The 70597-nt window shown below is 51.6% G+C and overlaps 2 protein-coding genes across 4 annotated transcripts in view; both read right to left on the reverse strand.

Moving 5' to 3' along the window:
* Positions 1–3189: 3189 nt before the first annotated feature.
* Positions 3190–44233, reverse strand: ASAP3 (ArfGAP with SH3 domain, ankyrin repeat and PH domain 3; the record flags this gene model as incomplete). Of its 3 annotated transcripts, none has more annotated exons than XM_084243869.1 (25): positions 3190–3264; positions 4211–4301; positions 4838–5066; positions 6523–6718; positions 6852–6959; positions 7045–7112; positions 7702–7817; positions 7938–8023; positions 9439–9616; positions 9827–9921; positions 10155–10288; positions 10374–10555; positions 10651–10699; positions 12038–12125; positions 12443–12512; positions 14352–14461; positions 14620–14706; positions 14877–14952; positions 15386–15471; positions 15686–15797; positions 19970–20019; positions 21143–21217; positions 23535–23680; positions 23768–23840; positions 44105–44233. In XM_084243869.1, the coding sequence occupies 25 exons, from the start codon at positions 44231–44233 to the stop codon at positions 3190–3192; spliced, it is 2709 nt and encodes a 902-aa protein (XP_084099995.1). The 3 variants fall into 3 exon arrangements, with proteins under 3 accessions (XP_084099995.1, XP_084099994.1, XP_084099996.1); XM_084243868.1 differs by having other exon boundaries at positions 6523–6721; XM_084243870.1 differs by lacking the exon at positions 19970–20019 and having other exon boundaries at positions 15686–15819; positions 21139–21217.
* A 24872-nt stretch (positions 44234–69105) lies between these two features.
* Positions 69106–70597, reverse strand: part of E2F2 (E2F transcription factor 2) — a gene marked incomplete at both ends in the record, with an annotated part of 15355 nt that continues 13863 nt past the window's right edge. Inside the window, one exon of the mRNA XM_084242726.1 lies at positions 69106–69389. Within this exon, the coding sequence (XP_084098852.1) occupies positions 69106–69389 (284 nt within the window). The remainder of the gene's footprint in view (positions 69390–70597) is intronic.

Raw genomic sequence — 70597 nt, forward strand, 5'->3', positions numbered from 1 at the left:
CATCTGGTTTCTAGCTGCTGTCCTGTGACCTGGGAGCAAGGTAGGAAAGGGTGGTTTTTTCATTTATTCAATAACCATGTATTGAATGTCCAAGCAACCCCAGTCTGTGAGCAAGAGCAAACTTAAATAAACATGGACACAATTCTGTTATCACCACTGGAATGAGGGTCCAGGAGAAGTGAAGCATACCATAAGGACTTATTTGATGGATCCTGCACCAGTGGGTGTCGTCTCCTGAAAGAATGAAGAGTGGGACTTGGAGGGAGGGGAGAATGTTCAGGTAAGAGAGGAAAAAAATTCATTCGGCACATTTACTGAGCACCTACTTTGTGCCAGGCAATTCTAGTCCTGTGCATCCAGAGAGGAACAAAACAGTCCTCCTGGAGTTTCCAATGTGCAAAGCTTAGGGATGCAAGGATACCTAGTGTGCCAGGGTTGGAGGAACAGAAAAATGCATGTGTGGCTGGAACACAGAGGTGGGAGGCCTGGGGGGAGAGGTAGGACAGAAAGGTGGGCAGGGCCTGGCCATACAGAGCACTTTAGGCCACTTTCAGGAGGTGTGACTTTTTTTTTTTTAATAGAGGCATGTTTTTTTTCTAATTAATTAATTAATTAGTTTTATTTATACATGCACTGGGTACAGTCAGAAGCGCGGGAGGGTGAGAGAATTCACCAGAGCCAGAGCGGGGAGCAGAGCAGGCAGAAGGACCGAAGTACACTGCTGAGGGGAGCAGCAGGCAGCAGGAGAGGTCTGTGCGCCATGTGGGACCCTACTCCGGTGGCTGGGGGGGAAGAGCCGGGGATCGAACCAGCGCTGCAGAGGCCGCGGGCAGCTTCGCAACCCAGCACTCAACCGCTGCGCCACCGGGGAGGCCCGAGGTGTGACTTTTAATGGTTTGGGATTTGGGGAGCTTTCTTGGCTAAGCCCAAGCAAGCCCTGTTGGGTTGAGGGGATCATTAGAATTACCTTAAAAAAAAAATGAACAAAAAATATTTGACTTTCCTCAAACTTCCATCCAGTTCCTACCCTGAGTGTGACATCAAAAGAAACCAAGACTCCTACATGTTCAGGGCTGGGAGGACTGAACCATGGAGTCCACCCCCTTGATTGTGCAGATGGGAAGGCTGAAGCGTGGAGAGGTCCAGGGCTGGACTGCTTCAGTCTGCAGACACTGTGGCACCCTGCGTCCCCGCCACCCACCCATCCACCTTTGAGGAAAACTTTAGCAATTCCTGAACACACCCCTGAGGGCTTCCCCACATCTCTCTGAGGGCTTCAGGGCTGGCTGGAAGTACTTGGAAGGAAGGATCGCTCTGCCCCCCCATGAATGAAAGACCAAGTTGGTAGAAAACACTGATTTTCTTCACTCTTCATAGGAAAACATGAAGGCATGTCCTTATCATTGGTCTCTCAAAGGTCCTCAACAAGCCCTAGTTGTTTGCAGTGATAACCTTTCATCAACACACCCTTTATTGCTTTTTTGACTCTGTTTCACTTTCCCATTCCCTCAGGTGCTTCCTGGAATCACTTCACAATTAAACTACTTGGCTCCAAATCCTTGACTAAAAGGAAACGAAACTGACGGGAGAGTGGCAGACTCCTAGTCCAGTGCTCTGTCTTCCGCACCAGGGTTTCTTGGCGGCACTGGCACGGGTGTGGAGGGTGATCTGGGCCCAAAGGCTGCTCAGGTGCGTCTCTGAACTCTGGCCACTAGGTGTCAGTAGCACACCCCAGCTGGCGACAAGGGAGAAGGTCTCAAAGGCCGTGTCCCCTGGGGCCAGATCACTCCAGGTTGCAAACTTCTGCTCTATACCAAGCTGTCTCCCTCATTAGATGCAGAGAAAGAATTCTAAGCCCCAAGACCCCTTCCCCTGGCCTAGTGCACTTCAGATCACAGAAATGAAACAACTGGAATTACTCAAAAAAAAAAAAATTCCTTTTATTAGAGATGAGTGAAGTAAGTCTGAGATGAACAAAAACAGACACAGGGGCTCAGAAGACACTCCTGTTCCTGTGAGATCACAGCCAGTCAGGACTCCAGGGAGAGCCATCAGCCATCAGCTTCCGGGTCAGGCTGCTGTGTGGGGCACTAGCCCCCCTAGGCTCATCCCTACCAGGGCCCCAGCAGCATCAGCGACTTAAGGCTGAGGTGCAGGAGACTGGGGAAGGTTTAGGTGTGGCTGCGCTAACATGGGGCTGAAAGTGTGGTGGAAGGGGAACCATTCAGTCTCACCCTTCCCGTTGCTAGCACCTCCCTTTCTCCTTTCTGGACCCTTTCTCCCCAGGGGCTAGAAAGCCTCTGAGTTGAACAAAGGGAAGGGGAGAGAAGTGAGGATCAATTAGCCCTGCCTGTTCCTTTCCTTCCTGCTCAATCAAGGAGGTAGGCAATCAGGGCTGAGTCCTACTCTGCTTCCTGGCTGGGGGACATAATAGGGGTTCCAGGAAGGTTGTACTGTCCCTCAAAAGAAGTGATACTCAGACTGCATAGCCTGCACACTGCCAGCCAGAACGAATATGGGCTAACAACAACTGCAATGTCATCCAGGTGTAAATCACCTGTCAGTCTGACCCAGAGTCTAGAACCATGGAACAATTGAGAGACGCTAGCCCTGCCCATTTCCAAGCCTAACTCTTGAGACCAGCTTCCTGGCAAGGGACAGCTTATTCTTATTCTGTGGCATCTTGTCCCTAGCACAGGTCTGAACAAAGAGTTGGAAGTCAGTAAGGGAACACGAGCTAATGAATGGCCACGAAGACAGTCTCCCACCTGGCAAAATCCCTGGACTGGAGAATGAGGAAGGCAGGCTGTTCTTATTCTTGTGGAGCCCAAAGACTGACAGAAGAAGAAATACAGTCCTCATCTGCTGAGGGATTGAGGGTTCTGCAGTTAAAGTTAGCTCAGGGCACTCAGATCCAGCTCCCTGGTCCCTGGCAAGGGGTAAGGGGTGGGGTCAATGAAACTGAGAGGAAAGAATTGCCATCAGCCCTGTTGTGGAAGGGCCAGTGTCCTTGGTAGGGGCATGGGTCTGTGGCAGGGAGAGGGCCAGCTACAGAGGAATAAGGGTCAGAGAGAACAAGACCCAAGAGAATGAACACCTCGGGTCACTAGTCTTCTGGACTCAAGTCCTAGCTCTGAACATTGGGGTCCAGCATGGAGGTGGTTCGTGCCCACAAGGGCCGGCAAGGAGCTAGTCTTGAAGAAGCTGCACAGAACTTGATGGGAGAACCCCAGTCCTCGAGCCATCTCCTTCAGTGAAGCCAGCCTGGGGAGAGATGATGAAAATTCCTCAGCACCCATTATATACCAGATGTTAATCTCACTCAGTTTCACAAGTGTCCTCTTGTGGGCAGATGAAATGATTCCCACTTTATAGATGATGAGACTGAGGTTTGATGAGCCAAGCCACTTGCCAAGGCCTTCTCACTGTAAAGCCCAGGTCACACAAGTCCTTATTAACGCACATGCTTCAACAACAGGCATCAACTGAATGCTGGGGGATGGGTACCTGGTTGCGGACAGATTGGTGTCTGGTGCCTGAGTTTGATGGAATAAAGATGATAATTCTCCAGAGAGACCCAGTTCCTGCCCTGTCATCTCTGACTCCCACACAGACAACCAGCACTATTCCTGAGGACTCCCCCAAATACAGAAACAGAGGCAGCTTCCTTCCTGACACAACTGATTCTGGCCTATGCCTACTCCCAGGTTCCTCAACCAAATGTGTATTTTTGAGACATGATTGAGCACGGAGAAGCCAGATGCAGGATGACAGCTCTTACTTTGTCCCTGTCACATCGCTCTATGCCGCGGAGCTGGAAGTCTCAGTGGATTTCAGTAGACTCTTTACAAGGGGAGAGCTGGGCAAACAGGCACAGTCATCCTAACCCTGTCTTGTCTGCAGGGAAGTGATTCCTCCTCTGAGCGGCCAGCCTGGCTGACACAGCCATGCTCCTCCTCCCCGGGGAGCAGCCAGAGCTTGGGCTTCATTACCTCTGCTGTCCCTCAAGACCTGGGGTCTCCGGGTTTCATCCATCTTGGGCTGGAATGGGGAAGGAGCAGCACTAGGACAGGGCCTGGCCACACTGGGGCCACCCATATGGACCCCAGCATAAGGAAAGGTCTTTCACCCCAATTAGCTTCCTTTTGACCAGCTCTCTCTCCCAGGTACACTGCCTCCACCCCACAAACCCCAGTGCTGGAGTTCCTACCGGCACGTTCCTTTTGGGTAGAGGCTGCCTTGCTGATGGACAGTCTTCCAGGCTCCGGCCTCCCCGCCGGTAGGAGCGAGTGCTCTCAGAGCTGGAAGGCAGGGAAGGCCAATGAGAGCCCTGTGCCCAGAAAGCCCCTCAGAGTGGGGAGAAAGGGTGAGGTGGGAAGCAAGGCAGGGGGCTTTGGATAAGTGGGTAAAGAGTCCACCAGGAGCCCAGGCTCCATCCTCCCAGGCCCAAGAACCTTGGAATCAACCTCCAGGGGGCTCTAGAGATGTCTCAGCTCTACTCCCCAAACTCCAAACTGTAAGAGTTTGCACAGAGCGGAGGACTAAGTCCTGCATTGGAGGTAGGGACAGTGTGAAGCTTTCACTGGGCTTCTGGAATAAGCTACCCACGAGGGACTAAGCCTTCTCTATTATAGCTTCAGCAGTCTGCAGTCACACTTGGGAGCAAATGTGTGAAGGAGTCTAATCACCCTGCACTCATGGTCTAGCATTTTTATATTGATCATGGATACCAAAGCTGGGAAGTATCCAGGAACTATTTAGAGGCAGGGGAAAAAAAAATGGATGCTCACAAAGGTCAGGAGACTTCCCCAGGCCACACAGCTGGGCACTCACTAACCTGAACCGGACTGGCAGATACATCTCTGCAGGGGTGGCTCCAGATGCCAGGCTGGGTCGGGAGGGGCCTGGGGGCTCCAAGAGACCCTCTTCAGAACTGGGCAGGATTTGGCCGAGACCCCCAGATTCCACAGGGCTTGTGAGGCTGGAGGAGGAGGAGGAGGCTAGACTGCTCAGGCTCTCAGGGGCCCCAGGGGGCTCCAAGGTCAGACTGGGGACTTCGGAACGATCTGAAATGAAAAGTGATAAAATCTGACTTTGTCACTTACTCTGCTTAATCTCACAGCAGTCTTGACCTGTAGGATCTATTATGGGTCTCTCCAAATGTCCATCAGTCCCTCTCCAGCAATCTTTTCAACTCTCCCCATTATGCTTGTTGCCTGCATTCATCCATGGTGGTTAGGGACACCTAGTCACTGTTTTGCTTTGTTCACGCCTGCTCTCCTGCTCAGCCAAGAAGCTGCCCCCACCAGGAAGTTTTCCTAAACCACCCCTAACCCCAAAAGAATATGCCCCCTGTTCATGAACAAGCCTGTGCATTCACTCAACCCATAATTCTTAAGAAGAGCTGTGTTAGGTCCTGGAGAAATAGTCAACAAAGCACTCAAATCCCTGACCTTTGGGATTTACAGTCTATCACACTATGTCTGATGGTATAATGAATAGCATTTCAGGTTTTTGGTGTTGTTAGAAAACCTAAAATCTTTATACTTTCATCTCAATGACAGAAAGTCAAAGGAGAGGTAGAGAAGATAATTATCTAGAAATTCAAATTAAATAAGAGGAAAATGGGAGAATGGGGCATTTTTATTTTGGCAGTGCAATATCTAAAGCATGTGAAATGTTTACTATTCTACTTTGTAAAGTTATTTTTTTTAAAAGATTTATTTTATTTATACAAGAACCGGGGTACAGGCCAGATGCACAGGAGGGTGAGAGGATTCACCAGAGACAGAGCAGGGAACAGAACAGGCAGACTGACGGAATACACTGCTGAGGGGAGCAGTGGGCAAGACAAGAGAGGTCTGCTCGCCATGTGGGCTGCTCCGAGGCCGGCGGGGATGGAACCCGCCTGCAGAGGCTGCAGACAGCCTCACAGTGCTAAGCTCAACCACCTGCGCCACCAGGGAGGCCCTACTTTGTAAAGTTTTTACCCAAACCTATTTTACAAATATCTTCTATAACTTCTCCCTGCCTTTTAGTCTGAAGCAGAAAATTAATGAAAATGTTCAACTAAGGTTTGTAACATTACAGTTTTTATCTCCCCCACTAACTACTTTCTCCCTGCCTTTTAGTCTGAAGCAGAAAATTAATGAAAATGTTCAACTAAGGTTTGTAACATTACAGTTTTTATCTCCCCCACTAACTACATGTGTCGTGTCTGGGTCACCCTCAAAGGATTGCTCAAAAGTGGTTGCTCAAAAGTGCTCCTCTCTCTTTTGATTTAAGGGAAACACTGGCAATTTAGAAAAAGAGACCTGAGTTTGAATCCCACACCAGAGACTCTTTAGCTGTGGGATCTTGGGCATGTTACTTAACATCTCTGTTCCTTTAGGGGGGAGATGGTAATCCCTACCTGACATGACTATGAGGATGATATGGACTGACGTACACTCTAGCTCAGTGCCCACCCCCCGTATCCCTCCGTGAGTGGTACGATGAGTATTCCTGAGTGGCCAACCATACCTCCACTGGTATGTCCCACACGCACTAGGCCTGCAGCCCGAGTCGGGTTCTTGACTGGCAAGGGTGGGGGGCAATCCTCACTCTGACTCTGAGGGGCAGCTGATCCCAGGCTGGCAATGGTCTCATAGGTCTTATTGCTGATGTCCACTCTCCCACTGGTCCAGCGTGCCTGGGCAGGGGGCTTCAGAGGGCAGCGCTGCTGGGGGAAAAGTGTGGGAGGAGGACTGCCTGGTTCCCCCAATTCAGCCTGGCCACACCCCCCCTCTAGATCCCATCGGGCTCCTCCCTTCTGCTGTCTGGAGGCCTGTGAGGCAAGGGCTGAGACCCACCTTCTCTTCCTCGTCCTCCTCACTGTCAGAACCGGGCTCTGTGGAAAGTCCCCAGGAGTAGTCCAGGTGCAGAGGGAAGGCCAGGGTCCCAGCCTGAGCCTGCTCCAGCTGCCGAAAACAAAGCCTTGGCAGTTCAGAGATCAGCAGAGAGAGCAAAAGGATCAGGGGCTCACCCACCTTGCTGAGGCCTCACCAGCTCCTCGCATTCCTTATGCTGCTTCTTCCTGGCGATGTCCAGAGCTGTCTCTCCTGCATCATTTACTGTAAGGCGTATAAAGTCAGGGGCCAAGATCAGGGTCAAAGAGGCATTATAGGTTAAAGGTTAGGATGGGTCTTTGCAATCAGATGGTCTGGGTTTGAATCCTAGCTCTGCTACTCTGGCTGTGTGACCTTGGGCAAGTTCCTTAACCTCTGTCAGCCTTAATCTTCTCAACTATAAAATGAGTGAGACTAGTAACGACTTGACGAGGGCATTGTGAGGATTACTGAGAAAATGATATTGGTCGAGCACTTGGCACGTTACTAGGTACATATTAAACAATAAATGGTGGCTATTCCAATCACTATTATTCAGACTTGACTAGGGACTTTCAAAGATATGATTTTATTTTATGCACTCAGCGGGTCTACAAGGTCACTCCCATCATACAGATAAGGAAGCTGAGGTTCAAGAGATGAATGGACAAAGCCCATGTTCACAGAAGCGCTCAGAGGCAGGGAAGGATTAGAACCCAAATCTGCCTGCAAAACCCATGCATGTTACCAGCGCCCTCTGTCCAGGAAAAAGGCAGAAGTCCCACAAGAGAGGGAGTGGGGACAGGGACTAGAGGAGGGGGCGTGGGGGCCCCACCTGTGCCGATGGAAGCTCTCCCTTTCAGCAGCAGCTTGAGGCAGTCGGGCTGGTTGTGGAGAGCAGCGCAGTGCAGAGCGCTGTTCCCATCAGCAGCCTTGGCGTCCAGGTGGCCCCTGGGGGTGACATGGTCAGGTCAGAAGGAAAAGAACAGACAGGTGAGGGGTTCAGAGTCGGGGGAAAAGAGGGAGAGAAGAGGAAGGAGGAGGGTGTGTGATGGGCAGAGAGGTTCTCACCCATTCTGGATGATGAAGTCCACCAGGGGCAGGGAGGCCTGGTTGGCAACTCTGACAGCCAGGTGCAGGGCTGGCTCTCCAGGGACCTAAGTACATGTCCACACATCTGAGTCTCCCCAGTTCACCTACCTGCCTCCAGTAGTAACCTTGCTGCCCCCAACACCTCTAGACACCTCCAGATATGAAGCTGCCAACACCCCTGAGAAAGGAGACTGGATGAAACCTCATGGTTGGATGGAGTCTTCTTCTTTTTTTTTTTTTTTTAAAGATGTATTTATCTGTAGAAGAACTAGGGTGTAGGGGGTGAGAGGATTCACTAGAGATAGAGTGGGGAGCAGAACAGGAGGATCTACTGAAATACACTGCTGAGGGGAGCAACGGGACAGGAGAGGTCTGCTGTGCCAAGTGGCTTAGCTGCCCGGCTGGGGATGGAACTCAGGCCGTGGTGGTGACAGCGCTGAGACCTAACCCGTAGGCCACCAGGGGGCCTGGGAGGAGTCTTCTCATCATTTCCTTCAGTGGCTCTTCCTCCTCTGGCACCCCGTAGAAGGCGTTTCCCAATGTGGTTCTCGGCCCTGGGTTCCTCTCTCTTACCAGCCCCCTAAGATCTCAGCTGACCTCAAACTTTCACTCACCTGTAGGCCATTCCAAAATCTTTCCTTGCCTAAGAGCTGCCCCCTCCCAGCTAGCCCTACCAAGATAGCAAATGAACACCTCGAAAACATGACATCCAATTTTTGATGCTCAATCAAACATCAACTCTTGCCGGTTTAATCTTTCATCTCTCTCTTTTTTAGAAAGACAAAAAGTTTAAAGCGACAAATTTTATGAGATGTGTTTTTGACCACATTCAACATTTTTTATTGCAGTAAAATAAACACCACATCCCACTTCGATGTTAATGGAGCTTCAATGTTTCTAAGCACATAGTTCAGTAGTGTTGAGTTATATTCATTGTCATGCAATCAAGCTCCACATGTATCTTGTAAAACTGACACTACCCATTTCAAATGATAGCCCACCCCACCTTCAGGCTCACTGACGTCTGTTACTGGAGTTCCTAATGCAGTGGTCTACCCCTCCCGCCATCTGCATGCAGGGTTATTCAAGGGCGAGAGGATAGTAACATTTGCTGCACGCATATTATGCACCAGACCCTTTACATATAGTACAACTGAATTTTCTCTTTCAGTGCTAGGGGCACCATCATCAACTCACTTTATAGATGAGCAAATGAAGCGCAGAGAAATTAAGTAACCTGCTCTGGGCCACACAGCTAGAAAATGACAAAGTCAGAATGCTGGCCTAGGTCTCCTTGAAGGAAATAGTGTGCTCCCCTTTACCCCGCAGAGGGGTGGATTGGAGCAGGTGTCTGACATAGGCAGAAGTGGGGGAGAGGGAACGTTCAGCTGAGCCACAGAGGGTCTGTAAAGTAGAACAGCTCCAGACCTGGTCCTGGAGGAGCCCGTGGGCTTAAGTGGCCCTGGGAGGTGGTTCTCACCTGCCCCTCTGGCACAGGCAATGGCTGCCCAAAGTCCTGCCCATTAGCAAAGGCCTCCAGGACTGAGAGAAGGTCCCGGTTGCAAATGGCTGTACGGAGTCTCTGGGGTTCAGGTGTAGAGCGCCGGGCAAACCTGTGTTCCACGTACTTGGCTACAATATAGTCCCTGCGGGCACTCCTGCCAAAAGACAAGCACAGAATCTCAGAATACGGACTTGTTCCACCCAGCTGACCCCCGGCACCATGCCCTAGAAACTGGATCTCCTTTTTCCCAGAGCCACATGCTGGATTCCCAGGTCTGAGGTGCCCCTCTCCCCAGACTTCTGGCTCAAGATCCTTCTGAGACCCTGGGAGCTGGGGAAGCAAAATCCCCAGCCAGGACCCTTACATGTCGCTCTCGGCTGAGGGTTTGGGGCCACCATGTGAAGGCAGCTGGGCTTCCATGACCTCATTGAAGCGCGTGTTTCCGATGCTCAAGGCAAGCTGGGGTCCGCAGCGAGTAGTGGAAGTAAGACCGGTGGTTAGTCAGACGCCTGGAGGGCTGAGACTCCAGAGGGTTTCCCTTCCAGCCCAGGATCCACCCCTGAACTCTCCCTTTCTGGTTCCTGCCCCACCCAACCCTGCAAACGGGGCAGTCGTTTGCCCAAGCCCAGAGCCCTGGTCAAACCACGTCCCAGGTCCCCACAGGCCTCGTCCAGGCCCCTCCCTGCCCTCACCAACAACTCAGAGGGTCCCAGCAGGTCCAAGGTGAGGGACTGCATGCGTGAGAAGCGCACGCCCAGCTCACGGTGGACGCCTGAACACTGGATGCAGGTGAGCACGCCCAGGTTGGTGCTGAGCCACGTGGGGTCTATAAGCAGAATAGGTCGCATCTGGAGGTGCAGGCCCTCCCCTCCATTTCCACTTCCCTCCCGGCCTGGCCCCACCCACCGGACCTGCAGCCCTGCAGTCGCAGCAGTGGCCATTCCCGGGCCTGCTCTTCACCTCAGCGATGAGCAGCTTTGTGAGGTCTTGGGGTTCCCCATCCAGCCCTGGTGGCCCAGGGTTGCCGCTGGGCTCCCCAAGGAAGGCGCTGCTCAAGGCTTCGTCCTTGCTGTTCTGCAGCACTGACACCCACCTGCAGAAAGGGTGTGGGTGGCACAGGGGTGATACTCTGGGTGGCAGGGCTAAATAGGCTCCCTTGCCACCCCAGGCTGGTGTGGGGGTACTCACGCCTCACACTCATGCTCGTCCTCTGCCTGGAAATGGTATGTCCTGTTGTCTGTGGGGAGAGAAGGGGTTGTCTGGCCCACAGTATCCTACTGGCCTTGCCGGGGCCCAGTGAGCCCTTCACTAAACCACGGGATCCAGGAGGACTTTTGCCCGTGTGGGAACAGGCCCTGCTAAACTGGAGTTGGAAGGGGAATGACAGTGGCTGGCAGCAGGGTGGCTTCTCAGAAATCACCTCTAAAGCAGAATCCCAACAGAATAGGGCCCTCTGGGTGAAGCCCTGGTTCCAGGGATCCAGGATTCCAGGATCTAGGGAGGTGTCCCTGGACACAGGACCAACTCAGAGGCAGGAGATCCCACCTAGCCTGCAGCCCATGTAGTTTCCCTACATCCCCAGCTGCCAGACTGTGCATAAGATTCTGCTCTAATCAGGCCACTCCTCTGCCCCCAAGAGCCCTATTGGCTCCCTGTTGTCAAGAAATAAGGTCTGAACCTTTAAGAAGCATTTCCAGACCTTATCTCCCACCCTGTGTGAACCCTGCACTCTGGGCAAACTGGCCAGACCCACTTCCCAAGCCTTTCATCACACCAGTCCTGCCTCCTGAAATGTCTTCCTCCCAAACTCTACTTTTTGTGTCCTTCAAGGCTATACTCTGGGGCTCCCTGGTGGCGCAGGGGGTTAAGACGCAACCTATGAAGCAATCTGAGTTCAATCCCCCGGCCCGCCAGGGAGCAATCCATATGGCTCAGCAGACCTCTCCTGACTCGCTCACGCCCGCTGCTCCCCACAGCAGTATATTTCAGTTAGTCTGCCTGTTCTGTTCCCCACTCTGTCTCTGGTGAATCCTCTCACCCCCCACACCTCTGGCCTGTACCCCAGTTCTTATATGCATAAATAAATAAATCTTTAAAAAAAAAATAAAGGATTCCCTAAATCTTAGTTTCCCTAAATCTTTCCTTAAAAAAAAAAAAAAAAAAGAATAAAAAAACAAAACGCTTAACCCTAATGTTCTCTCCTCCAGGCAGCCTTTCCTGATTTCCCCAGCAGGGCAGGCTGTTCCCCTCTCTAATCTTCTACGATGTTACAGCTTCACCCCTCTTCTGATGTTCCCCCTCATCTTACAGTCCTGGGTCCCGGTTATCACATCCCTGCCAGAGAGAGTGCCCTGAAGCTTAGACCTAGGTCTTTCTCAGACTAGACCAACTTGCAAGGAAAGCCTGGCACCATAACTATCCGAATATGCCTTACAGGTATCCAGGGCCTAAAGAGTCTCATGCCTGCAGTAGCAGCTGTTGCAGACACATGTCAAGTCCAACGGAAGCCTCCTGGGAGCTGGCAGGTCTGAGAGAAGCCCTGGGCAGTTGTGGGGAGGGGACAGACACTACTCACGGGTCACCAGGTCAAAACACTTTTTCTCCTCAGCGTTCGGCCTCACTTGGCACGTCAGCAGAGTCAGCTTCACTGGGGGGCGGTTTATCTGTGGGAAATTGGGGGTGGAGAATGTACTTGTTATCCTCTGGGCCTCCCGAACTCAGTCCTCTGTTTCCTAAACTGTTCAACGGACATAATAATCTGGTTCCAGTTTCAATCTTTCTTCCAGCACCTCCAGAATGTGGTGTGAGGGTTACTACATTTGGGGGCTTTGGGTCCCCTCCTTCCTCTCATATTGGGTCTCTGGCTACCTGGATCCAGGTGTGGGGGGGCCTGTCCTGGGAGATGGTTTGTTTGACACTTGTCTGCTTAACACCAGGAGGAGAGGATGCCCCGTTGAGACCCCGCCCCTCCAGACCTCACCGTGCTGTGTGAGATGGTCAAGCAGCCATACTTGATGCCGCACTTCCTTTTCTGCCACACTCTTCGTATCCTAGGGCCGGCGGATAGAAAGACAGTGACACAAGCTGTTGGTGGGAGTGCAAACTGGTCCAACCACTGTGGAGAGCTGTGTGGAGATTTCTGGACCTACTAAACATAGAGCTTCCATATGATCCAGCAATTCCACTCCTAGGTATTTACCCAAAGGACACAGAAACATCAATTCCAAAGAGCACCTGCACCCCTATGTTTATAGCAGCACTATTTACAATAGCTAAGCTTTGGAAACAGCCCAAATGCCCAAAAATAGATGACTGGATCAAGAAGATGTGGTACATATATACCATGGAATATTACTCAGCATTCAAAAAAGATAAACACATGCAATTTGCAGCAACATGGATGGCGCTGGAAGGGATCATGCTCAGCGAAATAAGCCAAAAAGAAAAAGAAAAATACCGGATGGTCTCACTCATAGCAGGAATCTAGAAAACTTAAATAAGGGACCAGGAAAATGAATAACTATAAGAAAGTGAACATCAAAATCAACAAACAACTATGAACCAGAGACACTTTTTGGGGGGTGGGGGGCGGGAGGGGAAGGATTGGGGTCAGAATGGGGCGTTTGCAATTGTATGGGGGAATATAAAAATAAAATTTAATATTAAAAAAAAAAAGCATCATAAAAAAAAGACAGTGACACAAGGCTCACCTCTAATTCCCTTGTATCAGAAAACAGAGTCCTGGACCAGGTCCTCACCCCCACTTATAAGACATCCAGCCACACCTTTTCACCTCTTCATCCCTTGGTCCCCACATCCCTCCCTCTCTGGGGCTCCTTTCTGACAGAGGAGATAACAGCTGTGTCCTTAGGAAGTTCCCAGTCTGATGGGGGAAACACAGCCACGCTCTCTGGGAACCCTTATTCTAAGGGAGACCACTTGACCTTGGCCATCTGAGAGCTTCAGATGGCCGATGGAAGAGACACAGCTTCCAACCTTAGGGAGCCCCTGGCCTGAGGGGAGGAACAGGTTCTTGGTGACAACTGATGAATTATAGCGAAGGACAAAGGAAGATGAGGATTTTGATCCTCAAAAATCAAGCCAGCTAACCCATGATCCAAGCTCCCTAATACTTCTGTAACAAAATTAATCGGATAAAAAGTGAATCTTTGATAAAAAGTAAGTAGAAACATGACTGTATCCTAAAAGGGCCTTTGATTTCTTTATGCATGGGAGCAAAGCAGTCCACCACGTTCATTTCCAGGCATGGTTAGTATATCGCTGAGGTTAAGAGTGAGGACATGGCCTGTCTAGGGCATAGTAAGTGCTCCATGTGTGTCAGCCACTGCTGCTGTTCTTCAAGTTAAAAAACAACAATGACTTTAAGCAGAAGTTCATGTGCCCTGGATTCTGATGATTTTTTTTTTTTTTAATTTTCTAGAGGCATGTCTTATTTATTTATCTATTTGTTTATTTGTTTGTTTGTTTGGTTTATACATGCACTGGGTACAGTCAGAAGCCGGGAGGGTGAGAGAATTCACCAGAGCCAGAGCAGGGAGCAGAACAGGCAGAAGGAGCGAAGTACACTGCTGAGGGGAGCAGCGGGCAGCAGGAGAGGTCTGCGTGCCATGTGGGACCCTCCTCCGGTGGCCGGGGAGCAGCCGGGGATCGAACCGGCGCCGCAGAGGCCGCGGGCAGCTTCGCAACCCAGCACTCAACCACTGCGCCACCTGGGAGGCCCGATTCTGATGATTTTGCATTGCCAGATTGAAGGGTCCCAGAGCCCTCAGGGTCTACCAAGTAAGACCTGTCCATTAGGGCAGCTTCCCCAACCCTATTGTTTACTGGCTGTGTGACTTTGGGCAAGTCAGTTAAGCTCTCTCACTTACCCATCACTTTTCTTGTACAGAAAGCCCACTTTCTCTGTCCCAAACTGCTTGTTGCCTTGGTGCTGGTGGATGCTGTAGCCACCGCCTGAATTCTTCCGGTTCACAGTCTCCTGCTCCTCAGACGTGCAAAGAAGACATCAGGGCATCTGGGCAGGAAGAGCCCCATTCTGCAGGGGCCTCATTCACAGCAACTTCTCAGGGGTCTTCTCTCCCTCCCTCCCTCCATGGTGAGCCTTGGAGGGTACTCATTTGGGATTCAGGGGCTGACCTCTCTGCTCTCAAGCTGCAGTGCCCCTCGCAGGGAGTCCCGGAGCTGGGTCAGCTTCTGTAGCTCCTCCTCCTGAGCTTGACGCAGCTGTGGGGCAGAGAGCAGGACCCCATCACCCGATGTGCCAGATACAGAGCCTAGGCCTGACAGCAGGGTGGACACCCACTCTCTGGGCAGGAGCCAGCTCCTCCACGCCCACCACTGCTCCTGGAGAACAGGGGACTGGAACATATGCCCCAGGGTGAGGTCCGACTTACTGCATGTACCGAGGCTGCCAGCTTCTCGATGAAGGGGGACAGGCTCTGTGCGGCCTTCCAGCCGTCTTGGAAAAAACTAAAAGATACCAGAGGCCAAAGGTCAGAGAAAGAGAGGATATGAGAGATGAAGCAAGAATGATGGGAGAAGGTGCTCTAAGGGTTCCAGCATAGTCTGATGGCCAAGAGCAGGCACTCCGGAGCTAGTGTCCGGGTCCCCACCCCACCTGCTAGCTGTGCGAGTTTAGTGAAGCTGAGCCTCAGTTTTATCATCCATAAAATGGGGGATAATAACGGGGGCTGGGTGACATCAAGATTGTAAAGTATTAGTGCTTGACATATGGTAAGCACCCGATCACGTGGAGCCATAAAAAGCATTACCGGTGGGGTACAGACACATACAGTCCTCCAGGGTCTCCCAGTCCCTGGGTACGAGCCAGGTTCTGTGTTGCCTGGAGGGTCAAGGAGTAAGGGGCACTGTGTCAGGAATGGGCTTGTGGGGTGACACCTACTTGTGCTGGGCGTGGAAGAACTTGATGAGGCTCTGCAGGAAATCAGGACCTTGTTTCATCTGGCTCTCCCCGGCTTTGAGCAGATACTGGCGGGGGGAGAAGGGGCAGAGAGCAGGGAAAAATGTGTGACAGGGGCAGAGGCTGCAACTTGAGGATAAAGGTCTGCAGGACTCTTGACCATGACAGAATCCAAGGTCAGGACCTGAACAGAGCCTGGGACTGAACCCCCAGGGGGGCGGTTCAGGAGAGGCAGATAGGGAGACACATTCCACCCCACCTCATCCCTGGAGCACTCCTCACCTCACACATGTGCAGCTGGAAGACGCGTCGCTCTCTCTGCGTGTCCTGGGATGCTTCTCCCAGGCTCCCTCCTGTCACCCGGGCACGGTCCCTTTCCTTCTCCAGCCTGGCCCTAGACCCCAAGGAAAGCAGACCTAAACAACCCGCCCCCATGCTTTCACACCCCACCATGTCTACATCCTCCCTTCTGCCATGAGCACGTGAGAGTAAGGAGACCCCCAGTGCCCTCATTCTTCTGAACCCATGGAGCTTCTCATTTAAAGCTTCCAAGTCCTTCAGGAAGATCTTCCCATCCTTGTAAATAAGAGGAATCAGGGCCTTCCCTCATGGATCTCAAGGTTGGCTGTTTTCCCTTTTCTTGAGATGGGTGGAACCATGTGTAATGGCTTCCTGGAAATCCCACACCCATCAGACCACCCATTCCAAGTCCTGAGAGTATTTCCACATCGGAGGCTGCACATTTGTGGCCACGAATCCTGTGTAAGGGAGATAATCTTGCTTATGAGCTCTGCTCCCAAGCAGAGAAGACAGACATGAGCTATCTAAACCTGTCTCCTGCTTTTCTGGAAAATAGGGATTTTTACTGAGACCCACATGAGAAAACTATGTCAAAGACTTAACACAGAGAAGACAAGACAGCTATTATTATTCCAGGCCTCTACAGAGCTTTCTTTTCCCATCTGGTAAACTGAGAAGGCAGTGGCCTAGAGTGGATTCTCAATTTCCTCCTGGCTGTGAAGTTCTGAGACTTGCTGAGGTAAGACACCCCACCCGGCCCCCCCAGGAGAGAGTTTATATGCAGAACTGCCCCTGGAGGCCTGCAGAACAGTTTCTCAACCTTGAAGCTACAGACATTTTGACCACAGTCATCTGCTATGGGCCTGTCCTGTGGATGTGGAATGTGAGCAACATCCCTGCCTTCTGCCCTCTGGATGGCAGTTATGACAACCAGGTATGTTTTCTAGGGGCAAGGGTGGGGGAATAAAGTCATCCCTGGGTGGGAAGCACTGCTCTAAAGCAGGACTCTGCAGGGTTTTGTTTTTGATTTTCTCAGATGTGGTTATTTTTTTTCTAAGTGGGAGTCTGTGGCAAGAGTGGTGGAGTTGGGGTGGGACAGCTCTGTGAACTGGGCCTGGGTATCAGGAAGATGCTTTTGAGGAGATGCAAAGAGTAGGAGCAGAGAGAATGACAATGCTGGGCCTGCAGTGTGTTGGCAACAGTGAGCTTGCAGCTTGCTAAGGAGGGCAGGAGAATGAGAGGCAGGACAATCTCCAGTAGACATGGTTACCATATCTTTCAGCAGTGAAAAATACAAAATAAGTGAAATGTCTATCAATAGGAAGTGGCTAAATAAATTAGTCTATGGTCATATAAAGGAATACTATGCAGCTATTAAAAAGGACGAGGATGACCATATAGTCATCGTCACAACACCATAATGATGGGATATGTTCTAAGAAATATGTCATTAGGCGATTTCATCGTTTTTTTCTCACTACTTACCTATAAATTGTGGATAATAACAGCTCTTTTCCCTGCCAAGGGGAATAAATATGGTAACAGAAGTAAAGAGCTTATCACAGTGCCTGGCACCAAGAAGCTCTCAAGTATTTTTACTAATGATGACTTTTAGGTGCTCATGTTGTAACAGGTGCCCAGTTAGGCTGATCACAAACTAGAGTGATAACCCCACGGGACAGAATCATCAATGCGTTTTACAGATGAGGCACCTGTGGGGATGTCACTGTCCAAGTCACTGTTAGGTGGTACAGCAGGATTTAAAGCCAGGTGTGTCTGGGACCCAGGTGTGTCTAGACCCACATGTGTACCTTGCCTTTGGGACTACAACTAATGCCGTGGCTCAGATTTGTTCCATCCCTCCTTTCCTCCTGGGTCCCCATCCCGTAATGCTCACTGTGTGTTTCTGATCAATCACAGGAAGGGACTATTTAAAGATGATAAAATGGAGACCCAGAGAAGGGAAGTGATTGATTGCCCAAGATCCCAAGCTGCTCAGGGGAAAAGCCAGGAGCAGAGGTCTGGCGCCTACCTCTTGCCCCCCTCCACCCCTCCACTGTACCATTCTGTTCCCACTTCTGGCCAAGGGAGCCAATAAGTACTTGGTGAGCTGCAGTGCCAGGTATTCTATATATACTGCACTCATTTCGTCTCCACATCATCCTTGCACGGAAGTCCTGCCCTGTTTTTCTGATGAAGAAACCTTGCACAGGGAACAGCCTAATAAACCTGGACTCTGGATGGGGCCTGGAAAGCCTTTCTCAGCATCCTCTCGCAGGTGAGAGGGAGCCCTCCTTCTAAAGGAAAGAGCTGGGGGGTGAGACTCCTGGTGGTAACTAACAGATGCTATCAGTCCAGCTGCTGCCCAGACTGGTTAGGTCAGAATGAAGTGAAATTACGCAACAATGCATGGCTCGCTAATATCTAGCTATACTCGGAATTTTCTGATGTACAGATGCCTGTGCCTGGATATGCAGCTCAGCTCAATCTATGGAATGTGCACAGCAGGACCCAGGAGGCTGTAAGAGCCTGGACTCAGAAACCCTGAGTTCTAATCCACATCATCAACCCTTTTCTCAATAGCTTTAAATGAAACCTTATAGGCAAGCTCAGTATCTATTATAGATCTGGTAAAGCTTACCTTACAGGCAAGCTCAGTTTCTAGATCTGGTAAAAGCAGGACTACTTGGTCTTTCCATTTAGTAGACGATGCCCTGAAAGGCTAAGGGCTTAGTCAAGGTAACTCAGGAAGATGAAGGCTGTGTGACCCACATCAAATAAAGAAAAAGACAGACTGAGCATTCACCACCTCTCCTCCCTGGCTCTCTAATGAGCGCAGAAGGCCACACCCATGGCAGCTCCCACACCCTTCATCACAGGCTCCACACCCACAGCAGGAGTGTGGCTGGAGAGGCTGGTGCAGGGAGATGTCACGGCCTTGGGTCAGACTTGGGAGGTCCCCATGGCGCTGGGAGTTGGAAGGAAAGTCAAGACCCAGGATCTACTTCTTGGAATTGATCCTATAGAAATAATTATGGGTGGGGCAAAGATTAAGTTCCAAAATGCTTCCCCAACGACCGGGGTGGAGGAAATCCATTATGCATTTATGAGACAACTGACAGTGTATAAGAATATGTGATGGTCTAGAGAGATGGCCTGAAGCACTTCTAAGTAAAAAAAAAAAATGTATAAAACAATCTGATTATTATGATTTCAGTTTTGTGGAAATTTTCTTTATGTATAAAAATGACTGGAAAGATGCTATTTTTCAGGTTTAGAAAGTAAGGATTCCCCCTGTGTTTTTGTCAGTTCTCTTCCCGCCAATCCCCCCCTTTTTTTAAGTGATAAGATTACAGTGCTACTCATATCGTGTGAAAAAAACAAACCCTTAAACAAAGGTGTTAAATATGACCCACAGAACCCAAATCTCAGGAAAATTAAAATTTTGTTCTTTTGCTTCATATTTTCTAAGTTATTCACAAAAACATGTTGCTTTTGCAAAATGCAAGAGAAAACCAAATTTTACAAAAAAGAGCAGACAATGTGAGGTAGGATGGGCCTGGCTCAGCCCTGGGGAGGGGCTGGGGCTGGGGCCTGTGCTGAGTCAGAGCCTGAGAGTGGGCCAAGAGGGGGATAACTGATCACTGTGGTCTGAGGCTCCTCTGTCCCCACAGTGTCCCAACAGCTGGCGAGGGACCTGGAGAATCACATGCACACAAGAGGCCTGGATATGACATCAACTCCCTTTCCTCCTTTCCATCCAGCTAGATGTGTCTACATACCTGCCTGGCATTTCAGAAAGATGATCAAGGAACCTGTGGAATCCGGCTCTGCCTCTGCCTAGCTGTGTGGATTTGGGCGTATGACTTAACGTCTCTGAACCTCCATTTTTCCTCTTTCAGCTGAGCTAATGCCTCCTGCACAGGGCTGGGTGATTGTGAGGGTTAAACGCCCGGCACATGGAGGTGCTCAGAAAATGGTAGCTCCTTTTGTCTCTGCCCATGACTGGCACACCGGGCAGAGGGCTCTCCAGGTAGTGTCCGGTCATTTCTTCATAATAGCTCCCCTTTGGAGGTCTTGCGGCCCAGCCCCCAGATCAGGTCAGCCCTGGGTATAAATCACTCCCCTGAACACCTCTAGAGAGCAAGATGCCATGCAATTTGGGCAACATGTCCTGGCCATATTTAGGTTCACCCGAAATCCAGCCTCCCTTGGCCACAAAGGCCTCACTTTCAGGGACAAAGCACCCTGGCTGCAGCCACTTACATTTTAGCCTCGTAGTCCTTCCACGCCTTCTCCAGCTGCTTTTTGGAATCCTGTGGTTTAAAAGAACACTTTGGCCAAAGTACTACCTGGGATTTGGCATCAACCAAGACTTGCTGCCTTTAAGGGGCTCCTGCTTGCATGCTCCCCTAAGCTGCTCAGGACATACTCCAGCAGACCCCTGTTCCCACAGCTCTGACTGTAAACTTGGCCCCCAACTGGCCCAACCAAAACCATTTCTCAGGGCTGATTCTCTTTTCCCATCTGACCGCCTCCCATGATTGCCAAGAATCAGTTGGGTTGGGTGGGCCCTGGTCAGGGGTGTAGGATTTTGGGTATCTGTCCTAAGTCCCCTCATCATAAGAATGAGGATGGGAGGATCAAGTTCAGTGCCTTCCCCTAACTTTACCCCACTGTTTTCTCCTGCCTGGCACTAGATCATCCTCTCAACAGGAAGGGTCCAGGTAGAGACAGAAGGGCTAAGAAGGCTACTCCAGGATACACAGCTCTGACTCGCTGGTCGCTGGCCTAGTTTGCCTGGGTCTCCAGCCAGGCTGCTCATACCCTTCTAAACAGCCGCAGACTTCCAAGGTATCTTGAGTCAGCCACGTGAAAAAGCTGCCTGTCTGGTTTGGGTGGTTTCCTAGGCTGCTGCCCAGTCTAAGGCAAGGAGGGAAGCCTCTAGGGAGAGCAAAGCTCCTCCCCTGGCTTTCTGGGGCAGACTTCTCAGGGAGATTATTCTGTCACCGTTGCGCTCCTGTGCCTAGAGCCACAGGTTCCCAGGAGCAGAGAGACCAGCCAAGCTTGGGAGTCGGGATCCCTGGCTCCCGCACTGGCCCCTCCTTCCACTAGCTGTGCAAACTCTAAGCAGGTTACCAAAAGCCTGAGCCGTTATTTCCTCAGCTGCAAAATGGGGAGGCCAGTACCCACAAGCCCACTTCATAGGGTTATTGTAAGAATGATATGAGCTATTGCACACAGAGACCTGGCAGACGGCAGCTCAGCCATCCTTCTTGTCCTGCGGGTTAGTGATACAGCGTCAGCACTCCCCCATGACGACCCCTTCGCTTGGCCCCTGTCCTCATCCCAGCCCTGCCTGCTGGCTGTGGTCTCCTGACTGCTCCTTCCTTGCTCCTCCTACCCCCTGGACACGCTGCTCCCCAAAAGGAGACTTACCTGTCGTCCATCCCTCAGCTGCCCCTTCAAGAGACTATCCAGGGGGAAAGAAACGATGTTGTTCAGGTTCTGAACCTGGAAAAACAGAGGCCCCCCGCCATCCCCAACCTTGGGTGAGTGTTTGTCTAGTCCCAAGGGGCTCAGGGTAGGGAGAAGCATCATGAGGCAAAGCATAGCACTGGAGGTAAAGGAGGCGGGGGAGACAGATGTGAAGACACAGGGGAGGCAGCTGGCCTCCCATAAAAGCTGCTACCCCCTCCGCTGGCCAATCCGGTCCTATCACCTCCCTGATGCAGGCACACCTAGGGTCAGTCCTACCTCCATTCCTTTGCCAGGAGCACCTCACCTCTCTGACGCTCTAAGTTCCACCTGTAGTGGCCATCTGTTGTTTTGGCTCACCCCTTTTTCCCCTCTCTGAGGATGACCCTCCACAAAGGGTCTGGGGAACCCTCTCACTGTGGCCACGTGGAGTAAATGCAGGAGCCAGAGTTGAGCACCCTGGGGCTACTGTGATCAGATCAGGACCAGGCCAGTGATGCAAGCCAGCCAGTCAGCCAGGATCCCTCCAGGGATTCTTCTGCTGATATCTGGGGAGAAAGACTATACCTTTCTTCTAGAAAGATGTGACTCTGGGTCTGCTGGGCCCACTGAGCAGATTCAGAAAGAAACTAAGAAAGAGAAAGCACCCAAAGCCAGATGCATGCCTGGGCCTCCCATTACAGAAGCCCATGAATCCATTTTCAAATATTTTATAAATGAAAAAACTTAATTTGAGCTAGGTTTCTGTCATTTGGAAACCCAAAATGGCACAATAATTCAGCCCACTGTTCAAGGCACATCTCGATCTCCCCTCTTCCAGGAAACCTTGCTGACCACTTCTGGCCCCTGGCCTCTGCTGATCTTCTCTTTCCTGAATGATGGTCAAAAACGTTGACTTTGGGGCCTCCCTTGGTGGCGCAACGGTTGAGCACTGGGCTGCGAAGCTGCCCACAGCGTCAGCAGCACCAGTTTGATCCCCGGCCACCAGCGAGGGTTCCACATGGCGTGGCAGACCTCTCCTGCCTCTGCCTTCTGTTCTCCACTCTGGCTCTGGTGAATTCTCTCACCCTCCCGCGCTTCTGACTGTACCCAGTGCTTGTATAAATAAATAAATCTTTTAAAAAAAAATGAGGACTTTGAACCAACCTGCTTGGACATCAATTTGTGCCACACTGCTGGTATTGCTTGATATCGTCCCACATCCCAGCTCTTATGTGCCCCTAGACACAGCTCTCTGTGCAGCCCCCGCAGAGTGCCCACCATAGAGCAGACCTTCCTCAAACATTAGCTTGACTGAGATGGGGGAGGGGAGGTTTAGACGAAGGAGGTGACACATTCTATTGCATTTCAGCCTTGTCTGTGCTCTGCGAGAGGGAGGGCGGTGTGCGTGGCAGTGCTGTGCGGTGCTAGAATGACCCATGGTGACATTAGCTAATTTACTAGGCGCTTATTCAAGGCAATTAACTTGTGTAACCCTCACTGCAACTCTGTGAGGAGGGGACAATTACCATCCCAGCTTGACAGATGCCACACTTGGAGTTTAGGCAGAGGGAGTGTGTGCCCAGGCCACACACCTAGTGACCAGCACAGAGGAGATTCAAGGCCCAAGTCTAAGCCTGAGGTCCAGGTGTTTAACCACCAAGCCAATGCCTCTCGGATTCTACCAGCCAGGGTGGGGTGGAGGGGGTGTGGAGCCAAGGAGCTGGAGGGAGGAGGCTCTCCTAGGAGGCCGTACAACCTGGCTTGTGATGAGATGTTGGAGTCAGATAACCTGCGCTCAAATCTGGCTGTGTGACCTTGCGTGAGCCACTTAACCTCGTGTCCTAGTTTCCCACCCTATAAAGTGGGGACAATTTGGTAAAGCCAACCCCGAAGAGATGTGCCCCGGGTTAAGAACCTCGCCTGCACATGGGAGTCTGTATCTGGGGGCAACCTGGAAGACACACGACAGACAAGGGAGGACATCACCAAGCAGTCCCATCAGGAAAGAAGCTGAGGCCACCAGGGCCGCCTGCAGGAGCTGGGGCGAGGCAAATTATAGGCTTTGAGACAAAGCAGATGCCATTGGGAGAATGAGGGATGAAAAGGGTTGAGGAAAGGCACAAAGATGGGAACCCCAGAATCTGCCCTCCCCTCTTCCCAACCTCCTCCAGGGGCCCCTCCCCTGTGTGAGGCTCTTCCTTGCCAAGACTCTCTCTTGAAGACAAGGCCCCTGAGTCTCAGAGAAGCAAACAGATTCGTCTAGACTGATGATGCAGGGAAAGGGGCGAACCCTTTCCCAGGTAGGTTAAGCCCACTAGATTCGCCCTGAGCCTAGGCTAAGGGCTGGGTGGCAAAGGGACAGGAGTCTCACCAGGTTCTTGAAGAGTGCAGCTACCTCACGGGTGAATACAGCCAAGTTCAGGAAGCCCGTGGACAGCTCGTGGCTGTTTTGGGACAGGTGGCTGTTGCCTAAGGATTCTACAGCCTCTCGGTACTGCTCCTCGTTCTCCACGTGGCCTGTGGACATAGGCAAGAGCACAGTTAGCTCCCAGGGCCGAGGAAGGGGCTGTCTGGCCAGGGTGGGCATCACACAGGCTCACTCACCAAGGCCGGAGCTGTGGATGACCCGCACAGCCTTCTTTATTCTCTGCAGGATGGCCTGGTCGCCTTCTAAGATCTGGAAGCAAACAAAGACAGACGTCCACGGATGCCCATCTGGGAGGGGATGAGGAGGCCACCACTACATCCTCCAAACACATACAGTTCTGCTGTCCTTGGAGACTCCTCCCCAGGTTCTCCCGGCACACCCCACCAAATACAAACTATCCTCTTCCACTCTGTGACACAGAAGCTCTGGAACAGCCACAGCACACCAGGAAGGCCACAGACTTTGTCCCCAACTTTAAGACAAGCCAAATAAACACAGGGACTCGAGGGCAGGTAGGTGTCGGGCCATGCAGACCTGGGCTGAATCTCGGCTCTAGTACTCAGTGTGTCAATCTAGATGAATCTATTAGCTTCTCCGAAACTCAGGGGCCTTGTATTCAAAATGCCTGAGCAGCCAATGCAGCACGAGTTCAATCCCCGGCCAGGGAGCTGACCCACATGGCGCAGCAGACCTCTCCTGTGTCGTCTGCTGCTCCCCTCAGCAGTGTATTTCAGTCAATCTGCCTGTTCTGCTCCCCACTCTGTCTCTGGTAAATTCACCCCCCAGCACCTCTGGCCTGCACCCCAGCTCTTGTATGCATAACTAAATAAAATAAATCTTTAAAAAAAAAAAACCAAAATGCAGATGATAGTATGTTGCTGAGAGAATTAACAATTTTCTCATTGATTAATAAGATGTGGACATCTCTAGATTCCCAAGACACAGACTGGGGAACCCTTGTTCATCAAACCCCAGGCTCACTGAACAGCTATGGGAGGATAAGAAGGGGGAGTGGGGATACCATGGAGGGGGTAGGGGAGATGAGACAGAGTAGAAGGGGCATGTTCAACCCCCACTGGGGAGAACTGGAGGTGACATCAGGCAATGCCCAAGCCCAGGGCTGCAGAACAAACATCACATTGCGGGGAAGGACAGAGAATGCCACCTTGACCCACCTTGATCCTCACCTTGAAACTTGAAAAGGGAAAAGTAAGAGGTGATTAACTTAAGGAGTTATGGCTGCACTCCAAAAGATAATATAGGTTAAAGATAGGAACACATTCCAAAAAGGTTTAGAAAAACCCCTAGCAGGCAGATCCATGTGCCTTGTACACAGAAGGTGCTTAGTAATTGCTTACTGAAATAGTCATGGTTTGCAAAGTTCTGGGACTGGGCCTTTGGGAACGGGACTATGTCCATGTCCCAGAATCCTTCAGGGTACTCACCCCACCCTGTGACACCATCCTCCGAAAACTGCCCTGCCCTCCTCTCTTCTTGAGACAGGCCCTTGCCATCTTTTTAATTCTAGCCAGAGCTGACATGACAAGCTGAGCCAATCAGATTCTGTCTCCAAGGGACTTGGACTCTGGGAAAGTGCTTAGTCTGGGACATCTTTTCCACCTGCACAAAGGAAAAAAAGGGACCTCCCCAGTGGTGCAGCGGTTGAGCGCTGGGTTGCGAAGCTGCCCGCAGCCTCTGTAGCACCGGTTCGATCCCCGGCTGCTCCCCAGCCACCGGAGGAGGGTCCCACATGGCGCGCAGACCTCTCCTGCCGCCCGCTGCTCCCCTCAGCAGTGTACTTCGGTCCTTCTGCCTGCTCTGCTCCCCACTCTGGCTCTGGTGAATTCGCTCACCCTCCCGCGCTTCTGACTGTAGCCAGTGCTTGTATAAATAAATAAATCTTAAAAAAAAAAAAAGGAAAAAAAGAACATGGCAGATATGTAGAAAGAAGCCAACAAGATCCATGCGCCAGCAAGGCGGAAGTAAAGACCCTCCCAGGTCCTGGCAACTTTCCAGACCCCACATCTGAGAGGCCCTTCCACACTTGCTGCCCCACAATCAAAATAGTCCTGCGTCCACCCAACTCATTCCCTTTAGTGCCTCAGCTAGTTTGAGAGTTCTCTTGCCTGCAGTGTGGCAGAGACTACTGGCTGAACCCAGTGTCTACCTCCTCTTCCTCCTTAACAACAAGAACCCTGTCTTTTCAGATGGCTACTTGGCTGCTCAGAATAAAGACTATATTCCTTTGCAGTAAATGTGGCCATGGGACTAAGTTGCCATGGGATGTAATGGATATTTCAGAAAGTATTCTTAAAAGGAAGCTTCCACTCTGTCTCTGGTGAATCCTCTCACCCCCCATATCTCTGGCCTGTACCCCAGTTCTTGTATGCATAAATAAATAAATGAATAAATATAAATAAATGTCTACCTTATTTGAGCCACTGTTATGCTGGGTATTCTGTCACCTGGAGAAAAACACTTCCAGAAAGTGTTCTTAAAGAACACTTAAAGAATACTTCCAGAAAGTGTTCTTAAAAGGAAACTGGGGGTGAGGGAGGGGAGAAGAGAAGGAACTATACAACTATTAGAATGGCCCAAATCCAAAATACCAATACCATCAGTGCTCTGAGGATGTGGGGCACCCGTGCTCTCAGGACGTGGAGTAACCAGAGCTCTCATTCACAGCTGGTGGGAATGCAAAATGGTACAGCCAGTTTGAAGCGAGTCTGGCAGTTTCTTACAAAACCACATATACTCTTCCCATGTGACCCTGCAATGGCACTTCTTGGTATTTACTTAAATGAGTTGATAACTTCATTCCACACAAAAACTTACGTATGGATATTTATAAAAGCTGTGTTCACAACTGCCTGAACTTGGAAGCAGCCAAGATTTCCTTCAGCAGGTGACTAGATAAACAGAGCATGGTCTATCCAGACAACTGAATTAACAGGCATTGAATGCCAAAGAGAAATGTGCTATTAAGCCACAGAAAGACATGGAGGAACCCTAAATGCACATCACAGAGTGAAAGAAAGCCAGTCTGCAAAGGCTACGTACCGTGTAACTCGAACTATATGACCTTCTAGAACAAGCAAAGCTACCGCGATGGTACAAAGATCTGAGGGGGGAGGGAGGGATGACCAGGTGGAGCAGAAAGGATATTTAGGGCGATGAAACAGCTCTGTGTGATACTGTGAGAGTGGATATATGTCACCATATACTTGTCAAAATTCACGGAATTCATGTAGACTGCCAAGAGTGAACCCTAACATGAACTATGCAGGTGATAATATGTCGGTGCTGGCTCAGTGGTGAGAACAAACGTGCCCCTGCTCTTCCTTTTGTTCTCTGTGGTGATGTCTGGAGCTCAGGCAGCCATCCTAGACTATGCGGTAGAAGCCACATGTTGTGGCTGGCAGAGGCAAAAAACAGAAGCCTTGTTTGTCCCTGGTGATGGGAAGTCGCCCGACCAGCCCTAGACTACATATCAGTAGACTTCTTTTATATGAAAGAGGCATAAACGTCTACCTTGGGGCCTCCCTGGTGGCGCAAGGGGTTAAGACACAACCTATGAAGTTATCCACAGCCACTGCAGCACGAGTTCGATTCCAGAAAGAAAGAAAGAAAGAAAGAGAGAAAGAGAGAGACAGAAAGAGAGAGAGAAAGAGAGAGAAAGAGAGAAAGAGAGAGAGAGAGAGAGAGAGAGAGAGAGAAAGAGAAAGAGAGAGAGAGAGAGAGAGAAAGAAAGAAAGAAAGAAAGAAAGAAAGAAAGAAAGAAAGAAAGAGAGAGAGAGAGAGAGAGGAGAGAGAATAAATGTCCACCTTATTTGAGCCACTGTTATGCTGCGTATTCTGTCACCTGGAGCTGACCCAGCTCTAACTGGTGCAGGCAGGTGAAACGCACCCGAATCGCCCATGGACTGTCTCTTGATGCCCTTGTCTGACTTATATGGGGAAAACCCTTCCCAGCAAGATACTATCCCTGTCCCTGCTGCTATTAGCAACCAAGGCTCACACAGCTATTCCTTCCTTCAACTAGTTTTTGGGTGCCTACTGTGTGTTCACACCCATGTAAAGACACACTCTCAGCTCTCAAGGCATCAACATCTGGGGAAAGAAAGAGCCAAGCAAATATTGTTAGATACTAACAATGCGATGTGATTAGGTCTGTAATGGAAGATAAACAAGGTGGGAGCCAGGGGGCAGGAGGGTTGTGTCTGCTTGAGAGGAACAGGGAAGGGGTCCCTGTAATGCTTGACTCCGAGCACTGGACAGGCAGAGAGGAGACTGAGAGGCTGTGAGATGGCAAGGGTGGAGGTGGAGAGGAGCACTGGGTATAAACTACTAGAGGAGGGAGGCTTGCTGTGGGAAGAGTGGGCAGGTCAAGGTGCATTGCTCATTTGTTCAATCCTTCGTTTCCGTAAGCATCTATTGGTGCCTCTTTCAGCCAAGCATGGCCCTTTCCTTCAAGAGACAAACAGACATTTAAACACGCAGGTGCCCAAAGGAGCACAAGAGGGGTGAATTCTAACCACCCTTTTCTTACCCACCTAAAAATCATTCACGCTAGGGTATAAATGACTGATAACTCATAACCTCTATGGTACATCAGGTGTGTGTGTGGGGGGGGGGTGTTGCGGCTAGGTGCTGGGGGCACAAAGGACAGTGCCACTAGCTGGAATCTAGGCTTTGGCTAGGACCAGCCAGGCAAGGCTGCCTCAAGGCCTTCAATTGGTTTTCCAAGCTCAGACTTGTCCCTGGTGTTCCATGGTTTACCTGCTTTTGTCCTAACCCTGCCCAGGCTCTTCCATGGGGCTTTTGACATTTGGCCTTGAGAGAAATCTAAGTGGCCATCAGTACTAACCCAAAATCCAGTACCTGAGTCATGCCCTACCACTCGACACCCTTGAATATTTCAGGTGATGGGGCACTCACTTTCTCCAGAGTTTGCACATTCTTCCTTAGGAATTTCCTCTGTTTAAGCTGAAGTAGCTATGTCTCCCTAACTCTTCTCTCTCTCAGTCCTGGGAACCTCTCTTGAACAAATCTATTTTCTCTTCAGTAGGATAGCCACGCATCCACACACACACACACAGTGCTCTGGCTTTTTGGTTTGTGTTTTCTGTAGGCAAAAGACCACAATGGCAGTACTAAGTCCGTGCCCAGTTACCCTGCTTGGAAGGGCCTTCTGTATGCCCCTCTCTGGGTCAGGATTCATCAATGGGACCCATTCTTCATTCCTGTGATTTCTCAGAGCCAGCTGCGGTTACCATAGCAATTCAGCCAAGGGGACAGAGAGGCTAAAGCTAAAGCCTTGAGAGCTTCAGATTTAATTTCACCCTCAGATATTGACTCTTTTGGATTATTATAATATGGGGTGTATGCACAACTTTTGTGGCATCCCATGACCATTATAGCCATAATGAATCAATCGCACTATTTTTCCCACTAACCTGGGTATGGGTCCTCATTCTGCCAAGAGAGTGCTACCAATTAAACTAGAGCGGGCACAGAAGATGTAAACCATTTTCTATCCTTGCTTTGGGCCATTCTGTTGTCCCTTGAGAATGTCTTCAGAAAATATTAGCGATAATTTCATAATATCTCCTCCTTTTACAAATTAAAAAAAAAAAAGGCTTGGCTGAGTTTCTTGCCCCTTTTATTGGACACACAAACAAAGGAAAGAATACAAACCAAACTTGTACTGGGCTTTATAGCGTGTAAATCAGTTTGACATCCACCCTTTAAGACTCAGAGCACCCAATAAGACAGCCACTGCTTCTATTCCCATCTGGCTGATGGATCAATGAGGCTCAGAGAGGTAAAGAAAGTTACCTGAGCTCACACAGCCAGAGCACAGACTCGATGGAGATGGAACTGGAGATGGAACCATAGTGTGGAGATGGAACCCACACTATTACAGTCTCAATTCCTTGTTCATTCTGCAAGCCCCAGACCTGGGAGGGCCAAGGAGTTACTACCAGAGCCCCGTGAAGCCACATTCACTACAGACCAATAAAAAGAAAGCCTCACAAATATACAGGACCACAGTTTGAGGGTGTATGCAGCTCTTCTGACCGATAAGACACAGAAATCATTCAAAGCATTCCTAAATTCATGGCAGTTATTTGTCTTTTTCCATAATTTTCAATCAATTTATCCTAAAAGTGCCACTATCACAGGTAGAGCTCAGTGATGTGGGTTCCCCAGAAGGTGGCAGAACACTGGTCTTTGTATCTCTGATGTCTACAAAGAAGATGAACTCATACGTACTCTATGCTAAACTTGAAAATTAAAATATGGTATTTTAATGAGCAACCCAAATTACACTTAAAACATTTAATAAGATGATATATACAACGCAAAAAAATAAAATTCGGCTTCTCATTTCTAGGATATGCAGAGGATGGAGCAGGTTGTGGAACCAGACCTGGGGACGCAGCAGTATGCAGAGACTACAAAGGCAGCGAGGAGACCCCTGAGGACTGGGAAATTGATGTTTAGAGATTACTGTTCCTGTGCTGGGCACAAGAACACAGATACAATATGATATTGTAGTTATGGAAACAAAGACGTCCTGACTGCTTACAAATCCATAGTGAAAGAAAGAAAACGTTTGCAATTTGCTTCAATAAGACGAGAGTCAGGGAAGCAGGGTGGGGGTGTGGACTGGATAGGACTGGGTTATGGGCAAATGGAAGTTCATCATTCTGTTCTGTTTCTGTGCATCTGCCAAAACCTCCATAATGAGAACGATGTGAGGGCTAGCAGACCGGCAAAATAGTCATCATAGTTACCTGATCCTAGTCCTTGCACCTTTGGACACTGATCTGGTTCCCTTTCAAAGGACATCTGTCTGGGATGGGAAAGAGTCTGGTTTTGGAGTAGTCAGCCTTGAGGGCCTGCAGTCCCGGACCAGCAGAGGGCAAGGGCTTATCAGCAAGGTCCTTGAAGGGGGCAGGAAGGGGCCCAGGCAACCACCAAACTCCATTGCCCAATTACAAAGAGGACACAGGTAGAAAGAGCACAGGATGGAGGGTGAGGAGACCTGGGTTCCACTCTGGACCCAATTCCTCACTGGCTCCAAGACCTTGTCATCTAGGCTTGCCATCTGCAAAATGGGACCAGCAGTCACTGATTCTCCAGTCCTGGAATCCAACTGCCCCTGAGAATCAGATCATACAGATTAGGAGAGCGTGTCACTCCTGCAAGCATGAGCTGTTGTGCGGCTATCATGCTCTAACTTTGCTTTTCCTCACCCATCTGTCCAACATCCAGATCTAGAGAAAGGCAGGGAGGATGCTTCCTGGGTGGCCGAGAGGAGGGGGGAAGGGTGGGACCCAGAAGTATTTGCTAGCTTCAGGGTAGTCCCAGTCAGCTCCACTCCCCTAATAATTGTCCACTCTGGGATCCCAACTCTGGCCCTCTCCATGCTTTGGGGCAGTGGGAGGGGCTGCAATAAAGTCTCTAACAGAGTCCCAGGCACACTGTAGGAGGCCCTGGCAAGTGCTAGGAGACAGGATGTCAGGCCTTGCCCCGATGGTGCTCACAGTCCCGAGGTAGAGGCAGAATGTAGATGTAGACGGCACTTACAAAGGGCTGTCACCTGCCTGCAACAGAGAAAAAGCCTGGGGGTAAGGGGGCATGCAGGAGAAGCACACTCCCCATCCTGGGATGAAGTGAAGCCTCATCAGAGCCTTGAAAACAGGGAGACTTTGGTAGAAGTGGGAAAGGGGAAGAGAGGAGAGGGCTTCCCAGAGAAGCCTCAGTACATCTGGGGAACAGCCAGGAGTTTCCTGGAGCCAGCACTTACAGGGCCAGCGGGGAAGTGGTGAGCTGGGAGGCCTCAGGGCTAAGCAGGGCCTGAAATGACCTGCTGGGAAACTATGCTAATAACAAAGGAGAGCTGAGCACATGCTCCTGTCACTGCCATGTTCCAGGCTTTATTCTAAGCACTTGATATACTTGGTATTATTCATGTAATCCTTTCAACAACCCCAGGAGGTTTGGCCAGATGAGGAAACTGAGGCCCAGGGAGCTATGGCGCTGACCCAAGTGGTAGAACCTACACTTGAACCCAGGGTGTCAGGCTTCAGAGTTCATGTTTTTAACCAAAACCTTCCAGTTTCAGCCTATAAGTGAAGAGAGGTTCCTGCAGGGCTCTAAATGAGAGAGGAGAGACTCGATAAATTCCTGTGGTGAAGTTCTTGTGGGTCTTGGCTGTGGACCCAGACAAGGCGGGAGAAAGGGGGCAGCCCTGTCCACACACGTGCCAGGGTGATGGGGAGCAGAGCACCGTCCTGCCCAAAGCAGATCACCCAACCGGCAGGATCACATCCAAACTCCCAGAATGAGTCTCCTTCCCGGCATGAATCCAGGCCCCGGCCCATCTCCTGAGTTCTCACTCTGGAAAGGCATTTCACTTCTGTGACCTCTCTCAGTCTCTTCAACAACCCTGTGAGGTGCTCCCCATATTGCAGATGAGGAAACTGAGGCTGGGGCTCAGCTCTCAGAAGAGTCCTCTGCCCCCAGAGCCCTCTTTCAAGTTATAGCAAGTTACAGCAAACTGTGAGGTAAATCCCAGCTCTCAGAGCTCCCATCATTTCTTCAAGGATTGCAGTGAAGATTCAATTAAGTCATGTTTTTTCTAATGGCTGAGGTCAGGCATCTTGAAAGGGAAGACAGACATTTTGAGCGAAGGGCTTTCCAGAGAGAGCAGCACAAGGCATAAGACCAAAAGCTCTAAAGGAAAGGGGAGGGGCAGGGAGGGGAGGGGTGGGGAAGGACAACATTGAATGTTAGGCCTGTCCCTGCCGCCAGTCCCTCTAGGTAAGTTCCTTCTTCTTTCTGTGCCTCAGTTTCCCCATGTGTACAATTTAGACCTGATGGACATGACCTCCAAATTCTTCTCTTCAGGTCAGTGCTCTGGGGCTCAGAGTCCAAGTTAATCATATCCTGCAAGGCTGCTCCAATCTCAGCCACCAGCAGGAACAAAAAGTCTCCAGATGGCTTTCATATGGGTAAGTCCCCACCCCCAGCACCCAAGAGTGTGGGCTGGGGCCATGCTGGAGGAGTACAGGGGTCTCCTCTGTATCATCCATATGGAGGGGGACCCCAGCCTAGCTGGCCGCTGACCTGCAGCCCCTGCCCTGCAGCCCCTGCAGTAGCTACCCAGCAAGCCCTGGGAGGGCCAGCCCCGGTCTGCCCAGCCCCCCAGTGTGACCTGCCCCGTCTCGTCCCCCTTGGTTGACTCCTTGCTTAAAACGAAGGGGTTGGGCGGCGACATGGAAGACGCCTGCCAGCCCTGCCATTTATTATTTCAGGATCCCTCAGCCTCTCGCTGTTTTCCTTCCTGCGCTGCTGGAGCCTGTGACTGGCCGTGCGCCCCCTCAGTTGGGCCCCCAAGCCTGGGAACCTGTCCAGCCTTGCCAGCTCAGCCTCAGCAGCTGCCCCTTACGGGGTGGTGGGAAGTGGGGAGGAAGAGGGGCTGCAGGAAGGGAGCCCCACCCTCGATGTATGCTCAGGCCTCTGCAAGCTCCAAGTTTCCTGGCTGGGCTTTTCCTCAGGAGACTGCTCAGTAGTGATGAGCTAAGAGAGCAAGAACTCTGCTGGACAGTCCACCAAAGATTCCCAGCTGAGCCCTGGCCCCAAGCCCTGAGGCCCAGCCAGCCTGGGGGAAACCCAGCCTGCCCTCCTGGACAGAGCGGTGGAGGGCCCCAGACTCCCATCCTCAGGCTTCTCTCTTTGGCCTAGTGGGATCCCTCCCTGCCTCCCCCTGGGCTTGACAGCCATCACTAATCCCTTTAACACCAGCCCTATCCAACTTTGTGCAGTTTCTTTAACATGTCAGGCTGTTTCAGGGTGACAGAGAGCTTTGCTCACACTGCTGTGCCTGCCTGGAGAGTCCCCCCTCCCCTAACCTAGCAAAGCTTCATAGGGCCCCCTCCCTATCAGACAGAACTGACCCCTCCAGAACTCACCCCCAACCTTTATGCCACCCTACACAGACTTTTATGAGACCGTTCATGGCCCTTATTTATACTTCAATTTTCTCTTTGGGGCTGAAAACTTGAAAAGGGCAGGGACTGGCCCCTTTGGCTTCGTGTCCAGCACACCTAGCCCAGAGCCTGGTGCAGGAGACACTTGCAAGATAAATGGGCAAATGAATGAACAGATATTAGTAAGGCCCTTTGGGAACACAGGAGTTAAGATCTCATAGTTGTGAGGTCCAAATTCTGGTTCCAGTTCTCTTAGCACTGAGACCCGGGGCAAGGGGCTAGCATCTCCAGCCTCTGTTTCCCCATCTGTCACATGGGATAATAACAGCACTGATCTCATGGGACTGAATGTAGTCAGGCATTTAAACTTCCCTGGCACACAGGGAGGGCTGCTTGGGAGCTACCCTGCCTGCAGACACTATCTCTGTCTCCTCAGGCTGCCCAGGGGAATCCCCTGAAGGGTTGCAAAAGAGGCCAGAACCTCACTAGAAGCTATTAAGTCAGAGTCCCTGGGGTGGGGGTGTGGAGTGAGAGGTGAAGCACTCCCATGCGTTCTGAATCCCCAAGACTGGACACTTACTGTTAAAAGAGTTACCAGATTTAGCAAAAATCAATACAGGACTGGCAGCTATATTTGAATTCAGAAAATGGCTGAGTAATGTTTTAAGTACGAGAAGTCTGACCCGGCTATTGCTTGGGTATCCTGTACGTTACCTGTACGGAGACCCTATTACTAAGCTATTTCATTTCTCTAGCCTTAGCGTCTGCTGGGGGTGACAGGGTTCATGCATGGGAAAGCCCACAGCACAGCCTGGTTTGTGCTATTCCTATTATTATTGCTTCTAACCACTTCAGGTGACATGAAAGAACCATGAAAACATAAGGTGAACTAAAAGAAGCTGGGGACAAAAGGCCTCCTATTGTGGGACTTCATTCATACGAGCTGTCCAGTATAGGCAAATTCACAATGGTCAATTTTATCTTACGAGAATTTTATCTCAATTAAAAAAAAATCCCTACCGGGCCTCCCCGGTGGCGCAGCGGTTGAGCGCTGGGTTGCGAAGCTGCCCGCAGCCTCTGCAGCGCCAGTTCGATCTCCGGCTGCTCTCCGGCTGCTCCCCGGCCACCGGAGGAGGGTCCCGCATGGCGCGCAGACCTCTCCTGCCGCCCGCTGCTCCCCTCAGCAGTGTACTTCGGTCCTTCTGCCTGCTCTGCTCCCCGCTCTGGCTCTGGTGAATTCTCTCACCCTCCCGTGCTTCTGACTGTACCCAGTGCTTGTATAAATAAATAAAAATAAATAAATCTTTAAAAAAAAAATCCCTACCTAACAGTAACCAAGGGACTATAATGTGCAGGCCTGAGAGCTTCTGGGCTGGCTCTCAACAAATGTGTGACAAAGAAAGGGGTGAGTGAGAGAGAGTAGAAGGCAGAGCTGAGGGAAGAAGCCGCCCTGTCCAGCACTGGACTCAGCTGTGCATCTGACACTTGCAAAGTACATAAGCTTTCTCTTTTTGCTTAGCTGCCAGGACAGCCCCACCTTATGCCTATTGCAATTTCCCCCTCTTCTCTCTGTGGTTCCTTATGTCTTTAACTATCCCACAGCATAGTTACATTTTTGTTTTTAGTAAAAGGGAATTAAAACAACTTATTAAGTATCTGCTATGTGCCAGGAATATGCTAGAAGCTTTATATGTAACTTCCTCAAACAACGAGGAGTTATTATCATCCCTGATGTATAGATGGGGAAACTGAGGTTCAGAAAGGTCGTCATTCACCCGAGTTACATGACCAATAGGAATTCAAACCTGGGTCTGTGTGACTTCAGTTTCTGGACTCTCTCCCCAGACCTCAGCCTCTTCCCTATATGCTGTGAGTTACCAATCATATTCATGGGCAAGAGTCCTTCTCCTTCCAGGATAGAATGCTGTGTCTTGCCACCCCTGTGCCCTCGGGACCTACCACTCCACCTTCTGTTCAATAAACAGAAGCTAACAGATCACAACCGTACGTGGGCATGCAGCAGCTCACCACAATAGTTGTCACCCCGACTGCTCATCAGAGTGGTGTGGGGAACTCAGAACCACTCACTTATCCAGGCCTCACCCCTAGGAGATTCTGATTCAGTAGGTTGGGTGGAGCCTGCTGTATCTGAAGTTCTTAAAAGCTTAGTCAAGGTCAAAAACCAGCTGAGAACATTTAGCAGCTGTTCCTAGCTCAGCCTCTATAGTGCCTCCAGTGACCCCCCCAGTGAGGCCCAATCACCACATTCCTAGGACAGTGGGGGGGCAGGACCCTGCTTCAGTGGGCCTCATTACCTCATGGGCCCTGGGCCTGAGCACCAGGCTCCCAAAGGACCCTTCTTGCGATCACATCTGTTTAAGGACTATACTATCAAATTGCCTTCAGCAACAGCATTTTCCTTCTGCTCTGACCTGAATGTTCCAGTTTCTATCCCCAAACCCGCCCATGTCATGTCAGTGGCCAGAAACTGCTGAACGCCAGGCAAGGAAGTGAGCACTAGAGGCTGAAATTGGGGAGTGGAGATTGAATTTGAGGCCAACAACTTTCGAGACTGGGTTTGAGGTTGACAGCTCCTTGGAGGCCCTCTGTCCTCAATGTAGAGACAGTCTGGTACGTGAAGAGGCTGGGATCAGGGGGGCTGGTTCTAAGCCTATCCTGAAAAACCCTCTCGGACCAAGTTCCTGTTCACCACCCATGTCTGTGCTCCCTTTCTTAGAAGAACGTCCCTTCTGCCCTTTCCTTAAATCAGTCCAGGCAGTGTGGAGGGAGCACTAAACCTGTTTGAAGGTCATCGATGGCTTTCATGTTGCCAAGGCCGGGGGTCATGTCTCTGTTATTCTTATTTTGCCTTTGGACCTTTGGCATCATCTGACAGAGCTGAGCAACGCTCCCTCATGGAAACATCCCAGCTTCCAAGGCACTGCACTCTCTTCATTACCCACCTTCCTTCCTTCCACCGGCAGCTCCTTCTCAGTCTCCTTTATTAACACCTTTCCCCATCCCCATCTCTGGATGCTGGAGCTCCCCAGAGTTTGGGTCCCGGCCCCCTTCATTCTTCTCCCAGGGGGATCTTGTCCAGACCCCCAGTCTTAAACACCAGCTAATGCCACATGAGCACATTGGTTCTTGGACTGACTACCTGCACAAGCATCCTAGGGTGCTGGTTTAAATGCAGATTCCCAGACAACCCTACTGTCAAGGATATTTGTCATTTTTTGCCTGTCAGCCCTCTGTACATCCATCCTACCTCTGGGAAATAACTTGCTGTCAAGTAGAGCTTGCTATCTGTGAAAGCTAACATGACTGATTTCTTCCTTTTCCAGCATCCCTTGCAGCTAAGGGTACAGGCAGGTAAGGTAGGGCTGGTCAGTCAGAGGGAATCACTGCAGACTGACTTAGAAGCACAGAGCAGAAGATCCATTTTACATAGGTGGCAACAGCAGAGATGGAGCCCAGTGCCCAGGGGACAGCAGCAGAACAAGCTGTGATATTCAGTTTGTGGCAGCAGTGTCCTCACCAAACTGGCTCAGTGCAGTGACTTTGGCTGAGATCCTGCCTGCTGCCTAACCCCACCTCTCCAGCTTCCCAGAAATTCTGCGAACTATTGAATATTCCCTTTCAACCAACTCCTTTTCTGTTTGCATCAACTCAGGTTGGTTTCTGTTACTGCAATAAGAACCTAAGATACAGCTACTGAATAGGACGCTCTGGGAATGTTGCCAGTACATACTCACACAGATGTGTGACTGAACCCTGCTATCTCAACGATGACAACTCTCAAATGTGTATCACCATGACTTTGACCTCTAGACTCATATATCCAACAATCTGGATGTCTCAAAGACCTATACAGAATTCTTGATGTTCTCCCAAATCTGCTCTCCTAGATTTCCCCTTCCTTTAGAAATTTGGGAACCATTCTTGACCAGTCCCCCTACATGCATCCTATCATCAAATCCTGATATTTCTACTTATAAAACACTTCCAGAACCTGCCCACTTCTCTCCACCCATCCCAGGATGCCACCATCATCTCTCTAATGAACAACAGCAACACCCTCCTTAGCTCCTCTCCTGCCCGCTCCCATCCAGTTTCTACTCAGTGGCTGGCATGATCTTTCTAAAAGAGTATTTGGATCACATGGCTTACCTATAGAATAAAATCCAAACTGTTATCGGGGCCTGCAAGCTTCACTATGTTCTCTCCCCTGCCTACCTTCCCAAATCAAATGATGGTGTTACTCTTCCATTTGCAGCTGGCCGTGTTTCTTCCCCTCTGGCCTCCTCTCAGAGTCACAGATACTCCAAATTCTTTATCACTTGGGGGCCTCTGCCCAAGCTGTTCCCTCCATCTGGAGCACCCCCACCCCATACACACACTTTTAATCTCTATTAGTGATCCTTTTTAGTTTTCTTCTTTCATGTATGTTATCCAACCAATATTTTCTGAGTACTTATGATGGCGCTATGGTACTTTCCAGGGATTAGATAAGGTGAGATTAGATGCTATCAAGGCAAAACCTAGTGAGAAATGTTATTTTAAAAAAGAATATACAAACAAATGTAAAATTTACATTGCTAAGGGCATAGATACGGAGCTATTGAGAACTGAGCTAGAGAAAAACAGACTAGTTAGGAGGCCACTGTGGTGTTCCAGGGGAGAGATGATGGTGGCGGGGCTGGGGCAGGGATGGAGAGAAGCGGGCAGACTCAGAAATGCGTAGAAGGAAAAATTGATGTCCTTGGGAAACAAAGTATGAATGTGGAGGTACAAGGCTCCTAGTATGTGTAACAGCACAGAGGGAGGCTCCACTCCCTGAGAAGTTAGCACTGGAAGGGCCAGCCTGGGGGGAATGTGGTTCTGGACATGTTGAGACAGCTAAGTGAAACAGCCAAGTGAGCAGTTGGACACGAGGGTCTGGGCTGGAGGTACAGTGTGTGAGTCACCTACAGACGGGAGAGAACTAAAACCATGGGTGTGGGTGAGACTGCCTGGGGAGAGAGGCTAACATGGGAAGAGATGAGGCCCTAGGAACTTCAAGGTAGCTGACCAGGAAGATGAGCCCTCAATTCACTTATTACAAGGTACAGTTCCCAACTTGTTTGATTGTTTACCTGTTTACTGCTATCTTCCCCAGAAGACTAAAAGCTCTGCAGAGCAAGAAGTGCCTCTCTTTTTACTGAGCCATGTATCTGCCATGTGCCTAACACAGGGCCTGGCCTGGAGCAGAGCTGTTATAGAGCAACCCCGATATTAAACGAGTTCCTGGCTGTGGGTCCTCACCCGCGCGCTTTATTTTATTTTATTTTTTTTTAAATAGAGGCATGTTTTATTTATTTATTTGTTTGTTTGTCTGTTTATACATGCACTGGGTACAGTCAGAAGCGCGGGAGGGTGAGAGAATTCACCAGAGGCAGAGCGGGGAGCAGAGCAGGCAGAAGGACCAAAGTACACTGCTGAGGGGAGCAGCGGGCGGCAGGAGAGGTCTGCGCGCCATGTGGGACCCTCCTCTGGTGGCCGGGGAGCAGCCGGGGATCGAACCTGCGTCGCAGAGGCCGCGGGCAGCTTCGCAACCCAGCGCTCAACCGCTACGCCACCGCTCACCCGCGCGCTTTAAAGGGACTTATGAATACTCTACTACAGACACACGCCAAAGGGTTAATAAAAGGTTTATTTACAAGAGAAAAGGAAATAAGGAAAATGTATAACTCAGGGAGAAAAATAGGGAAATAAAGTCACTACACTGCAGAGCTGCTGTGTCCCCTGGCAGGGCTGGCCTCATCTCCTCGGGCAACGTAACTGTTGCCACTGGTTCTGACTGTCCAGTCAAAAGCTCATTGACATTCAGGGCCCTTCAAGTCTTGCTACATGTCCTTAGCTCTCCAGTCCGTCCTTTTAATTCCCCTTCACCTGAGCTTGCCAAACTGGGGTGCAGCTATACCTAGGTAACCAGGGTAGCACAAAACAGGATGAGCTCAGTGGCTCTCCCAGGAGCTCAGATTGTGCCAAAAGAAATGGAAGTACCCCTTGGACATGGACCTCCAGGCCCTCTCTCTTCCCTGAGATGTGTCCCCTCCTACAGGTTTCTGTGGCCATGTTTACCCTGCCTGATTCTATCCCTCCACGACCTCTGCTGATGAAACCAGGGGTGGAGACCCAGCTTCTGGAATCAACCCAGAAACTGAGCTGGGCCCCCAAATTCTCTGTCAGGAACTTGGAAGTGGGGCACAAGACTGGCTGGGTTACCTTTAGATGCTGGACAGATGAGGTCACGTGAATATGGGGGCTGAAGCTGCGTTCTGGGCTTGGGTGATGACAAGTGAGGAAAAGCACAGCTCAATATACAGAAAGAAACAGGGGCGAGAATGATGAAGCAGCTGCCTTTGTTCCTGACAACTTCCCTGCCTCAAGTGAGGCCCTATCGAGGTCTTACTTACGACCCTTCAATTCCATGAGGCACCCCGAATTCCTTAAAATAGATATCCCTGCAGCGTAAATAAGCTTATGTTTCTTATAAACAATCTCCATGAGGATATCATTTTTATTATTTTTTGTAAAATGAAAATTTTACTATTTTTGGTAAAGGGATTAGACACAGAACCAAGCAGAATGTAAAATTCACAAGAATATTAAGAATAAATCCAAGATTCAAAAAGGCTGAAGTCACAAAGGAAAAGATAAATTTGACACTGATAAAATGTCAAACTATGCATTACAAAACATGACACCAATTCAGGTAAACATTCCCTCCTAACCGCTACTCCCTCAGCAATAATGTATTTTCCCTAAGGACATACACTGGGAAGCACACACATTTCCACAGCATTTACCTCTGGGGAGAGTATAGGGATTGAAAAGTCATCACTTTAGCCTTTTCTGTTATGTCTTTTAAATTTTTTTTAAAGATTTATTTATTTATGCATGCAAAAGCTGGGGTACAGGCCAGAGATGTGGGGGGTGAGAGGATTCACCAGAAACAGAGTGGGGAACAGAACAGGCAGAGTGACCGAAATACACTGCAGAGGGGAGCAGCAGGCAAGACGGAAAGAGCTCTGCTTTGCCATGTGGGTTGCTCCCTGGCCGGCTGGGTAGTGAACTCTTGCTTCGTAGCGCAGTGCTTAACCTCTTGCGTCACCAGGGAGTCCCCATGTCTTTCAAATTCTTAATTAAAAATTATGCCCTTTGTGCAATTAACATGGCACTAAATCAATCTTTCTCTCCACACACACACACACACACACACACACACGTCTTTGAAGATCCCCTATTTGTGGCAGACAGCTTTATCTAAGACCCACTGGTAACTGAGATGTACAGTATCCCATGAATTCTCAGCACTGGTCAAAATGGCTTACTTTGTTCCTGAATATGCTAGGCTCTCTTCCCTCCAGTTCTCCAAATTCATCTACTAGTACTTTCTGATTTGTGGAGCTTTCCATCCTTAAGACCATCTGAAGGTGTCACCTTCTCCAGGAAGCTCTCCCTGACTGCACCATCCTTACTGTTCTCTCTTCCCTGCTCCACCAGCCTCTATGGGCACTCAGGACAGACTCCTGGAGTTCCTACTTATCTCCCTGAGAATGGCTGCATCTTCCCAACCATCCAGCAAACCAGAGCAGTATCTTTGTCTTTGGTGCCTAGCACAGAGATGGCTTGGAGAACTGAGCAAAGAACAGGGCCTCCCCGGTGGCGCAGCGCGTTGAGTGCAGCACTGTGAAGCTGTCCACAGCCTCTGCAGCGCAGGTTCGATTGCCAGCCAGCCAGGGAGATATCCAGATTGTGCGGCAGACCTCTCCTGACTCGCCCACTGCTCCCCTCAGTGCAGCTTTCAGTCCGTCTGCCTGTTCTGCTCCCAGCTCTGTCTCTGGTGAATCCTCTCACCCTCCCGCACCTCTGGCCTGTACCCCAGCTCTTGTAAATAAATAAATCTTAAAAAAGAAACAACAACTGAACAGAGAACATCCTTGAGTCACACAGACCCAAGTGGGACCTAGGCAACCCATTTTCACCCCTGTTACTGTGAGTATCACTGAGATGATGGATGTAAGGGTGGGGGCCCAGGACAGGAAGAAGGAGGGTCACAGAATATTATACTCATTAATATTCCCTGACATTTGCAGTTTCACAATTAAAATGAAAAAAAAAAAAAAAAAGCAGGGAGTACCTGGTGAAAGGGAATGCCAACATCAAACTACGGGTAAATATAAACATGAATGCAAACCAAACAGGGACCTCAGGAAAGTCCAATCCAAAGGTCAGATTCTAACTTTTTGGGCACTGAAATGCTAAAGAGAGACGCTGTATTTGGGTGCCACAAGCTTTTCAGTTGCAAAAATGAACACTTACATGCAAAAAACCGAAGTCCCAGAGGCAATGGAGGCTAGGTTTTGTCAGATTTGAATTACAGCAAAGCTGTGCCCTCACCAGGGCCTGCTGTGGTCTCCAGACCCATTCCAAGGGTCCCCCACTCACCCCTCCCCCTCACACACAAGTGAGCCACAAAGGCCAGATGCAAGGGCATAAACGGGCATTTCTGTCCCTGGACAAGGGTTCAGAGTGCAGCCCCTTCTGCTGTTCTTGCTTTGATTTAACATTTTAATGAACAACCCAGAGAAGAGGGTGAACTGTGAAAGCCCTAAGGATGCCCACGACGGTACTGAGCTCTTTTAGGTCAAGTAACGCAAGTCTATGAAGACAAACTTGAGGAAGCGCTCTCCTCAGGATAAGGCTGTGCGATCTCCCAGTTAGATATCCACATTCACAGGCAGTGAATTCCAAGCTGCCAAGAAAGGAGGCCAAAGTACTGACGACTTCTTTTTTTTTTTTTTTTTTTTTTTTTTTTTTTTTTTTAAAGGAGAACTCTTGTTTTTTTTTTTTGTTTGTTTGTTTATTTATTTATATATTTATACTAGCACTGGGTACAGTCAGAAGCGCGGGAGGGTGAGAGAATTCACCAGAGCCAGAGTGGGGAGCAGAGCAGGCAGAAGGACCGAAGTACACTGCTGAGGGGAGCAGCGGGCGGCAGGAGAGGTCTGCGCGCCATGTGGGACCCTCCTCCAGTGGCCGGGGAGCAGCTGGGGATCCAACTGGCGCTGCAGAGGCTGCAGGCAGCTTCGCAACCCAGCGCTCAACTGCTGCGCCACTGGGGAGGCCCTACTGACGACTTCTTAATGTCACTAAAACACATCCCCCTATTATGAGCAAAACACTAGGTTGAGCTCTATAAGAGAACTGAGGACCAATCACTGCCGAAAGAGCTGTCAATTAACCGGATAATCATTCCCTTTATCAGGAGGCATGCTTTACACACACTGACTCATGTAACACCATACCCTGTCAGGTAAACATCGCTACCCCCATTTTATAGATGCCAAAAATGGAGCTTATGCAGATCAGGGCACCCAAGTTCACATACTGGCAAATTACAAGTCCAGAATTTGAACACAGGCCGGCCTTCCCCAAAGTCAATCTTCTTTCCACAATTTTGTATCATCCTTACAAAGTGATACACAGAGTTGGAGGGTGTAAGTTCAGAGAGGAGGACAGACTGTCCAAGACACTGATCAGCCTAGGGTATTATGAACTATTGAGCTTTGCATCTCCCACACTGTCGCTACTGAACATTCTTAGGAAGATTGGAAGGCGACAGTCCCTTCTGGGTCCAGAATGCCCCAATTCAGGGGCCCCAGTTCAGTGGGGCCCAGTTCAGGGAATCTTCTGAAAGGAAGTTGCAAAAGCACTTTATTATCCCCTGGCCCAAAGTACTGGAGTGTCTGTCCCAGAATATTCCCTGAAGAGGAGGCTTGGGAAAGCACAGAAGGTCTGGGGAGAGGAATGAACTCCAATGAGCAGGGGAATGGGGTGGGGCAGCCTGCTAGGGCGAAAGAAAAGGCCTGGGACGCTTTGCAGAGAAAGACAAAGAGGAGAGGGGAGGGGGAAGCCTCTAAACTTGCCAACAGCCTGGCCAAGGTGAACCTCAGCTCCTGGCGCCTTCTCATTCGCATTCATTCCACAAACACCGGCCAGATCCCAGATCGCAGAACTAACAGCCCGGGGGACGGGGCCTCACTGCAGCCCGGGAGAAGTCAGTTCTGGACCAGGGCAGGAAGGCCTGCCTGTTCTCCAGGAGAGTGACTGGGGGGCACACTTGTGGGGTCTCCAGATGAAAACCCCAACAGATGCAGAGAGGCGCTGACCCCCCCCTGCTCCCCTCGCACGACAGGGCAGGTCACAAGGGCCTCGGGGGCATGTCCCCGACCTGTTACGTCTGTCATCAAGGTGACTTCGAGCTCCCTCACAAAAGGCCCCCTGGGCCCTTCCTGGCCTCGACGGCGAGGGGCGCAGAAGTTCGCGATGCGCTGGGTTCTCACAGATTCAGAGACGGGGTTGGTTTCTGGGGTGCGGTAAGAGACATCTAGCTGGGTCACGCCTATGAAGGTCAAGGCGAGGCCCGGCCTGGACCCCCGACCCCTCCCGCCTCGGCCCCCTCACCTCCTCCCGCGCCAGCGCCGCCCCCCGGCACCGGGGCATCTTGGCGGCAAAGGCGGCGGCCCCGGCCGGGGAGCTGAGGTCCTCGGCGGCGACGGCCAGAAACTCGGCGACGCTGAGCTGCTCGGGCATGGCTGGCGCGGGGCGGGGGCACCGGGGCTGCCGGAGCAGGGAGCGGGGGGCGCTGGCTGCACCGCGCTGGGCCGGCCTCACCACCCGCCCCGGGCGCCGTCCAGGCCTCCACGCCCCGCCCCCCCAGCGCGCCCCGCCCCCGACTCCGGAGCCGGGGCCAAGCGCGTCGCGGGGCGTCGGGGTAGCTGGGAACTCCACGCCCCTCCGGATCCTCGGCCCCGCCCCCTAGAGCTCTTAGGCCCCGCCCCCTGGCCGCCGGGCACCGGAGAGCCCCGCCCCGGCCCCTCGCTGGGCTTTGGCCCCGCCCCGAGACCGCCCGGCCCCGCCCCCAGGCCGCCCGGCCCCGGAGAGCCCCGCCCCGGCCCCTCGCTGGGCTTTGGCCCCGCCCCGAGGCCGCCAGGCCCCGCCCCCAGGCCGCTCGGCCCCGGAGAGCCCCGCCCCGGCCCCTCGCTGGGCTTTGGCCCCGCCCTGAGACCTCCAGGCCCCGCCCCCAGGCCGCTCGGCCCCGGAGAGCCCCGCCCCGGCCCCTCGCTGCCCTACCCGCGGCCCCCTCTCCGGGCTGGTGGGCCGCACCCCCAGGCTTCGCAGTCTGCAAGCCCCGCCTCCTCCCAAGCGCCCCCAACGCCGACCGCCTTAGTGCCCCGTTCCCGATCGCCGCGTCTCCGAGTGTCCCTTTCCTCCTCGTCTCCTGCCAAGGCGTTCCCGGCCCCACGACCCCGCGCCTTCGGCCTGACTCCTCCCGGCTCCGGTCTCTCCCCCAGCCCCGCAGTCTCGGAGCCTGGACTTGCCCCGAATCGCCCCAGCTCTCCCCGGTCCCGCGCCCCCTGCTCTCAGCCCGAGTTCTGCGCGCCGTTTGGGCCACCCACCCGGGCCCTGCACCCACCCGGGCCCTGCACCCACCCGGCCCTGCACCCACCCGGGCCCTGCAACCACCCGGCCCTGCACCCACCCGGGCCCTGCACCCGTCCGCTAGCCGCAAGCCCTACTCCGGGGACTGTGTGACGACCCTCTGTGATTTGGGGAAAACTGTATCCCTTCTTGAAACCTTACTTCCCTTATTTGCGAAATGGGAAGTCTGATGTCCAGCTGGTTGTGAGGTTGCTGGGAAAGAACCCGACAGGTGAATGTGCCCGATAGGTGCTCAGTAACTGGCTCCCCCTTACCGGGCCCTGTTACCTTTGCTTGTCTCTTCCAGGGCCCAGTCTGGTGCCTTTCAACCCTGCTCATTCTAAAGACTGCAATCCCTCCCCACCCACTAACCCAGCGTCTTGGGTGGAGGAAGGAGCTGCTTCAGGATAGAAATCCACTTAGGCTTAGTTCTGGAGCATTAGGTGCTCTGGAAGATCCTTTCAGGTGAAAAAATAAATAAAATAACGATAACAAAACAGGGATGCACCACAATAAAGAACATTAGCTTTGGAGTCAGGCCTAAATTTTAGTCTTGGGACTGCTGTTGATCAGCTGTATGCAGCTGGGTAAATTGCTTGCTTCTCTAAGCCTGAATTTCCTCCTCTTAAAATGACCTAATTGTATTTTGCCCCGTAGAGTGATTGAGAGGATTATACAGTTTACACAGAAAAAAAAAAAGATAATACATTGAAATACTACCAGCTGACGATATTATGAGTAATGTTTTTCTTTTGGCAAATCTGTGTATATTCTAACTTTTCAGTAAGGAACATGTACTACTTGTGTAATAGCTTTAAATGTTGAAGAAATATGTCTAATCTGATGGAGGAGACAGGACAAATATGCTGTGAAAACCGGCTCATGACTCCACGCCTCAACCCACTCCTGTTTGTTTTCAACTCTGACTAGTCCAAAGAGTTATTTCAAGGTCACCTACGATCGCCTCTGAAAATGCAACAGGTGCTTTCTTTGCTTGACTCCTAGGAGTGTTTGACACCATTAACCCTCCTTCTTGAAAAGCTCTTTCCCTTGAAATGTGGGACAACCATTTTCTTGGCAGTCTTCCTCCCTCTCTGGTTGCTCCTTCTGGGGGTCCTCCCCTAGATGGACTTCCTCTGCAGCTGTCTTAAATGATGGACTCATGGGCCTCCCTGGTGGTGCAAGGGGTTAAATCCTAGCATTGTGAAGCTATACACGGCCACTGCAGCATGAGTTCGATCCCTGGCCAGGGAGCTGACCCACAGGGCGCAGCAGACCTCTCCTGTCTCGCCCGCTGCTCCCCTCAGCAGTGCATTTCAGTAGATCTGCCTGTTCTGCTCCCCACTCTGTCTCTGGTGAATCCTCTCACCCTCCATACATCTGGCCTACACCCCAGCTCTTCTATGCATAAATAAATAAATCTTTTTTAAAATATGATGGACTCATCGGGCACTCTCTATTAGACCCTCTGCTCTTCTCATTCTACCCACACCTTGATCCAACTCCACCAACTTCCTTTACACCATTAATGTTGATGTCTTCTGTATTAGTTCCTTATTACATTGCTGTATCAAATTATAGCAAACTCAGAGGCTTAGAATAATACATTTATCCTCTACAGTTCCAGAGGTCAGAATCCTGAAATGAATGTCATTGGGTTGAAATCAAGGTATCAGAGGGGCTGCACTCCCTCCAGAGGGGCTAGGGAGCACCTAGTTCCTTACCTTTTCCAACTTCTAGAATTACATTCCTTGCATTATTTGACCTGTGGCCAACTTCCTTCATCTTCAAGGGCATCTAGCTCTGTCTCATATTGCCTTCTTTTCTGTGGTCAAATCTCTGTCTGCCTCGTCTTATAAGAACATATGTAATTACATGTAACACCCACCGAGAAAACCCAGTATAATCTTCCCATCTCAAGATCTATAACTTAATCACGTCTGCAAAATTCCTTTTGCCAAATGAAATACACTTACAGGTTGTAGGGTAAGGACCTAGATATCTTTGGGGACTATCAGTGGGTCTGCCAATCTTCCAAGTCTCTGTCTCCAGCCTCAACCCTTCTCTGGCTTAGATCTATGTACACAAATGTCTATGGGATGTTTTTACTTGGCTGTCTCACAGACAGACACCTCAAATGCCACATGTCCAAAACAGAACTCAATACCTTGTACCCTTCAGTCACTGCCTTTTTGGAAGGCATTACCACGAGTCCCCCCTCTCTCCCCCCACAACCCACCCCTGGCCAATTATCAAGTCTTATCACTACTTCCTAAAGGCCTCACAGAAGAGGCCACCTTCTCCATCTCGAGCTCGACCCCAGTCCAGACCTTACCACCCCTTATGTCCTCTCTGATTTCCTTGACCCTAAATCTCACATACATGATCTGTTGCTCCCCTGATTAGAACTTTTCAGTGGCCCTCATTGCTCTCTGGATAAAAGCCAGATTCTTTTCAAGGCTCTCCAATCCTGTATGATCCCATTGTGTCTGCCATTTACAGACTTTTTTCCCACCATCGCTTCCCCACCAGGCTTTGACCCTCTCTCTAGTCTTCCCTCTGCTTCTGGGACTCCCCCACCTCCTTTCAACTGGTCAAGTTAGATGTCAGCTCCTTCAGGAAGCTTCCCCAATGTCCATCTAGGGGCTCCTACAGGACTGGATGGCCCCCACTCCCCAATAGCACTTCTCACTGTGGCCTGTAAACGCCTGTGCACCAGTCTGGGTCTCTGGTCCACTTATTTATTTGAGCCCTTGCTATCTACCACTCACTCAATGCCCACAGCATGCTAACATTATTCTTTCCATCTTCAAGTTAGAGGTGGGAAACTAAAGTGTAGAGAGGTCAATTTCTGTAAAGTCAGAATAAATAAGTGATGTAAGCAAGATTCCAATCCAGTCTGCATGACTCCAAAGCCATTTTTGTAGTATTTCCTTATTTAATCAGAAAATTATGCTACCTAAATTAGAACAGTGCTTTTTACGAATTAAATACATGTAAAATATTCTTTTTCTCTCCTATAAGTACAACTTGCCACCCAGCAGAGGCAGAATGCTGCGTGATATCTTGTAAGCTAACAAAGTTCTTGCTGTTTTATAAAGCAGCTATGGTACTTCTATATCAAGACCCATATCAGAAACTCACACTAGAACCATGTCCTCCTGGTGATGGGCCCCTTTCAGAAGTGTACATTTTATTTCAAGACTTTTGGGAGAAGATTGAACAACAAATGATAAACTGATATATGAATGTGTATTATTAGCATTATTTGGAAACAGAATCAACAAAGAACATTATCAGAATAGATTATAAAATTTTCAGGAATTTTAGGAAGAAAAAAACAAACATGGGCCTTTAAGAAAATTTCCAGTTATTTCAAGCTATTTCCCCAGACCACCCTATACAGACATTTACTTGACTGGGGCTATTTCAAGGGAAGCGTTTGAGGCAGACTATTTATGAAATAGCTGTTTCCAGATCCCTGAACTACCCAGAACAAATTGGGCTGCCTGAAATTCCCTCTCTCACTTAAACATTGACTAACAGCTCTAGGTATATGCCAGAGTGGAAGATGGGCAAAATAATGGGCAGTTCTCAGGAACTTGGGCTCAAACAAGTATAAGATGCAACGTCACTGCCCTTAAGGAGGTGCTATGGGAGTTAAAGGTGGGGAGTGGAAAGAGAAACCTTCTGGAATCTGCTTCTCCTCCTACATATTCTTTCTTTTACCCAATTAAGACAACCTTTTGCTTTTTTTTTTTTTTTTTAATAGAGGCATGTTTTATTTATTTATTTATTTGTTTGTTTGTTTGCTTTGCCTATACAAGCACTGGGTACAGTCAGAAGTGCGGGAGGGTGAGAGAATTCACCAGAGCCAGAGCGGGGAGCAGAGCAGGCAGAAGGACTGAAGTACACTGCTGAGGGGAGCAGCGGGCGACAGGAGAGGTCTGCGCGCCATGTGGGACCCTCCTCCGGTGGCTGGGGAGCAGCCGGGGATCGAACCGATGCCACAGAGGCCGCGGGCAGCTTCGCAACCCAGCGCTCAACCGCTGCGCCACCGGGGAGGCCCGACAACCTTTTGCTTTTAATTAAATATTATGTGAACAATTCAACAACACTAAATTTCCAGGTTTAGGAAACCTACAGGCCTTTGATATCATGTCATACCCAAGATTATAAGTTCATACTGGATCAAAATAGAGAAGGAAAAAAAATGTAAGTATCCCAGTGTTTGATGTACCTAATGCACATACACTTTCCTTGTCAGAACTTTCTAAACAGAACCTCTTTAGAGGCCTCTCTTCATTTCTGCACTCAGCCAGCAAGTACAGAGTAGGGAGCAGCTGCCTGGACAATTGTCCACCAGCATCAATGGATTATTTTGGGTCATAGACAAACTGCCATCTGTTGAGAGGAGAATCCAAGATGTTACTGGAATTGAGAGGGAGGGTAAGAAATGAGCTCAGAGAGGCCCTGGATTCATGCTTTGTGAGCATGTGTGGGCAGCAATAGGAGCTGGGGAAGGTGTTCAATGCCTATACTTCAATATTCTTCAAAGCTTCCTCTGATCAAGTTTTTTTTAAAGATTTATTTTTATTTATTTGTGCATACAAGAAATGTGATATAGGCCAGAGTGCAAGGGGTGAGAGGATTCACCAGAGAAAGTGGGGAGCAGAACAGGCAGATCTACTGAACTACACTGCTACTGAAATACACTGCTGAGGGGAGCAGCGGGCGAGACAGGAGAGGTCTGTTGTGCCATGTGGGTCAGCTCCATGGCCGGAGATCCAACTTATGCTGCTGAACTCATGCCCCTGAACTTATGCTACAGTGGCTGGTGATAGCTTGATAGCGCTGAGACTTTAACCCCTGTGCCAGAAAAAGGGAGGCCCTTTTTCTGATCAAGCGTTTGCTCCACTAGTCACTGAAACTGCTCTCATCAAGGTCACAAGCTCGACCCCATGGTCAGAGTCAGTTCTCACCCTGCTTGCCCTTCTCCTGCATACTTCCTTCACTTGGCCTTCAGGTCACATACAGCCTTGACTTTCTTTTTCCTACTCTGATGGTTCCTTCCTGATATATTGAATATTTTGTGGGTTCTTCCTGCTCTTTCTGATTTCTTACCACTGAGAACCCCTCTCCTTAGTCTTCTACTCTCCTATTTCTCTGTTCACTCCTGATAATCCCATCCAGTCTTACCAAAATAAATCCCATCCCATTTATTTTTTATAAAGATATATTTATTTATGCATACAAAAGCTGGGGTGCAGGCCAGAGGTGCAGGGAATGGGGTGAGAGGATCCACTAGAGACAGAGTGGGGAGCAGAATAGGCAGGTATACTGAAATACACTGCTGGGGGGAATAGTGGGCGAGACAGGAGAGGTCTGCTGTGCCATGTGGGTTACATCCATGGCTGGGGATCGAACTCATGCTGCAGTGGCTTCAGACAGTTTCATAGAGCTGAGTTTTAACCCCTTGTGCCACTAGGGAGGCCCTGAGTCTCGTGACTTTAAATAGAACTTTGATTCTATTTTTTTAAATTTTTAATTTTTTACATCATTGTTCATTTTTATAGAACTTTGATCCTGATGATTCCTAAACATATAACTCAAACCTGTACCCTTCCCGTGAACTCCAGGTTCTTGTATCAACTGCCTCCTTGACACTCCCACCTGGAAGTCTCATAGGGCATCCTGAAGTCAACCCAAAGCCAAATTTCCTCACCAAACTGCCTCCCTCACATCAGGAAATCTGTTTACTTTCTCTCAAAAACACCCCGAATCCGCCATTACTCATTATTTCACTGCAACCAACCTGGTCTAGGTCACCCTCATCTTTTGCCTGTATTACTTCAGGAAACTACTAATTGGTCTCTCTCCTTTAACCATAGATCTCTGCAGTCCATTATCAACAGAACAGCAAGTGATCCTTTAAATGATGTCAGGTCATACCATTTCACTCCTAAAAGCCCTCTAATGGATCATCATTTCACTCAGACTAAAAGCTGAGTCCTTGCCTGACCTGTGAAGCCCTGTATAAACTGCCTCTTTCTGACCTCATCTACTCTCTCCCCCCTGCTGGTTATTTGAATCTGGTGCCCTCACACTGGCTTGCATTGTTGTTCCTTGAATGCAGTGGGTATATTCCAACCTCAGGATTTTTGCACTGGGTGTACTACTTATGGGCACCTATCCATTAAAGGGGGGCAAGAAGGAGGCTAACCTAGATCAGCCCAGAAGCTGAGGGGGTTGAGCTGCACGCCTGACCCAGCTCAGCCTCCCCTAGGGGGTCGAGGCAGGCCAGCGGCAGGTGGGCCTGGAGGCAGAGGGGACCATCTGTAGGCGGGTCCAAACTCAGACTCGGGGCTGACTGTAACCTGCATATCAGTCAACCTGCATATCAGCCCTAGTAAAGCCTGGAGGCTGAGGGGATGGACCTGCAAGACAGTCCAAGCTTAACCTGGAGGATGATGGGGTTGACCTTCAGGCTGGTCTCAGCTCAGACTTGAGGCTGAGGGGGTCAACGTGTAGGACTGCCCCCATCAACCTTGAGGCTGAGGGAGTTGACCTGAAGGCCAGGCCAACTCACCAGGGAGGCTGAGGGGGTGGACCTGCAGGTCAGTCAAAACTCAGCATGGAGGCTCAGAGGGCCGGTCCCAGCTCCACCTGCAGGCTGAAGGCATCCACAGCAAGCTGGGCCCAGCATAGCCTGGAGGTTGAAGGGATACACTTGGAGGCCATTCCCAGCTCAGCCTGAAGGCAAAGATTGTCAACCTGCAGGCCACTCTGAGGTTAGCCTGGAGGCTGAGAGTGTAGACCTACAAAGTCCCACTCAGCCTGGAGACTGAGGGGGTTCACCTGCAGGCTGGTCACTGCCTGGCTTGGAGGCTGCTGGGGTCGAAGTGCAGGCCGGTCCCAGCTCAGTCTGGAGGCTGACGGGGTCGACCTGCAGGCCGGTCCAAGCTGGGCTTGGAGGATGAGGGGCTCACCTGTAGGCCCGTCCCAGCTCGGCCTGGAGGCTGAGGGGGTCGACCTGCAGGCCTGTCCCACATTGGCTTGGATGCTGTGGAGTCGACATGCAGGGTGGTCCCACCTCGGCCTGGAGGCAAAGGGGTCAACCTGCAGGCCTGTCCCCACTAGGCCTGGGGGATGAAGTGTCGACCTGCAGGCCTGTTCCAGCTCAGCATGGAGGCTGAGTGGTCGATATGCAGGCTGGTCCTACCTCATCCTGGAAGCAGAGAGGATGACCTGTAGGCAGGTCCCAGCTACGCCTGGAGGCTAAGGCGGTCGACTTGCAGTCCTGTCAGAAATCGGGCTGTAGGCAGTGAGGTCGACCAGCAGGCTGGTCCAAACACAGCCTGTAGGAAGAGGGTTCAACCTGTAGTCCGGTCCCAGCTAAGCCTGGAGGCTGAGAGAGTCGACAAGCGGGCCGCTTCCAACTCGGCCTGGAGGATGAGGGGTCGACCTGCAGCCTGATCCCAGCTCAGCCTGGAGACCGAGGGGGTCGACTTGAAGGCAGGTCCCAACTAGGCCTAGAGGCTCAGGGGTCAACCTGCAGCCAGTCCCAACTCAGCCTGGAGAATGAGGGGTCGACCTGCAGGCTGGTCCCGGCTAGGCCTGCAGGCTGAGGGGTCGAATTGCAAGCCGGTCCCACATTGGCCTAGAAGCTGTGGGGTTGACCTGCAGGCAGGAACGACCTCAGCCTGGAGGGAGAGGGGTCAACCTGCAGGTCGGTCCCAATTCGGTCTGGAGGTTGAGGACATCAACCTGCAGGTCATTCCCAGCTAGGTCTGGAGGCTGAGGAGGTCGTCCTGCAAGCCGATGTCCCAAACCCAGATTGGAGGGTGAGGAGGTGTACCCACAGGACGTCCCCAGCATAGCCTGGAGGTTGAGGAGTTCAATATGCAGGCTGGCCACAGCCCAGCCAGGAGGCTGAGGAGGTCGACCTGCAGGGCGGCCCCAGCCCAGCCTGGAGGGTGAAGAGGTCAACCTGCACGCAGACCCCAGGCCAGCCTAGAGGCTGTGGAAGTCGACCTGCAGGCGGGCCCCAGCTCAGACTGGAGGCTGAAGAGGTCAACTGCAGGCCAGCCCCAGCCCAGGATGGAGGATGAGGAGGTGGACCTGCAGGCCAACCCCAGCTGGCAAAGAGGGTGAGGTCGACCTGCAGGACGGCCCCAGTGAACCTGAAGACTGAGGAGGTCAACCTACAGGCCGGCAGCAGCCCAGCCTGGTGGCTGAGGAGGTCGACCTGCGGCCGGCCCCAGCCCACCCTGGGGGTTGAGGAGGTCCACCTGCAGGCTGGCCCCAGGCCACTCTGGGGGCTTAGGAGGTCGACCTCCAGGTAGAAACTAGCCCAGCCTGGGGGCTGAGGAGGTCAACCAGCAGGCAGGCCCCAGCCCACCCTGGAGGTTGAGGAGGTCGACCAGCAGCCCGACCCCAGGCACTCTGGGGGCTTAGGAGGTCGACCTGCAGGCCGGCCCCAGCCCAGACTGGAGGATTAGGAGGTCGACCTGCAGGCTGGCCACAGCCCAGCCTGGGTCATGAGGAAGTCAAGTGGCAGGTTGGCCCCAGACCTGCCTGGGGGCTGTTGAGGTCGACCTGCAGGCCATCCACAGCTCAACCTGGAGGCTCAGGAGTTCAACCTGCAGGCCGGCCCCAGCCCAGCCTGGGGGCTGAGGAGGTTGACCTGCACATTTGCCCAGCCCAGCCTTGGGGCAGAGGAGTTCGACCTGCAGACTGGCCCCAGCCCAGTCTGGGGGCTGAGAAGGTCGACCTGCAGGCCATCCACATAACTGGAGACTGAGGAGGTCGACCTGTAGGCTGGCACCTACCCAGCCAGGGGGCTGCAGAGGTAGACCTGCATGCTGGACCTAGCACAGCCTGGGCTGAGGAGGTCGACCTGCAGGCCTGCCCAAGCCCAGCCTGGAGGCTGAGGAGGTTGACATGTAGGCTGGCCCCTCCTACCCTGGGGACTGAGGAGTTCGACCTGCAGGCCGGCAACAGCCCACTATAGGGGGGCGGGGGTTTGAGGAGGTCGACCAGCAGTCTGACCCCAGGCCACTCTGGCTGCTGAGGAGGTCCAGCTACAGGCCAGCCCCTGCCCTGCCTGGTGGCTGAGGAGGTATACTTGCAGGCCGGCCCCAGCCACACCTGGGGGCTGAGAAGGTCGACCTGCAGGCCATCCACATAACAGCCTGGAGACTGAGGAGGTCGACCTGTAGGCTGGCACCTACCCAGCCAGGGGGCTGTGGAGGTAGACCTGCACGCCGGCCCTAGCAAAGCCTGGGGGCTGAGGAGGTGGACCTACAGGCAGCCACAGCCCAGCCTGGGGGCCGAGGAGGTCGATCAGGAGGCTGCCGCAAGTCTAGCATGGGGGCTGAGGAGGTCCACCTGGAGACCGTCCCAGCCCATCCTGGGGGATGAGGAGGTCGACATACAGGCCAGTCCCAGCTTAACCTGGAGGCTGAGGAGTTACACCTGCACGCAGGCCCCAGGCACCAGAAGGCTGAGGATGTCCACATGCAGGGTGTCTCCAACCAAGCATGGAGCCTGAGGAGGTCAACCAGCAGGAAGGCCACAGCCCAGCTGGGAGCTGAGTAGGTCAACCTGCAGTCTGGCCGTAGCCCAGCCTGTGAGCTGAGGAGGTTGACCTGCTGGCCAGCCACAGCTCAGCCTGGGTGCTGAGGAGGTCGACCTGTAGGCTGGCTCCTGCCCAGCCTGGGGCTCAGGAGGTGGGCATACAGGCGGCCCCCGCCCAGCCTGGAAGCTGAGGAGGTCACCCTCAGGCCGGCCCAAGCCCAGCCTGGAGGTTTAAGAGGTCGACCTGGGCCTCCCCGGTGGTGCAGCGGTTGAGCGCTGGGTTGCGAAGCTGCCGGCGACCTCTGCGGCGCCGGTTCGATGGCCGCTCCCCAGCCACCGGAGGAGGGTTCCACATGGCGCGCAGACCTCTCCTGCCGCCCGCTGCTCCCCTCAGCAGTGTACTTTGGTCCTTCTGCCTGCTCTGCTCCCTGCTCTGGCTCTGGTGAATTCTCTCACCCTCCCATGCTTCTGACTGTACCCAGTGCATGTATAAACAAAGAAACAAACAAATAAATAAAACATGCCTCTATAAAAAAATAAATAAATAAATAAAATTTAAAAAAATGTAAAGAGAAAGTGAAATGAATTTTAATAACATTTAAAAAAAAAAAATAAGAGGTCGACCTGCAGGCCGGCCCCAACCCAGCCTGGAGGCTGAGGATGTCGGGGGGCAGGTCAGCCCTAGCAAAGACTGGAAGCTGAGGAGGTCGACTGCAGACCTGCCACAGCTCAGCCTGGAGCCTCAGGAGGTCGACCTGCGGGCCAGCCCAAGCCTACCCTGGAGGCTGAGGAGGTCGTCCTGTGGGGCGGCCCAAGCCCAGCCTAGAGGCTTAGGGAGTCGACCTACAGGTGGCCCCAGGCCAGCCTGGGGGCTGAGGAGGTCGACCTGCAAGCCAGACTCTCCCAGCCAGGGGGCTCAGAGGTTGACCTCCAGGTCCGCTCAGTCCAGCCTGGAGACTAAGGAGGTAGACCTGCAGGCCGGACCTTCCCAGCCTGGGGGCTGAGAAGGTGGACCTGTAGGAAGGCCCCAGCTCAGCCTGGGGGCATTGAGGTCGAATGCAGGCCATCCACAGCACAGCCTGGAGGCTGAGGAGGTCCACCTGCAGGCAGCCCCAGCCCAGCCTGGGGGTTGAGGAGGTCCACCTGCAGGCCGGCCCCTCCCAGCCTTCGGGCTAGGAGGTTGACCTGCAGGCCTGCCCTGGATCAGCCTGGAGGCTGAGGAGGTCCACTTGCAGGAAGTCCCAGTCCAGCCTGGGGGCTGAGGAGATCGACCTGCAGGCCAGCCCCTCCCAGTCTGGGGGCTGAGGAGGTCCACCTAGCAGTCGGCCCCACACAGTCTGGATGCTGAGGAGGTCGACCTGCAGGCCGGCCCCTGACCAGCCTGGGGGCTGAGGAGGTCAACCATCAGGCCGACCTCAACCCAGCCTGGGTGCTGAGGAGGTCGAATTGCAGGCCGGAGCCAGCCAAGCCCCAGTCATAAGGAGGTTGACTGGCACGCTGGCCCCAGACTTACCTGGGGGCTGGTGAGGTCGACCTGCAGGCCATCCATAGCCCACCTGGAGGTTGAGGAGTTCAACCTGCTGGCCGGCCTGAGCCCAGCCTGGGGGCTGAGGAAGTCCACCTGCAGGCCGGCCCCAGCCACGCCTCGGGGCTGAGGAGGTCCACTTGCAGGCATGCCCCAGCCCAGCCTGGGGGCTGAGGAGGTGGACCTGCAGACTGGCCCCAGCCCAGCCTGGCGGTTGGTGATGTCGACCTGCAGGCATGCCCCAGCACAGCCTGGAGGCTGAAGAGGTCCACCTGCAGGCCGGCCCCTGCCCACCCTGGGGTTTAAAGAGGTCGACCAGCAGTCTGAACCCAGGCCACTCTGGGGGGGGGTGGTCTCAGGAGGTCGACCTGTAGGCCGGCCCCTCCCAGCCTGGGAGCAATTGAGGTCGGCTTGCAGGCCATCCACAGCACAGCCTGGGGGCTGAGGAGCTTGACCTGCAGGCCGGCCCCTACCAGCCTGGGGTCTGAGAAGGTTGTCCTGTAGGCAGGCCCCAGCCCAGCCTCGGGGCAATTGAGGTCAACCTGCAGGCCGTCCCTTCCCAGCTTTGGCGCTGAGGAGGTAGACCTGAAGGTTGGCCCCAGCCCAGCCTGGTGGCTAAGGAGTTCAAACTGCAGGCTGGCCCCTGCCCATCCTGGAGGCTGAGGAGGTCAACCTTCATGCTGGTCCCTACCCCAGACCATGCTGGTGGTGTAGGAGGTCGACCTACAGCCTGGCCCCAGCCCAGCCTGGGAGCTGAGGAAGTCGACCTGCTGGCCAGCCCCAGCCCATCCTGGAGGCTCAGGAGGTCGACCTGCAGACCGGCCTTTCCCAGTCTTGGCGCTGAGGAAGTAGACCTGAAGGCTGGCCCCAGCCCGGCCTTGGGGCTGAGGAGATTGACCTGCAGGCCAGACCATGCCCAGCCTGGTGGCTAAGGGGTTTGAACTGCAGGCTGGCCCCATACCACCAGGAGGCTGAGGAGGTCGACCTATAGGCGGCCCCTGCCCAGCCTGGCAGCTGAGGAGGTCGACCTGCAGGCTGGCCCCTGCCCATCCTGGAGGCTGAGGAGGTCGACCGGCAGGCCAGCCCTAGCACAGCCTGTGAGCTGAGTAGGTCAACCTGCAGGCCGGCCCCTGCCCAGCCTGGGGCTGAGGTCGACCAGCAGTCTTCCCCATCTCAGCCTTGGGGCAAAGGTATTCGACCTGCAAACTGTCCCAGCCACGCCTGGGCTGAGGAGGTCGAACTGCAGGATGGCTGCAGCCCAGCCGGGGTGCTTAGGAGGTCCACCTGCAGGCCAGCCACAGCCCATCCTGGGGGCTGAAGAGGTCGACTTACCGGCTGGCCCCAGCACATCTTGGGGGCTGAGGAGGTCGACCTGCATCCAGCCCCTGCCTAGCCTGGGGGCTGAGGAGGTCGACCTGAGGCCGGCCCCTTCCCAGTCTGTGGGCTGAGGAGGTCGACATGCAGACTGGCCCCAGGCTAGGCTGGGGGCTGAGGAGGTTGACCTTCAGGCTGGCCCCTGACCAGCCTGGGGGCTTTGGAGTTCGACCTGCAGGCCAGCCCTAGCCCAGCCTGGGGGCTGAGGAGGTCCACCTGCAGGCCGTCCCAACCCATCTTGGTGGATGAGGATGTTGACAAAATGGCCAGTCCCAGCTCAGCCTGGAAGCTGAGGGGGTCTACCTGCAGGCTGGACCCAGCTCAGCCTCGAGGCTTCTGTGTAGACCTATAAGCCATTCAGGGTCAACCTAGACATTGAGGGCCTAGATTAGCAGGCCAGGCCCATGTCCGCCTGGAGAATGAAGTGTTCGACCTGCAGGCCGGTCTCTTCTCAGCCTAGATTCCGAGGGGGTCGAGTGGCAGTCCGGCCCCTGCTCTGACTGGGGGATCAGGGGATCTTGTGGCCAACTGGCCACTGCTGTGCCTGGAGGCTCGGTGGGGCAAGCGGCACACTGGCCCCAGCTCATCCTGGAGGCTGAGGTGGTTGAATGGCAATCTGGCCCTAGCTAGGCTGGATGCTGTGCGGGTCAAGCTGCAGGTCGCTCCCAGCTCAGCCTGAGGGCTCAGTGGGTTGAGCAACAGGCCTCCCAGTTCAGCCTGGAGGCTGATCTGATGGGCCGACCAACATATTGGCTCCAGCTGAGCCTAGAACTGGGGTGGACCAGCAGTCCGGCCTAGCACATCCTGGATGCTAAGGGGTCGAGTGGCAGGCCGGCCCAGCTCAGCCTGGAGGGTGAGCGGGTCGAGGCTCAAGCCGGCCCTAGCTCAGGCTCGAAACTGAGTAGTTCCAGCAGCAGACCAGCACCAGGTCAATCTGGAGGCTGAGGGGGTCAAGCGGCAGCTGGTCCCAGCTAGGCTGGCAGCTGAGGGGACAAGCAGCAGGCTGCCCTAGCTCAGCCTGGAGGCTGAGGTGGGCGAGCGGCAGGCCAGCACCAGTTCATCCAGGAGGCTGATGGGGTCCAGCTGAGACCGGCCTAGCTCAGCCTGCATGCTGAGGGTTTTTAGGGGTAGGCCGACCCCAGCTCAGCCTGGCTGGTTCCAGCTCAGCCTGGAGGCTGAGGGGGTGAGCAGCAGACCAGCCCCAGCTCAGCTTTGAGGCTGAGAGGGTCAAGCGGTAGGCCGGCCCCCACTAAGCCTGGAAGCTGAGGTGTTTGAGCCACAGTCCAGCCCCAGGTCAGACTGTAGGCTGAGGGATGAACAGGTATGCAGGCCGAGTGGGTTGAGCAGCACATCGGCCCCAGCTCAGCCTAGAGGCCGAGGGGGTCTAGCCACAGGCAGCCCCAGCTCAGACTGGATGCTGAGGGATAGACCTGCATTCATCCACTGCTCAGCCTCAGGGATGAGGGGTCGACCAGCACACTGGCTCCAGCTGAGCCTGGAAATAGTGAGGTGGACCATCAGGCCGGCCCAGCACTGCCTAGAGCCTGAGGAGGTTGAGCAGCAGGCCAGCCCCAGCTCAGCCTGGAGACAGAAGGAACAGTCTGTGGATGAGCAGTGAGGTGGCAGTCTGGTAGCCTGGCAAGCTGCACAACATGTAAAAGGTTCTAGTAACTCTTAGGCTTTAAGGACTCTAACCCTACAAAGGAACTAGACTTGATCCTAGTGGTGAGGAGCAGTCTGCTTTGCATTCATTTCCCTTCTGCCTACATTGGTCTTCCAACTTCTTTGCCTATCTCCTGTGTACTCAGATGTCATAGATGTCACTGCCTCAGGAATCCTCTCTCCCTTCTCCCAGCACCTCCGGCCTACGTGCCAGTTCTTGTATGTGTATATAAATAAGTGTTTTTTCAAAAGGTTGGTTTTAGGGGAAATATCTGACTTGCACCCTTATGAAAAACTCAGGCAAAAATGAGAAGGGGGGGGGCCTCCCTGGTGGCACAAGGGGTTAAGAACAGAACTATGAAGCTATCTGCTGCCACTGCAGCATGAGCTCCATCCCCGGCCAGTGTGCTGACCCACATGGCATGGAAGATCGATCTCTCCTGTCTTGCCCACTGCTCCCCTCAGCAGTGTATTTCAGTCAATCCACCTATTCTGCTCCCCACTTTGTCTCTGTTGAATCCTCTCACCATCCACCTCTGGCCTGTACCCCAGTTCCTGTAAGCGTAAATAAATCTTTTTTAAAAAATGAGAAGAGCTAAACTAGCCAAGCTGGGCATGTCTGGATCAAAGGAATTCAAATCACCTTCATACCAGTGAGCCTTTTCCTTCTCTGTGACCACACAGTACAAAGCAGGTGTCATCACAACTGACAGCAGATCAACTATGCTGAAGTTTATGGTTATTTATCTAACAGGCACTTCCTATTGGGTTGCCTCAGGGAATGCATTGCCTGGGAATTCCTTGTGTTTGGGATACAGCCTATAGGCTGCCCTGAGGGCCTGTACCCTTAGGACACAACACACATACACACACACACACACACACAGACCATACTTCCTTTGCTGCTCCTGCAGTAAGGTGTCTCTCACAGGTTACATTATGGGACATCAGTCATGCCCTTCATGACATAGGACTGCCATTATTTGCCTAGAACCTACTACTGTACACACACAGAAAACATGGCATTATGGGAATCCCCATAATGCCAGTGAGAAGGCTGAGGCACATGGTGTTGAAGGCCATGAGCCTGGGAACTTGGATGACCTGATTCCGGTCCAGTTCTACCTCCAAGGTACAGCACGTGAGGCAGGTAAGGTAACAGGCTCACCTCACCCTTGGCATGGCCTGTCTGCTACTTCTGTGTGACCTCAGGCAAGTAACTTCACCTCTCTGATCTTCATTGGAGATAATAATATCTATTCTATAAGGTTTATGGGAGATCAAATAAAATAAAACCTGGTCCTTAAAGGTCTCATTAAAGTGTAGTTCTTTTTCCAATGCCTTCTTTCAGCATTGGGCAGATTTGGCCACTAGAGGGCAGTGGTTCCCATGGTGAGAACTAACCTGGTCGTCCATCTCTGATCCCTTTGCCAGAATACACACCAGGAGCAGGTGTGACTAGGTCAACACAGCCACTGGCCAACAAATTCCCTGCTGGGCACTCTGCTGTGGTCAGTGGGGAGTTGGCACCAGTCTGAGACCAGTGAATTGGGATTTACTCCAGTTTATATATTTTAACCCTGGAGCCATTTGGCCTTTTCTGGAGTAGTTTCCTCTGTTTATTATGTCATCCTCCTTCTCCCTATCCACTGGCAAATGTCTCTGTCAGGCCCCATCCCAGTGTGACCTCTCTGAGTTCATTCTCCCATGGATGGAGTGCAGCTGGGCTCCCAGAGCACTTAGTTCTTTCCTTAACAGTAGAACATATAGCGCCCATTTAGTAACTTACTAATGGCAGTTTAACTAAAGATCGGGGACTTTTGGGGACTTACTGCCTGGGGGCGTCACGTGCTGTGAACTGTGCCCATTACCTCACTTCGCACAGTCTCAGTGTCCTTATTTGTAGCAAGGGAACAATCACAATATCCATTTCATGAGGTTTCCCCAAAGACTAAATGATATTCAGGCCTGGGTTTGTGGAATAAATGAATGAATAAGTGGGTGAATGCCTATCAAAACTCATTAGGCTGTAAACTTATCAGGATTGGGGGGACTGTTTAATTTTCATTTCCTTTACCTTGTGTAATGGCTGAACCGTGTGGACACATTGCCTAGTGCAGTGGCTCTTGAAGTGCAGCAGCTCTGAGCGGTCTCCCTGACCATCAGCCTTAGTAACACTTTGAAGTGTATTAGAAATGCACATTTTGGGCCTCCCCGAGTGGCGCAGGCAGTTGAGTGCGGCACTGTGACGTTGTCGGCGGCCTCTGCAGCGCTGGTTCGATCCCCACTAGCCGGCGAGGGTCCCACATGGCGCGGAAGACCTCTCCTGTCGCACCCGCTGCTCCCCTCAGCAGTATATTTCATCAGTCTGTCTGTTCTGTTCCCCACTCTGGTGAATGCTCTCACCCTCCTGCGCATCTGACCTGTACTCCGGTTCTTGTATAAATAAATAATCTTTAAAAAAAAAATGCACATTTTCAGGCCCTACCTCTGGCCTACTGAATCAGAACCTCTGGCCAGGGGACCCAGCAATTTGCTCAAAAAGCCTTCTGGATGATGTTGACTAGCTCTGAAGTTTGAGATCCACCAACCTAGAACAGAGGTTCAAAGGTGTTTGTTTAAATGAATACACAACCTATACAATATGTGGTTTGAATTATAATAGGCCATAAGCTTCTTGAAGGCAGCAGGGGCCCTCATTTCCCCAGCACCTAACAGATGCAGGCACATAAGAGGTGCTCAAAAAATGTTGGTAAAACAAAAGAGTGAAAATCCCTTCTGATTCTTTTTATGTTTCTAAGTATCTTAAACTTTCCAAACTTCAGTTTTATCCCTATTCTGATGGCAGGATCAAGAAGCAAATGAGGGTCTCTCTGGTGGCACAAGGGGTTAAATCTCAGCACTATGAAGCTATCTGCAGCCTCTGCGGCACGAGTTCGATCTCCAGCCAGGGAGATACCCACATGGCGCAGCAGACCTCTCCTGTCTTGCCCGCTGCTCCCCTCAGCAGTGTATTTCAGTAGATCTGCCTGTTCTGCTCCCCACTCTGTCTCTGGTGAATCCTCTTACCCCTCATACCTCTGGCCTATACCCCACTTCTTATATGAATAAATATTTAAAAAAAAAGAAGTAATGAAATACATGAGTATACATAACAAAATAGTATCGTCAAACTGCTGAGCACTGCTAGAAACTCTCTTAGAGGACACCCAGCAAAGTCTGGTCTTCTAGCTCTGCTGACATCTAGAACTTCATGCACCTCCAGAGTTCTGTTGTAGACATACACCTGTCTGGTGTGTCCATCTGTGGAAAGAGGAAGCCAGTTCTTGACACAGGTCAATACCCTGGACATTTGGACAAGGAAGGAGCAGTGGTTATGACCCTACCTGGCACAATAAATCTCTCAATGTCTGATAAATAAATGAACCTTGCCCAGGAGAGCGTAATTGTTAATCACAGAGGTTTGAAGCAGACAGCCCTGAGTTTTTTTTCAAATCTCCCTTGTCTTATTGCTTTGTCCAGAATCACTAAGATGATACTGATTTATTAGAGCGACAGTTGGTATTCTTGCTTCTAAAGTTTTATCATTAAGTATGATAATTACTATCAACTAGTAATTTCTATGTGGTCTCTATCAGGTTCCTAAAAATCATAAATGAGTGCTGAATTTTTTTTTTTCAAGGTTTTTTTTTTTGTATCTATGGAGATGGTCATGTGGGGTTTTTAACTTTGTTGATGAGGGGGATTGCAAAGATTGCAGAATTGCTTTCTTTCCATTTTTGGAAGCAGGAATTTGTGTTACACACAAATAACACAGAGAATAAAACCCAGCACAACAGACACCCCAATATAGTGAATAAATGAGAAAGATTCCCCGGCAAACTTCCAAAAAGTAACATTTCTATCTCACATTCTGCACCAGCAAAATGTGCTGATAATGTGCTTGCATTCCTGGGGTCCATCCAACTTGGCCATGGTTTGTTATTTTGCAAGGTTATCTTTCATTTGCTAATTTTTATCTAGGATTTGTACCTCCACATTTGAGAGAATCCCTCTGTGATTTTATTTCCTTGTTTGTCCTTGTCTGGTTTGGGGATCAAACCGTAAAATAAGTTAGATGACTTTCCTTTTTCTCCCATTCTCTGCAAAGTGTATCAGCTCAAGATTAAGCTGTAATAAAATTCATAAATCCACCTGGCTCTGACATCATTTAGAGTCAGAAATTCTTGAATACCAGTTCAAGTTAGCTAATGACTTCTGTTTCTTCTTAAGTCAATTTGGTTAAATTTATTGGTTTCTAGAAAATTGTTTTTTTCTCATATATTTTCAGCTTAACTACTGCCTGAAAACTTTTTTTAAAACATTGAGATATATATTTAACATAATAGAAAATTTACCTATTTCAGGTATGCAATGCCATGCAATGATTTCTATAATTGTTATGAGTAACTACAACTATTACTAGGTATCAGTTGTAGAACACTGTCATACCAATCTCTATGCCTATTTAAGAGTAACTTCACTGTGATATAATTCACATAGCATTCAATACACTTACTTAACATATACAATGTTTTAAAAAATATTCAGAGTTTTATAATTTCACCACTTCAAATTTAGAATATTTTTATCACCACCCCTCTTAAAGCCCTGTTCCCATTAACTCCCTTACTCCCTTCTCCAAAGCCACTACTCTTTCTTTTTTCTTTTTTTTTTTTAAGAGGCATGTTTTTTATTTATTTATTTGTTTGTTTATACATGCACTGGGTACAGTCAGAAGCGCGGGAGGGTGAGAGAATTCACCAGAGCCAGAGCAGGGAGCAGAGCAGGCAGAAGGACCGAAGTACACTGCTGAGGGGAGCAGCGGGCGGCAGGAGAGGTCTGCGCGCCATGTGGGACCCTCCTCTGGTGGCCGGGGAGCAGCCGGGGATTGAACCGGCGCCGCAGAGGCTGCGGGCAGCTTTGCAACCCAGCGCTCAACCGCTGCGCCACTGAGGAGGCCCGCCACTACTCTACTTTCTATCCATACAGATTTGTCTTTTCTGGACATCTTACATAAACGAGATCACGTGATCATTTGTGCCTGGTTTCTTTAACTAAGTATGTTTTCTTTTGCACAGAAGAACTGGGGTATAGGCCAGAGGTGCAGGGGGGTGAGAGGATTCACCAGAGACACAGTGGGGAGCAGAACAGGTGGATTTACTGAAATACACTGCTGAGGGGAAAGTGGGCAAGAAAGGAGAAGTCTGCTGCACCATATGTGTGTTGGGTTAGCTCCCTTGCCAGGGATCGAACTCAGGCCATAGTGGTGATAGTGCTGAGGCTAACTCATAAGCCACCAGGGAGGCCCCACTAAACATGTTTTTAAGTTCCATCATATCCTCCAGAAACCTTCCCTAACAACACCCTCCCAACTCCTATATGTTCATTACTGCAACTGTCACATTACTTGTAATTGTATTTCTATGTCGACATCTTATGAGCACCCCGAGGCTGAGGACCACTCTTGTTCACGTCTATCTCCCCAACGCCTAACACATAGTAGGTATACAATAACCTAAAAACAGCCATATTCAGGTACAAAGTACTAGTGACTACATATTAATATCAAGGACCACTCTACAAAACTCTTCTTGAATGGGGCCTTGAAGAAGACAGAGTCTGTTTGGGGGGACAGAAAGGGTACCCTGATTGGGTGAACAGCATAAGAGGGAAAACGCGTTATCTTCAGGAGCTGATAAAGAAGTCCCATGTGGCTGTGGGTGGTGGACAAGGAGGCCAGTGAGGCTGGAAATGCAGGACCAGCCTTTCCAGATTGTAAATGGACTTTCATGCTGAACTAAGTGGAGCTTCATCCTGAGGACAAAGCAGGCCACCTGCTAAGTAGGTGAATGACTTGATCAGAGCTGCATTTCAGAAGGGTCTCAGGGTAGCAGAGAGTATGGGTCTTAGATGCACCAGAATCACCTGGAGGATTCATTAAGATAGAATTCTAGGGGGCTTCCCCGGTGGCGCAGCGGTTGAGCGCTGGGTTGCGAAGCTGCCTGCAGCCTCTGCAGCCGGTTCGATCCCCGGCTGCTCCCCAGCCACCGGAGGAGTGTCCCACATGGCACGCAGACCTCTCCTGCCGCCCACTGCTCCCCTCAGCAGTGTGCTTCGGTCCTTCTGCCTGCTCTGTTCCCCGCTCTGGCTCTGGTGAATTCTCTCACCCTCCCGCGCTTCTGACTGTACCCAGTGCATGTATAAAAACCAAACAAACAAACAAATAATAAATAAATAAATAAGACATGCCTCTAGAAAATTAAAAAAAAAAAAAAAAAAAGATAGAATTCTAGGTCCGACCCCGAATTTCTTAAGGGGACAGGTGTGGCCTGAGAATACGCATTTTTTGTCAATTCCTAGGTGATGTTGGTCAGAGGACCACACTTTGAGAAACACTGATACAGTAGATGGGATGGAGAATGGGTCTCGACAAGAAGATGAAGGAAGCCTTTGAAGCTGCACAAGTGAGGTGATGGAGGCAGAGCAGGACAGGGGCTCACGCTGTGGAAGAGGTGGCGGCTAATTTCAGTGTGTCTGTGGTGAGACTTCGGGCAGGGTAACAAGTCAATGTGGGAAAGCAAGGAGGGTGCTTCTGGGAAGAACTCAGGCCAACATGCCTGGTCAGGACTGTTCCACACCTGTCCTGAGTAATGACCTCCAGAAAACACAATAGAGCCAAGGTGCCCAGAGTTGCTGTTTAATGCCCAGTAATCACAAGACAAGGTTTACATGGTGCTCATCAAAGCAGGACCCAGGGGAGACCAGGCTAAGTGACCCATACGGAGCCCCAGCACAGGGACCAGGTTCCCTCAGGTACACATGTGCCACAGACCAGGTGTTTCTCTATTCACCCAGGGGCCCACAGGTTGGCTGGGCCTTGGTCACTGAGGATCCCTGTGTGGGGGAATAAGGTCCCAGGATGGTGGGGACCTTGGGACACAACGATAAGAACCAGAAAGCTGCTTGCAAGCAACCTCAAAGGGCTTTCACTGCAAATGCACGAAGCCACAAAAGGCTCAGACACGGGAACACCCAAACTCACTAAACACTCTAAACACTGTGCAGAACTGATGCTCAGAACACTTTGGGAGAATCAAGTCAAAACCCCATGAAGCCCGCTTTCCAAGCTGCACCACCCCCTCTCCCCTGGAGCCGTGCAGGTCCATGGATCAATGGTCCTGGGAAGGGACCCTGCTCTGCTTCATCTAACACTTTTAACAGGAAGGGGTGCGTGACCATGTCCCTGGTTGTAAGCTCTTTGAATCTCCAATGGAACAATTTAATGCTGCTGGGTTCCCTGGAGCCCCCAGCCTTTGATGCCCCTGGGTACACAAGTGACTGGGGGAGGGGGGGCTGTAGGAAGAGGGAGGGAGAGGGGGAGAGGCTGGGAAATTTCCTGGTAGAAATAATTTACCTCAGAAGGAAACTGGCTTTTCTTCTGCGCTAAAGTTTACTTGGCCCACAAAGGAACTGTCTCTCAGAACGCATTCTTAAAGCACCCAGTGGAACTTGGGGGTTTCAAGTATCATTGACAAGAAAGTAGGGCGTTTAAAGTTTGTTCTGAGCAGTCCAGCCCTGGGCCAGGCAGGGGACGGAGGGGTTCAGCTCAGGAGAGGGGAGCAGCTGCTCAGGACACAGGCCATAATGTCAGGGGCAGCCCTCTTGTCCAACCCTCTAGCTGGGCATTTGGGGAATAAGCTTAAGACTTTACCAGTAAGCTCATTTTCCATAGGTCCTGCAGGTCTCTTCCCTTCTCTCTCATTTAATTCTGGGAAAAGCTCTAGACAGAGACCAAGGCATGGAAGTCAAGTTTCTCTCCTCAGAGATCGTGCACAGCTAAATGGTGGCCCAGCAGAGACCGCAGAAAAGCAACACCATCTCAACCCCACACCCCCCCAAACCAGAGCCCATGTTGTACCCCGTTCTCACCCAAGGGCCAAGGTTGACCCTTGACGTGCTGGGCTTTAGGATGGGCTTCTGATAAGATCCCTGTGGGTATGTGGGAAGGGAGACCAAAGGCATTTCTGTGAAACATACACACGAGTCCTGTCCATAGAATGGGTGCCTGTCACCTGCTGACCATTCTGGGGAGGTCAAGAACTTGAGGGCTCAGGAAGTTGAGCAAATGACAAGGCACCACTGTCCCCTGCTGGGCATTAGCTCACATTGGGCCCCACTCCCAAACAAATACACCTCCCAAAATTCAGATGCCAGCAGGCATGCTCAGGAGCAATCCAACAAGACCAACTTCATATATTAAACCAACTTAATGCTACAAACAAAAAAGTGCTGCCCAGCTGAGCCCCTGAGGACACCTAGCTCCCTGAGGGTGGGTCGCGGGCCTCTCAGCCCACCATCCTGCGCTGCCTCTCTCCAGAAGGCACAGGCTTGGTTCAGCCCAGAGTACCCCCAAGCCAGACTGGGTAGAAGAGAGTTGAACCCCCGACACCCCCACCCAGCTGGGATAAAGGAACACTGTGGAACAGTAAGCTTCTAGAGGGGTAGAGGGAGGGGTGAGACGGGTTGGGACCAAAAGACCTTCTCAGGACCCCAAGTCTGGAGAGGGTAACACGAGCCCACCTCCCCATTAGCTGCCATGGTCTGGGTCTACAATGACCACCTCTCTCTGCCACACCCCTTCAGCATTCATGTGACAAAAGGGGTCAACAAGTCACCACATCCTGATCACCTGTCCTTAGAGGGTCTGTGTGAGAGCTGGGGGCAAGTGAGGCCCTTGAAGCATCACCTCTTTAATAAAATTGGCAAAAATAATCCTTCCAGGGAAGGAGAGGACCACAGAGGCAGTTCCCAGAGTGCCTTGGGGCAGTGAATCCCACCATCTCTGTGGGGGAGCTGCCTCAGCCTCCCAGGTCCTTGCTGTGAAACAGACCATGTGAGGGTGAGGAAACAGCAGAGAAAAGGTGCCCAAGGCAGCCATTCCTGTTGGAGTTTCCTTGGGAGTTTTTCTCTGCTGACTCCCTGCTGCAGGTTTTTACATTCTAAGAGGTAAGGAATTCCATAGGAAGAGTATCCCTAACTGGCGGCTCCCGTTCCCTGAGGAGACCCAGTGTCTCCTGTGTTGGGATGGCTGGAAACAACTCTGGGGCAGAGAAGACCAGGGAGCCAAGGCTGGTGCCTCACCTGGAGACAGCGGCTGAGAGGAGACGCCCAGGGGCCTGCAGCCACTGCTCACTGGAATTACAGCCTAAGTGCAATTAGAGCTCCAGCAGACTGGGCGGACCTCAGGGACCCATCCCCAACTGCTGTGGGGACACCAGGGAGCTGGCCTGGGCCCCTGAAAGCCCAGGCCTGCCTTTGGACAATGGACAGTGCTGGACCTGTCTGAGGGAAAGGCTTACTAGAAACAAGAACAATCTCCCTGCTGAAATCCAGGGAAGACAAACAAAACTCAACCTGAAATAAATACAAAGGCATTAAGTGCTTCTTGGTAAACTGAGGATCCTAATCATCCCTCAAAAGGTGGTGACAGGTCCTTTCCCTGGACCTGGTCACCTGCCCTGTGGCCCTTCATGGAAAAGGTCAGAGGTCAGAAGGCTGGATGGGCCTTCCCAGGCCAAGCTGCCATTAGAAAAGCTAGGACCCAACCCCTGACACCCTCCTCATTGGGATGCTCCACATGCCCCCAGACAGCTTGTCTGCAGGGTTAGGAAAGGAGAGGAGGGGACCCCCCACCCTGAGGGCAGCACCCTATGTTTGCCATCCCTATGCCAGTAGAGGGCCTGTCAGTCAGTCTGTGAGGAGGTAGCAACAGGGGAGGGGCTATTGCGGGAGGCAAGGCCACTCAATTAATCAGTAGGTCCCCGAGGTCATAGGAGTCGAAGAGGTCACTGATGCCCTCACCCCCGTCCAGGCCCCACAGGTAGTCGTCCTGGTCCAAGGGCGGGGAGAAGCTGATCAGCGGGGAGCTGCAGGGCAGTGTCTGGGACAGGAACTGGTCCTCTGTCTGCTGCAGAAGTGGGTGTGGCAGCTCCAGCATGTTGTCAGTGGCCTCCAGGGGGACCAGGGGTGGTGGAAGTGGCGTTGGTGGCGGCGGAGGCAGGACCTGCTGGGAAGTCAGCGCTGGCGCTGGAGACAAACAGACAAGGTCACGCCTGGCTCTGGTGCCCAAGGGCTTCTGGTCAGGCCTCAGCCCTGGAGCAGTCTTCGGATCTCTGGATGACCGTGTGCTCGCCTCTCTCCTCCACTGTGCTCCTTTCGGGGTGATCTCAGCAGCCCCTGGCCTCAAGACCCTCTCTAGACCTACCCAACATGGCTCCTGCACAGCTGTTCCCTCACATCTCCACTAAGCTGCATCAGCACCCATGTCACAGCCACCTATGTCTCCCTTGTTCTTGCCCATAGCAGTAAATCAACTACCGCCTACACAGTTGCTGCAATACAGAGACCCAAGAATCACCTGTTATCCTGACACTTCTGCATTCAACCCTGCGGAAAGTTAAGTCACCTCCGTAGCAGGTAAATTTTCTCTGGGCAGTTCCTTTCTCTCTAGTTCCACTGCCATAATCCAGGCCCTAGCCCCTGCCCCTCTCACCTACACCCCTTCAGGAGCCTCCTTGCCAGCCACCTTGCTTCCACTCTTGCCCCTTGAAATCTGGGCTCAAGTTAAAAATGGCTTCAAATAAAACTCAAGTTCCGCCTTAGGCTGAGAAGGCCCTTTGTGATCTGGTCCCTGTCCCTCTTTCTACCCCTCCCTTGCCTGCCCCCACACCTCACACACAGCCTCTCTGGCCACACTGGTCAAGCTCACTCTTCAGCACACCGAGGAGGGCATTACCAGATAGCGGTGAGAAGGTGGTTTCCTACAGGGTATGGAATGGGATGCTGGAATTCCCCCACCAATACTTCCTGATGCCCAGAATCCCGTCATTTGAGTCATTCCTCAAATCAAATCTCAACCAAGCATTGCTTTGGTTTGCGCTGGTATTTCAGAGCGACCAACCTTCAACAGCTGTGTAACCAAGTCACCGGAGGTGTGAACTCAAACCCCAGGCTCCCTATTTTGACTCCTGTGCCTCCGGCTGCATTTAGGCTTAAATGCGGATGCCTGGAGGGGACGCCTGTTCAAATGCTCCCATGACAGACAAGGGCAAGGGACCTAGTGTATATGAGCTTCCGTTTGAGCCTCCATCTAAAACGAGATACACCTATCTCGCAGGTTGCTGAGAGGACTGAATGATAAGAGCAGGTGAAGAACAGCTGGTCTGCAGAACCCCCGCGCTGGGTCTGAGTGCTGCCTTGTCAACAAGAACCCCATTCACCCGGGGCTGACACTC

This window comes from Talpa europaea, assembly GCF_964194135.1.
Source record: "Talpa europaea genome assembly, chromosome: 9".
Lineage (NCBI taxonomy): Eukaryota > Metazoa > Chordata > Mammalia > Eulipotyphla > Talpidae > Talpa > Talpa europaea.